We start from the raw sequence: 72,089 nt of genomic DNA on the forward strand, positions 1-72,089 counted from the left end.
TAGAAGGAAGCACTTTAGATAACCCAGAAAGCTTTTTAAAAACTGTATGATCTCCAGAACACAATCCAGATCTATTAAACTGTGGTGCCTGGCAGACAGTTCCTGGGAATCTGTATTTCAAGTAGTTTTTGAAAATGATGGTAGTGCAGCCATCTCAAGGACTGGCCTTTGAGAAACAGTGCTTGAATCATTTATTCATATGCTCCACCCTTTTCCCCAAATCCCAGGCACCTCAAACAGAATCCTACTCTAATGAGGTTCTGAGCAAACTTCTGCATTTATGATTGAAATACTTATCTTAAAAGAAATAAGCATTATATATATAATATATGTATGTATAAGAAATGCATATATATATGATATATATATATCAGTGAGACATTTTGCTTTAGTGAGACAAAGGTGGCTCTGGACATTATGATACTTAATGCAAAACAACTTACAGAAAAAAGTGAATTTTGAGAGGTGAATGACATGAAAGAATAGTTGCCTGAGTAACATTTTTCTGTTTAGGAGGTAAAGGAGTGGGGGGTAAATCTCATCAGATAGTAAAACAGGAGGAAAAGTGTCTCCTCCACCTTCCTGGTCCTCTACCAGGGAGAAAGCAGTAGGTGTGAAAGGCCACATGGAGGGAAGATTGTTCTTTCATTGTTCAGAGGCTCAGTGATGTTGGACAGATGCCAAGATATAACCCTCACTATGGTGACTGACACACAAGCTAACTACAAGGCCATTTTCATGACACGGATGAGACGCAACCCTTGAACAAATCAGGTTTGAACTGTGTGGGTCCACCTATATGTGGATATTTTTTTCAACAGTAAATACTACGGTACTACACAATCAGAGGTTGGTGGAATCCATGAATGTGGAACCAGGGATACACAGGAACCAGGGATGAGGAGGGGCAACTATAAATGACACACAGATTTTTGACTGTGCAGAGGGTCGCTGCCCCTCACCCCTATGTTGTTCAAGGGTCAACTGTATACATATATATATATATTTCCCCCCCCCCCAGCCAATTCTCTTTTAGCTATGCTTCTTTGAATCAATCTGCTCTTCTCTTTCCTAATAGGCGACTTTCTGGAAAGATGGCCATAATAACCCCAAGCACTCATGCTTGCACGTCAGGATGCAAGAGCTACAGAGATCTACCTCTTAAATTCCAGTTTGTAATGTTCTGGATAAAGACAGATTGGCCTGGCCCAGGTTACTTCCCTAGAAAGATGTGATCCTATGATTGCCTAGCCTGTAGGTCACTGACCAACCCCTGTGGGCTTCACCAGGACAGTATGGAGTGAGGAAGGAGTTTGCATAAGGAAAGGATACAGAAAAGATAAAAACAAGAGACAGAAACAATAAGGTTCTTTTCTACATCACCCAGTTAAGAATACCTAATTTATATTAAAGACTGATAGCAATAGATATTGATAGAAATAGAAAGTTAATGGATACATGACTTAAATTGCCCTTGTATTTGTACCTTTTAAATTCATAGTATAAACAGCATCAAAAAGTTGATGTATATATACTGAAGACTCGTGTATAATAATGACATTGTTTTAAGAGGAGCTAGATGCAACCAGCAGCAGGGGAGAGCTGGTTGCACTGTTTTCAGTGCTTATAGAAAGATGCCCAGAGAAGGTGGAGGCTACTAGCGTAATCAAATTCACCTGAAGGAGATAGTTCTCATGGATTTATAAATGCATTCATTCATTGGATGCACGTGACAGATGGCATTAACAGCAGTGGCAGGACTTAATTTATTACTTTTAGTCTATGGATCATTCACAAACTTGAGAACTTTAACCAGTACGAACAATATGTTTATATTTAGAGTGGCAGCAGAAATCAGGCAAACTTTATGGATCCACACTATGAAGAGAGGGCAGAGCTTCAAAGGCTATGGACAACGGCTTCTACCATATCGCCATTTTCACTCTATTTCAAGGCAGTCATTTACTCTAGTTTGGCCTGCCTTTTACAACATCCTCTTACTGACTTATGTCTGGATCAGGGTTTACAATGTGCCTTATGTCTGGATCAGGGTTTACAATGTCCCAATTTGTTTTCTGGTTTTTCTTAGGGAAAAAAAAAAAAAAAAAACTACACTGTGGAGTGACCTACTTTTATCAGCCCGTATTTATCCCCATGTAGAATTATTCCTCCTAGAAAAGGTCTGAGGAAGATGGAATAATTCCCTAAATGATAAAACCGCGCATCCTTTTTCTCTGACAATACCCACAGAGCAGAGGTGTGGAGAAGCTACTGCCAGGCGGAGCCAAGAGATAAGGTCAGACGCTGGCATTTATTCATGAAAATAGTAGCAAGGTGGTTCGGACTGATTATTTTCTAAGGCCCCTTGGAAATGCATGACAATGCTCTTAACAAGCATTCTGCATAAGAATGTCAGCACAACATTGGACAGGAAACCGGGGCTTCTGTCTCAGAAGGTGTTTGGAGAAGTCTATAAAGCTAATGGCTTAAGTGCAAATCATCATTGCATGAGAAGCTGCTGGCGCTGCTTAAGGAAACTCAAGCCCAGGAGAGAAGAGTCGCCTGTTCAAAGAACAATTTCCCTTCTCTTTTTATTTTAAATATACACAGAGGCACTTGAGAGCAAGGGATAATCTATGGAGTTTTACCAGGCTAAAAGAGTAGCTTTCCAACTGGAAATATTCTATGAAAGGCACAGACATTTTAATGTGAATTTGTTCTCATGCAAAAGAATAACTGTCCTACGTATTTCCCTTTTTTTTTTTTTTGGTGTGTGCTTGTGTAAAACTTTCTGATGAATATTTTTTAAAACGTGAACTTTGGGAATTTAACCATAATGAGACCTTGTATGTGTCTTTTAGGTCTTGTTCGTATTTGGGGAAGGAACTGAGTAATGTATTTCACATTTTTGAGAAACTCAGCTTCAAACAACCCATAAATGTTGAGCCATAAAAAAAAAAAAATCATGGAACCTGGGGAAACGGACAAGAAGGACTAAATGTTAATGACTTGGAGAAAGAAACGATAAAAACTCCTGACTTATGGGTAACTGGAAAGCAATTTTCAAAAAACAGTCCCATTTTCATGAAGGCTAACAAAGTACCAAATCAACTTAAAATAATTTCAATATAAAATGTATTCAGGAATAACATGAAGCAGTGTTATCATGCTGGGAACTTGAAAAATATCACCTGCCAAAAGTAAGGAATCATCCTGTACTTCTTGACATTATTATGCTGTTTATTTGCTGGACTTTCAACTCAAAAATGAGGGGAAAAAAAGGTAATTTTCTGAACTGATGAATATTAACAATCAAAAGCTCTGAACAAGGCTCTGTTGGAATCTCAGGCATTTTTAACAAAAGCAAAAATATGATGAAAGTCTAAATGGCACTGGCAGTTAGAGATAAGCAAATGTAATTGTTAAGTCCCAAAGTGAAGAAATGGATTTGGTTGGTCTCTTAAAAGGAAACACAAAGGTTTAGAGCAATATTACCAAAGTGCAGGATCTGTTGCAAAACAAAACCCAGAAAAACCTTCTTAATCTTTCTCTTAGTGGATATGCTTTTTTTTTCTTTTTATCTTAGGTATATTAATTTATAAAGGCACCCTCCTTAAAAAGCAGGCATCACCATGGAGACAATGCATGGAGACTGTTTTTATCAGAGTCACCAAGACTTTGCTGTTCTGTCAATTTAGTATTCTGTTGTTTGCTGGCAGACATATATGTGTGTATGTCCAAGTCTAGTCTTTTTAGATAGAGAGAGACACCCCCAGATTTTATTCCTGTTGACACTTCATTCCAGAGTCTAAAAGTCCACAGGCAGCCTTTACCACCAGGCTTGCTTGTTTTATAGAATTTGGGAGTTTGTCAAGGTGGATTAAAATAATGGCGCCTCCATTTGGCATGTTTAAATAGATGAATCGTTGGCAAATTCAGGGTCTATAGAACCCAGGTAGATGTACACATTAGCCCTGTGAGTCTCGTGGGGACTATGAACTCTATGTTCTGTAGACAGAAGGCAGTCCCTAATCATCGCAGTAATATGTGGCCTTGCTGTAATGTGTCTCACAGGATCCTAAGAACTAATTCTTTAGGATAAGTGAAAACAATCAGAACGTATATATATGGAATATTCTCAGTCTTCCTTGTTGATAATCAAGTCAAACTTTTAAGCAGTTGTCACAACCCCAGGATGGATTTTGGAATTTCAGGTTGGTGTGCAAGCCCCAACCAATCAAGCTCCCGTCTCCTCAAAGAAGGAAGGAGAACATCACACTTGGTCTATGGAAAGTAAATCCAGCTCCACTGCTGGTTGGCAATTGGGCTGAAGGCCTTATCAAAAGAAACACAAGCAACACAGGTTGCCTTTTAGGCCAAATTCTAGCAAACTTTTTCACAAATTCACAGTGTTGAATTTTGTTTCATTCATTCATTTCCCAACTATTTATGGGGGCCCATACACTGTTGAGGAACTACTTGTTTGTAGTTAATGTGGGATCTCATTTCGTGTTTGCCAGCGGATGGAAATGATGTAACTGGACTGAAAACAAAACTATGACTTTGCTCAGCAGACACTGAAAGACCACATACTTATTAAGTGAGAAGCACAGTGCTCCCCTGCAGACAGACCTCCTAGAGTACCCCACTCTCTAGGATGCTGTTTGATTCCACTTCTGAGGTTTCTTGTGGTGAGAGGCCTAAAGCTTAGATCTCGGAGGATCTTTTCCATCGTCTAGTCTTTCTCCTCAGTCTCCCTATTGTTCCATGGTGGCTTAAATCATTTTTGTCAAGAGAATTGAAGTTTGTAGAGTTTGATGCACCAATTTTAGGTGAAAGGGACACATTTATTTTCCCACATAAAGCAGGCAGATCAATTTTCCCCAACTGCAGTCTGCTAATAAAATATTTTCTCTCTTCACTAAATGCAGGTAAATACTCATATTTCCTCACCAGTAAAAGGTTTAACCCTTCATCCTATTTAAGTCTGGAAATGAGGACGGTGAAAATAGAAGGGAGATGTAAAATTTATAAGAAAAGTTGCAAAGAAGATGGCTTTCTTCGAAAATTAATTTAACATAAGCCTGAGTTTTCCAATTTCTCCTGCCTTCCTTCACTTTCCTTCTGTCCTCTTTTCATGCCTAAAGCATTTTTTATTAGAGGTGGCAGAAGGGAAGTGGAAGTTTTTACCCAGAGAGGAATAGCTACTGAACACAGAAGAAGGCATTTTGTTTTTGTGGCAACTGGGACCTCTGCCCCAGGCTGCACTGCCTTCACGGTATTGGTTTAGAGATGTTAGATTCTCCCATATTTGTGTAAAATATGTGGAATGAAGTTCACTGCCTACGAAGAACACACTGAAGAAAAAGACACTAGGTAGTCATCAATTCACTTGCCTTACTCTTTATATTTATTAAGTAGAGACTATACGTTAACACTGAGATAAAGAAGCATGAACCCAGACATATGCAGACATTGTGAAATATCCATATATTTCAGACCTGGAAGGCACATGGGAGACTGTCTAGTCACCCTCATTTTAGAGACAAGGAGATTAAGGTCCAAAAGACCAAGGGTCACATTGCGAGCTAATAATAGAACTTGCAATGGAATCCAGATTTTCAAAATTCCCAATTTGTAAAACCTGTACCTCAGTTAAGTACAGAATGGGAAGAAAATGAAAATAACAATAGAAATGCTTCCCATGTCCTCTGCTCGGGGCACCATGCTAAAGGCCATGTGCCCTTACCTCTTCTCATGTTCACGAGGTACTGTTGTTATCCCAGTCTCACAATTAAGAAAACTGATCTTCAGTGTGTTAAATTAATTGCCAGGACTCCACACAGTTCCTTATTACTCTTGAGATGAGAGTCTTCACTAGCTAATAGGACATATTGGCCTGGGTCCATTCTTTAGATACAGAAGTATGTAAAAGACTGATGGCAGTTCAAATACCTTTAAGCCCACCCAATTCAGGAAGAATTGACATATTTTTAAAATGCTATTACTTAATATTATATGGCAATGGTTGACAAGTATAGCAAAGTTACTTAAATATTTTAAAAAATTATTTAACTTCTCATTTTTCTTCCTAGATGAAATCAAATGATTTTTAAAGGTCATATTTATATCTTAAAAAAGTGAAATTAAAAGCTTTTTTGCAATATTGATACAGTCTAATTTTCAACAAAATGGCATGAGCCCTTCTCCTAAGTCTGATGGAAAGTTTACACCATCCTCAACATGTCAGTGTGACACAGAATAGATGACATGTTACAAAGGGTGTGTTTGACCACACTCTCCTTATGCCGTACAAAATCTTTTATTTTTCCAATTACCACCCAAAGCCATGTCATTGACACTTCTCTTCCTACCAAGAATCTTCTCCTTTTACATTTTTCTCTCCCCCAAGTTTCTGAGTTTCCAAATTCCTGTCCCCCCTCTCCACTAAAGAGAAAATTCAAAATGCCATCTACTTTAATATGCAGAGTTATTTGCAAGTGACAAAACACCCAAACCAAATTAATCTAAGCAAAAAATGGAATAGATTGCATCACATGACCAACAAGTTCCAGGACAGAGCTGGTTTCAAACAGAACTGAGGGCAAAGGTTCAAGCAGTGACTAGGACAAGCTCTCCTTCTCCATAGCTTGGCTCTTGTTCCTCTGTGTTGGTTCCATATTTAGACTCCATGTGGTAGGCAGCAGTGTCAGTCCCTATAGTTTTATGTTCAAGTACAGTGGGAAAGAAAGAATGCCTTTTCTAATAGCCGTATAAGAAACCTAAACATTTTTTTTAATTGGACTGACCATGGCCAACTCCAACCACCATGCTGGCCACAGCTGAAGCCAGGGTCAGTGCTTCAGCCCTAGGGAGGCAATATAAAGAACAAAGAAATGAATAGTCAAGGGGAACCCCAAACAAAATTTGGGGATATTGTCAGAAAAATGAGGGATTGTTCTACAGAGGCAAACAGCAACAGACTACTATATGCTTTTTGTATAAATTTCTGCCATGTTAGAGTAACCTCAGAATCAGGCTCATTTTCCTAACTAACGTGTCCACTGAGGTATTTTTTCCCCAACAGAAAGAAATTCTCCCTATAGTAAGTGGACTTCTGTATTACTTTTAGCCTAACCTTCAACTCAGACTTCAGCTAGCTCTTAAAAATTAATTTCTTTCCTCCCATTATATTGAGAAACTTTCTAAAGTAATATAGAAGGATTTATTTCTATGATTCTTTAATGTTCAAGTACATGGACAAACTGAACGAAAGCAGGCCAAGCGTTGCCTAATGGAGAATCTGTTTTATAGGTTGATAAAAATGATTTTCAATTTAAGCACAGTTTCTTTGCAGAGATAGAAGAGGCTGGAATAGGCTGTTGTCGTTATTTAAGGGTGCCCATAAATTAATATTCAAACCTGTTTGATAATTAAGTCCTTGTTTTATGCTATGTTTAAAAATTGTGATATTTATCAGCAAAACGGATGACTGTGTTTATTACAGGTTGAATTTGGAAAGTTTAATATAAAGAGTGATTAGGTATTTATAGCTTGCATATTGACAGACTTTATTGTTATTTTCCTTTATGACTATGGTGAGAATATTTGGGGTGCAATACATAAGAAATGCATTTAATTAAATGATCAAATGAATATAAATGCATTGCATAGTTCTTAACTCTTAACAAGATTTAGACCAATTCTTGCTATTATTAATAAAATAATGATGATGATTATGATGAAGATGATGACGATGTAACTTGGAGAGAGAGGTCCTACATAAAATCATTTAAGATTAGATAACATCACACATCGATTAACAGACCCCGTGGGAAAATGACAAGAGCATGGCTCCATTGCATTTCTTCTGGCATATAATTTACAAACCTAAGTGTATGCATGTGCTTGTGTGTACATACACAATATAATAAAATGTATACACACACACACAACCTGTGTTCAAATTACCAATGGAAGATCTAAGCCCAAAACATAAAATAATGATTTCTGATGCTATCCTTTTTTGGCAGAGTACAAGACTAAGCAGTAAGTATAATATACTTACATCCTCACAGTGGTTTTCTTAACAAAAATGAGAAACCACAGGCAATACAGCTGATAAAAGGAAGAATTGCATTTCACCAGCATTCTAACATCTTAGAACACAAAATATATTATGTTCCATCAGAGTTCCCTGCTACCAAATAATTCTTTGTCATTGCATATTTTCCCAAGGGTGGCAGAATATTATTGCCAACCTTTATCTCATGATTTCCCATCATATTCTAGCATATACAAAGTACCTTTAAATAATTCTAAAACATATACAATAAAAAGGATTTTAATATTATTTTTTCAAGGAAGAGCCCTTTTCACTGTCCACGTGTGTGTCTTACAGGCTGACAAACATAGTGCTTAGCAGCTTCCAGTCTCAGTTTTGCCATCTGTGAAATGGAGTGAGTCTGACTGACTTACCCTGTATAGGGTGGTGGTGGGATAAGGTGTAGGGCTCCTGGTAGAGGCATGAAGGACACTCAATGACACTCCTCCGAGTTTGCTCTTTGTGTATCTACCCTTCCTCTTGCAGTCAACCGCCCTTCCCCAGTCAGCACTCTAAAAGTTATATTTCACCTAGCAACAAGATGACTTAAGGAGATGATTTTTGCCTCTTCTTTCTTCTACCAGGCTCATTCTCCACATTACTAATGGGACATCCAGAGAGTTTATATTTTCCTGCATCATTCTCAGTATGCTGTGTGAGTGGGTGTCAGCTGACTCAGCGCATCCAAAACTAGAGAAGTGTCTCTCCATGAATACAAAGCTTGAACCTGAATTGCTAAGGCAATGAATCCTGGGTACCCACTTTCATCAATCTCTTCTACTAGCTTATTACACAGCAGGCTTTTTCATTGGTAGTGACTTTCCCTTGAAATTTCAAAGATCTGTGCATTTCTCTTGGCCAAGAGACTTATTCAAGCAATGACTGTTTTCCTTCTTTTTTTCTCTATTTGCCCTTCTTTCTTTGTAAAGCCTGAAACAAAAGCTTCTATATCTAGACTCCATTTTATTTTGTTGCACAGGGATCAGAAGTGTGATAATTTTTATAGAGATTCTATCCATAAAACTTACTGCTTGTTTTCAAACCCAGGTCAACGGGAAGAGTAGGAGGAATGAAAGAGGAAAGGGTGGGCGGACGGAGGAAGGAGAGAATGTCACATGTAGAAGAACTAAGGCTCTGAATTTAGACAGAAATTGCTTTAAATCTTGGCTCTACAACTTTACTTGTGTGCAAATCCATTAAATAAGTTCTCAAACCTCAATTTCCTCATCTGCATGATGCATATATTATTATAATCTACTCCATGATGCTATTAAAGAGATGAAATAATGTAAGACACATAGAACAACAAGCCACCTGTTTCACAGAGTACACAGCCATTTTAATTTGGCTACTACTAACAACTGGTATCGTATTTATGAAACAGCCATTGCTTGTTATGCTGTGCATGGCTAATTCAAATATTATTTGCATCTCTACCAAACACCTAAAGTTCAGAATAGAATATTCTATTATATTAAACATGAACACTAGAAATGGAAACAAAATGGACACAAAATCGGGACTTACAGAATTAAAAGTCTACCTGGAATCCAATTTATGATCAAAGGGGTCTTCCTACGCCCTTCCTACGATGTGAGAAATGGCGAAAAGAACTCAGTGCTTTCATGACCAAAGTACTTGCCATAGAAAAAGGTAAAGGAATACGATTTACTCACTTATCTCTCAGCCCCCTCTGAGACAAACATTGGGTTTATAGGCAAAGGAAGGCGAAAGAACAGAGGAAAGCGGAGTGATTTGGATTGCATTATGAAGCTTGTATAGCCCTGGAAAAAATTCAAATGCACATAGATAGTCTGCAGTAAGCATGAAAGCTACATGGACACAAAGAAATTAGATATTTGTACCAACCACAGAGGTGGATGAATACAAAGATGTACTTATTAGTTACAATCTTAAATGCTTCCAAAAATTAACTTCATGTCCATGGAGACTGTCTTGATCATTATGAAATGAACATGAAGTGACTATGGTGAATATATTTCAAGAGAAGATTCTAAATTTCATACTGATAGTCACTGAAATGCTTAAAGATAAAAATTCTGTGATTAAAGAGACAAGGACTAGAAATCTAGTCTTTGAAATCTAGAACACTTCTAGAAATCTAGAATTTTTATCAATATTTTACATCATAGTATTTTATAGAAAAAATGACTTTTTGTATCCATGGACCTGGGCAAATTTCCAAAAATATTATCAAATAATGGCATTCAAAGGCAATTACTGTCTCTAATTTCAGATAAGCTGATAAAAGAAAGTGTTTTCAAAATCACCAAATGCATAAAACAATTCCTATATAACCTGAAATCTGACATTTACAAGCATGCATGGTCATCATTATATTTAATGTCTAAGTCACAACAGTTGTGAGACCTTGGAATTTTATTTATCTTTTTAAAGACTCAGTTCCTCATCTATAAAATGGGGATAACAATAGTGCTAACTTCCTAGGATACTGGGGGGTTAAATAAAGTAATGCATGTAAAACAGCAAGCCCACCTCATGGCAGCCACAAGTCCAGGATTTGACAGGTACTTAATAGATGTGTTGGCTGATGTTAGACTTTCTAAATTGGACCAGGGGCCATGGTCACTGATGCTGGCTCTTTAGTGGAGGAGCAAATAACTGAAACATAATAATCATGATTATTATGTGTACCCCTGTATCCCCAATGCCACACTCTTCACTGTGATCTTATTTTGGTTATATTTGCAATGGTATAAAAAATCATAAATACAGAAAAAGGCTAGTTAGGTCCATCAAATATTAAAAATACATGTATTGTATTCTTCCATCAAAAAATCTTCTCCTAGGGATGTAGATTCACTCGCCTTTATTTAAAAAGACTTGTGCAAGGGTGTATATTGGGCTATGGTTTACAATCACAAAATCCTGGGAATAGTTTGAATATCCTCCAGTAGAAGAATGACAAGTCATGGAACATTCATGAATCCTCTTTAAGTAGTAAGAAGAATGAGGTAAATAAACGCAAGGATATGAAATGATATTCAGTTTCCTTAGAAATGAAAATATGCTTAAATTATAACCTAGCAGTTTGCTCCCATTTGTGTTAAGAAGAGTGATACACCCATACATACCTTTACATATGTAATCTGGAGAATGCAAAGAAAATGGCAATAATAATGTTTGCCCTTGAGAGCAGGACTAAGGAATTGAGAGGCTACAGTAAAAAATAGGAAAAAGACGAAAAAAAGAACTTTTCACTATATACATTTTTGTGCTGTTTAAAATTTTATAATGTTCATTTGATTACTAATCACCCCACAAAAAAGGTACAATATTAAGCTGTAAAATAATCAGTTAAGACTTTTTCTAATGGTCTTATTTATTTTCATTTAGATTTTAATTGATTCTAGGACAATATTGAAATAATCTATCAATATATACATAGTACACTGTAGAATCGACTGCTTTTTTCTTCCCCCAATACAATAATGTCGGTGCCATAGACACAGTCTTCAGATCATTAAAGCTGGTTGCCTAGACGCTAAAGGTCATGAGGAAGTACCTAACTGATGTTTGCCCGACCATGTTACGTCTTTAGAGAAACTGAAGAATGAGGTGTTATATATGGGGATTCACTAGCTTTACTGACTTTCTGTGACACATTTTAACTTTGGAGGGCTTCTTTTGAAGGGAAAGACTGCAACCCCTTTTCTTCAAATAACGATAATAATCAATGGCTGGGAAGCACCATGGTGGCTAACAGAACAAACAGCCCTCAGCCACTATAACACCAAATGAAAACGTAATCTATATGCCAGATCAAACTTGTATTACCTTAAGGTATTTTAGGTTTAATTAGAGAAAACAAACAAACAAAAAACCTCAGAAATTCCTTTGATTTCTGATCTGAATCATGAAGCTTTAACACAAGTAATGGTGAGAACTGGACCCCACTGAAGATATATACACTGCAGGTTAGCTTTTGATTATATATTACCTGGAGTGGGCAGCTGGTTATTTTATGTTACTCTTCATAAAGAAATAAAGCTCTCTAACCCATTTCAAAGTGGCTATACAACCCAGAACTCAATTCCTGGCATCAATAAACTTCATACTGCTAAATTGAAGGGACATTCTATCCCACATCTTATTCTCCTTCCTGTCTGTACTGGAAACTTGTTACCATTGATGGCATCCTGACCCTCTATTAGATTGTATTAACTAGGTTACTTGGTACAACAGTCTTATCTTTCCCCAAATACTCTGTTTACTGGAATGTCTTCTCCTACCCTTATTTTAATGGCTGTAGCCTCTTCTATTCTTACTCTCCTCCATGTTCTCCATGAATAGCCTCAGCTACATTCGCGGTTACGACCACATTTCATCACCTGCTGGCTTCCCGAGGCTGCATCATCTAACCAGATCACTCCCCGGAGCACCAACACTTCCTATCTAACTGCCTGCAGGCCAGCTCCTTTTTGAAGTTCCACAGGCCTCTGAAACCCAACATACACAAAAATCTGTTTCATCATTTTATTCATTCCACATCCTTTACATCAGTTCCTCTCCCTGGCATCCTTTATAATAGTGACCACCACTACCCACTTGCTCAAAAACATGTGGACATCATCCCGTTTTCCAGTTTTCCCATTATCAGCATCACCTGTGCTGTGTGGTAAACACAAATTCCCAGGCTTCTCCCCTGAAATTCTGATTTAGGAAACCTTGGGTTGGGCTGAGCCTTTGTGTATTAAATACCCATGTCAAGTAATTCTTATACAGTACTCTTTTCCCTCTCTCCCCAATTAATAAATGAAGTCCTATATATTCTGATATATTAATAGCTCTTGAAGCCATTCACTTTCCATCCCTGTGAAACGAACTGAGATGAGGCCCCTCGCCGAGTCCTCTCTATCGTCACAATTCCCACCTAACTTGTCTCTTGCCATCTGTGCCTGCCAGCCACTCCTAACTCCTGTCCCTTCTCACCTGCCACCTCCTTCATGTTCCTTATCTGACTAACTTCCACTCACCAGTCGGACGTCAGCTCAGATATTAAGTCTTCTAAAAAGCCTATACTGACTTCTCAGTTCTGGAATAAACATTCACATAAGACAAGTGTTTCCATGGGGACCTTGATGAGACTACCTTTTGCATATTGCTGATGTCCATCATCAGATTTGAAACTCCATGAAGGTGAAGCCACAGGATCCCTGATACCTAGCCCAATGCTTTGCCACACATACTAATTGAATAAGTCAACGAGTTTATGAACTAGGATGACGAATATGCAAAGCTATGATTGAAAGAATCAGTTCATTGGCTGACTAATGACTACAGCCTAGAGCTGCAAATTTAAAAGATAAATCAGTAAAAAACGGAGGAGTTTGGATTGGATACACAGAACTGAAGATTTCCTTAGGGATGACATATATGGCTACTACTTCAAAAAGATAAAGCATTAACCCCCAAATAGTATAAAACCTGCTTTAAACTTGTATGTAAACAGCCTTTGATTACCTCCTGGAAGGACATTTATCACAGACTCATAAATTTGTTTAAATTATGATAACTGCGATCAAAATTAATGAAACATGCCATGTAAGTGCTCCTTAAACATATTTAGATTCTGAAAATTGCCATTAAACAGATGAGAACATAATGGAAGTGCACTTTCAGCATAACCGTCATTAACTTGCTAATCATTTAAACCCTGAGGGTGTAACTATTCACGTGTAGCACAGTCATTCCAACTCAGACCAGAGAAGGTCTTGCTAAAATAGAATAAACAAATAGGTAAACTAAAGAAATGTAATGTTATGAGTGTGGGGATAATAAAAACTGAATTAGAAAAGATTTCTCCAGCTTAAGATGGTGGCATCCAAGTGCCTAGTGGTTCATTCTGTCACCTTCCCTGTGTGTCTTTCCAAACACCTAGTTAAATATATGAAGAGATGCAAAGTTGTAGCAGTGTTTGTAGCAAAAGATAAGAATTACTGACATGCAAGTACCCTGGCCGCTGTTTCCATTTTGAAAAAAGGGGTGAAAGAACCATGGGGTAACACACACACACATCACTTTCTCCACATTTTCACCTCTGCATCAGGCAGAACGTTTTTCACCAGGATGCCAGTAGCCACTCTGTTACATGAAATCTCCTAGAGAAGGTTTAAAAACAATTTTACTCCTTCATTTTCTCCCCACCCCATCACACAAATGCATGCCTGCGGCCCTATGTCTAAATATTTTACAGTTATAAATACAGCTAACACTGTATTAAATAACACATATTCTATCATCATATTTGGGCCAGTATATTGTCACATTGACAAATTTTTTAAATACATAAATTTAAAGCTTTCATATGACTGAAAATTCACAAACTACCACAAGTACCAAATTTAATTATTATTGTAGATGTCTGTGTGTTCTCTTCAGACAAGTAATAAAATACATTACTCATAAAACGCTTTATATTTACAACATGGAACATATTTTCTGTGTTCATTTCAGCAAAATCACAAATGACTATGTTATAATCAAGATTTCCACAAAATGTGTGCTCTGTGGACAGCAATGGACTAAAGGTTTTAAAAAAATAAAATGCAACTGCAAAGTAAAGTAGATTAAGTAAATCATACAAATTAAATAAAATTAATTTTTTATGTTTTAAAAGTTCTTTGTTTTAAATTGTTAACATGATCTCAAAATTCAAAGATGCAATACAAACGGAAACAAATTAATATCAACATCTTAATCCAAATTATTTACATAAAACTGAACAAGTATGATAATTGCACTACTACTGCTATTACTGCTACTACTGATTTTTTTTCTAAGTGTGATAGGAAGCTATTCAGGAAGCCAATGAGCAAAATTCATGAAAAGAAACGCTCATTAAGACAAATCTGGGTGAAGTTCCTGAATTTCAAGATTAACAACAATAAGAACATTGGAAAAAATAGCAAACCTGTAAGAGTGCTTATTTTGGGGTGTTGGAATTAAAAGTAATATGTTGTAATTTTTCATCTTTTCCAAATTCTCCACGAAGTGCACACACTGCATTTTAATCAGAGGAAAAAAAAAACACATTCTATTTTTTGTAAAATTACACCAGCTCGTAACTATTAGCCACTTGCACCCAAGTTTTCCCTTAACTGTTATGCTATTATATTAGAGCTATTAGTTAACAGCATTTCATTGTGAAAAGAACACATGAATAGGCATTTAATTGCATGAGGGATTTGTACTGAACTTATTTTAGTAAATCAAGCTTGGAACATCTGCAAACATTTGTACCTAAACCACATATTTGAAGGAACAAAAACCAAAAAGCACAAAAACTCTGAATCAAAATGAAGATGAAATATTTTAACACAAACCTGTTGCCAACACCACAGTGCAAAATTGTTTTATACACAATTCTGATTTGTTTATGGAAGTATGGGTTGTCTTGATGCAAAATAGCAAAGCTTTCCAAACAGAAAAACAAAGGAATTAAGTACTGATACATGAATGCACCTTGAAAACATTATGAAAAGTAAAAGAAGCCAAACTCTAAAGACCATGCATTGTATGGCCCCATTTACATGAATTGTCAAGAAGAGGCAAATTCAGAGAGACAGAAATAGACTAGTGGTTTCCAAGGCTGATGGGGATGGGAGGGTGGGCCGGGGTAGAGTGTAACTGCTAATGGGTATGGAGTTTCTTTGGGAGTGATGAAAATATTCTGGAACCAGAGAGCGGTGATAATTGCACAACTTTGTTAATATACTAAGAACCATAGAATTTTACACTTTAAAATAATATTTATGATATGTGAATTACACTGCAATTTAAAAAAAGGGAAAAGAAATTAATGCCTTGTCAGAAAACTCCACATAGCATGTTCCATTGGAAACCATATGCAATACTATGTGATATTGTTGCAATATTTATTATGTTACAACCTACAGGTCTCATTGTCAAGAAAGTTTAAGCAATACTAAATTAAGTAGATTTAATTTCTGAAAGACTTCACAGAGTTGTTAGTTTACTAATGTGCTTTGCGAGTCTCCACATCTCCTAAATATGTTTCCTGTCTTCTGCTTGTGGAAACTCTAGGAGGACATGTGTTCTGTGAACACACGTTGAGAACTGCAGCCTGGAAGGACAGTCTTGGAATTCTCTGATAAAAGTAGCTTAAATTTTCCTTTCATAAAATGCAATTCATTATTTATTCAGATGCTATATATTGCTAAGAAAGCTGCTATTCACACATTGCTTCATTACTTTAAGTTTCTTCTTTAAACCTAACAGACACAGGGTTTTAGAGGCCTCAATACTTTATAGGAAGTATGACAAATTATTTTGGGGTAAAATAACCCAATAAAGTTAAGAGACTAGAAATTTAAGCAAAACTACTCATTATGAATTGAATAAGTTGGACCCTATGGAGAGCATCTTGGAAATGTAGCAATAACACATCTAGAAACATATCCTTATAAATGAGCCAAAAACTTTACATAGTTGGATAGGCAGATAGATATGAAACAGATATAGCAATAGAGAGCTATAGATATAGAAAAAGATATATTATTTCAGCCAGCTTTGAACGTGAGTCTCATGTCATGGTATTTATTCCCTTGTGTAGTCTCCTCCCACAATGAATAGGGTTGACGCATTTAACCAACGGTACACTGTAGAAATGATGAAGTGTGACTTCCAAGCTTAGTTCATAAAATGCATGTGGGTTTCACTTTACCCTCTCTCTGGAATCACTCCCGTTGGGAAAAGTCAACTGCCATGTCCTGAAGACACAAAAGCAGCCCTAAGAAAAGGTCAATGTAGCATGGAACTGAGAACCCCACAACCCCTAATAATTCGTGAGGAACTGATCATGGCTATCACTATATAAAAGAGCCACCTTGGAAGCAGATTCTCCAACCCTGGGCAAGCCTTCCATGGACTTCAGCCCTTTGACTGCTGGCTCTAGTGATTCTGAGCCAGAACCCCCCAAATTCAGCTTCACAGAAACTGTTTTAAGCCGCTAAATTTGGATACATTGTTACACAGGAATATATGAATATTATAGTTATCTATTATTTTATTAATTGCAGCGTTTTGATAATAACAAAAGGCTTAAAAATCTAAATGTTTGTAACTGCTGAATATACAAAATATTACATATATACATCTCTTGGGTGAAATAGATAGGCATAAAATTAAGAAATATCTTTATATGTGTGTGTAAAACATTCTAATAAGAAAAGAAATATGTAGAGAAATTTGTGAAAAAAACAAAATTACCTGCTAGTATATACATAAAATATCTCTAGAAGGATACATAATACTTTACTGACGTTTACTGATTCCCTTCCAAGATGGCCTGGGGAGGCAGATTTGAAAAGGAAGCTTTTCACTGTAATCTACATGTTTATTATATTTTCGACCGTGTGAAGGTGTTAACTTTTTTGTTTCCAGGTATTCATTCCTGCTACTGGTATGGCTGCATGAGAATTTCAGATAATTCTCCTCCACAGAAAACACGCATAAAACTGCACAAAACTATCTTTAAAACCTCTGGAAAATGACCAAACCCAAGCACCAACTTGAGAAGTATTTACTCATAGGCAACCGAATTCTATCAAGTAAGAATGGTGAATTTTGTTCACTTCTTGCTTGAAAGTGTGTCCTTTCCGCCCAGCTTAAGCAATGAAAACCCAAAGTTTTACTAGCCAGAGATGGGAGACTTAGTTTGGGGCAGGTAGCAGAGCAGTTAGAAATTTAAGCAGGAGATAATGAGAATGGGAGAGCTATATGTTCTTACATGTTTCTAGCTGACTTCTAAACTGTGAGTGCAGGGGAGGGGAGGAATCCGGCAAAAATGGAAAGCCTGGGAAACTAGTGAGCCAGCCGTACATCTAAATGAATCCCTGAACCCACACAAAACTCAGGCAGCAGATGGTAAAAGACTTCCTGCCTTGAGGTTGCTGGGTGTAGCCTCTGTCCCAATCCTTGGTTGACTGCTAATTACTCAAGCAAAAGGGAGGCAACTAGGAAGCTCAAAAACAAACAAACAGGGCTTCCCTGGTGGCACAGTGGTTGAGGGTCCGTCTGCTAATGCAGGGGACACGGGTTTGTGCTCCAGTCCAGGAAGATCCCACATGCCATGGAGCGGCTGGGCCCGTGAGCCATGGCCGCTGAGCCTGAGCGTCCGGAGCCTGTGCTCCACAATGGGAGAGGCCACAACAGTGAGAGGCTCGCGTACCGCAAAAAAAACCCAAAAACAAATGACTTACTATAAAGCTACAGTAATTAAAATAGGTTGATGCCAGTGAAAAGATGATAGAATTATAGGTTAACGAAACAGAAAAATGAGGCACATACATGATCTGCACATTTATGATTAATTTATTTTGACAAAGGTGCCAAATAAATTTAATTGAGGAAGAACATTTTTTTTAAAACAAATGGTGCTGGGTCACCTAGATACTCCAAGAGGAAAACACTGAACGTTGACCTTTCCCTCACACAATACACAAAAATTAATTCAAAAGGTAAAAACTGAAGTTGGGAAACTTCTACATGAAAATATAGGAGAAGACCTTTGCAACCTTGGGGTAGACAAAAGTTTTTAGAACACAAAATGTGTAAACAAATAATAATAAACGGGACTTCACTATGTCTGACATATGAGGGTGAGCTAAAATGATGAAATTAGTTGGTTATAGTTCTTTGCTCTGAAAGTGTTTAACATGGAGGCATAGCTGTGGTATATTAAGGAGCAGGTCAGGTACAGGCATCCCTTGATTTGTTACTCTTCCTTTACTGTGCTTCACACGTTTGTTGAGTTTTTAGCAAACTGAAGGTTTGTAGCACCCCTGTGTTGTCAGATGATGGTTAGCATTTTTAGCAATAAGTATTTTTAAATTAAGGTATGTATATTTTTTAGGCATAATACAACTGCATCCTTAGTGTACTACAATATACTGTGAGTATAACTCTTACATGCACTAGGAAACCAAAAAATTCATATGACTTGCTTTATTGCAATATTTGCTTTACTGTGGTCTGGAACTGAACTTGCAATATCTCCTAGGTATGCCTGTATTTAAAGAATATATTAGAGGACACTAGTTGATAGAATGGAATAATCCAGAAATTTCAATGGCTTAACAGTAGGTTTTTTGTTTTTGTTTAAATTTCTCACTCACATAAAATCCAGTTGGGTGTGTTGGGGAGGAGAGTGTGAGGTCTGTTTCATTTAGGAATCTAGGGTGAATTCAGTGTCATCTTCAACCTGAAGCTTCTAAGATGAATCTGGTGTTTAACATCCAGATGGCACACAGGGAAGGGTGTGAGTGCCTCCAAAAGAAGGTTTATATCAACCATGCTTAAAAGTTGTGACATCACTTCTGTCCACATCCTATTGGCTACAACTCAGTCACATGGCCATACCTTACTGCAAAGCAAGGTGGGAAATGTAGTCGAGTTATGTGGCTAGGAACAAAATGACATGGGTTTGGTGAACAGTCAGACACTATCTGTCACAAAAGATATAGTGACTGGTTGTTGGTTTTGTCTGCCCAGAATCTATTTTACCTTTTTCTGGTTAGAGCAATCTCATTTTATTTGAGGGGCCTCACTCTATACTTTGGGTGAGATCTCAAGGTATGACATTATTTAATCAAGCCAATTAAAGCCAGTGATTTTTTAGCCTGAGATTTTGTTGGAACTATTGGGAATCACTAAGCTGGTGGTGTATACACATGGAGCTGATGGTGGCCATCTCCACCACCACTTATGGAGCATCTGATTTAGAAGGGGGCCAACAGATATAAAAGAAGAACAAAGAGAGAAAGAGTTCTGAGTCCTGATAACATTGCTCAAGCTGCTGGGTTGAGCTGTGCCTGCAGCAAACACTTTATTTGAACTTTTAAGTTATGTAAACCAACAAATTTCCTCTTTTTGATTAAAACAATTTGAAATAGTTTACTGTCATTGACAACTAAAGTTCTTATTGATATAAGGAGTTATTGGAGCGAGAATCCAGATAGAGAGAGAGAGATGAGCAAAAACCCAATGCATTTAGTGGGCCAAGAAAGCTAGTGGTCAGACTGTGTTCAAGATCATGCTCTTTTTCCAAGGGGTCAATGGCACGAGCACTTGGAACTGCATAACAGGGCAGATGGCCAGTCTGAGAGACAGACAGAAACAGCTGGAGCTAAGCTTTTACTCATGTGAACACCTGGTGATAAACTCACTCCACAGTCATGGACTCAGAACATCCTGATTCCTCTCATTTAAAGGCTAAATCTCTAGGGCATAATCTCCTTCTGTCCCATGATGAAGCAGGGCTGGAACTACAGCCTTCTATGCAAGTAAAGTCCCTTTCCCTCTAGAGCAACTTATGAGAAATTGCATAGCATGGAGGAAATCCCAAACTTTTAAACAAATTATTCTTATAGGAAGGCACTTTCTGGGGAGTTTGAAATTAGTATGTGTTTATACTGAAATAAATTGATTTACAAACCACTATAATTTACCACTCTTGATCTAATAATATCTGGTCAGAATGATTTAAATCTGAAATTACACTCTGACTGACAATACCTATTCCAGATGCCAAGGAAAAGCAATTTAAAAGAACCAATTGTTCAGTCTCCATGTATAACGAGGAAAGAACGCCCATTCCTAACTGAAATGGCAACTGACCATGCTAGGCATCACTTTTTTTTTTTTAATGACACAATGAACAATTAATTAGTCAGTGTTTTAACCTCAACATGACATTATTTAGGCTGTTTATCCATTGGTGTCATTTTAATGACACTTAATCAGACTTTATTTTGTATACATCAAGCTCCCATTTGCAGCAATAGTGCTATAATGATGCCGTCGCATAGATCAGTTGTCAGCTGGAATCTCCACTGCCTGAAAATATCAATATGATGCGGTCACTGTGTTAAGGTCTGTTTTGCTTTTTCTTACTGCCTCTTGTTCATTGCATATTACAAATTCATACTGGGGTCAAATTCAATTAGTTTCTGAACAGGGATACTCGCTACGATTCATAAATTAAATGTTACCTCTTACTACTCAATGGGAAATATGCTTTACTATTTTGGGGACTGAAGCTTCTTTTAGTTGATTCCTTTTATGTAAAAATCATGTCAACATGCTTCAAAGAGTAAATTATGCTTTTTTTCAAGAGATTCATACCCTATTCAAGTTCCTGTCAAAATAATTTCCATTCATAGAAAATGTAGAGGCTTTTTCTATCCCATAAGTGGTTTCTCAAGTCTCTGAAACTAATCAAGTTATGAAATTAAAGATAATAATGCATTTGCACTTGTTAATTCATTCAACAAATATTTATTAAGCACGTAATGTGTGCTAGGCATTGTGTTACCTGCTGAGAAGAGGAATTAGAAAAACCAACACTGTCCCTATTGGGATAATTGTAAAAGGTCCTTAGGAACTTTCTCCAAGGATTATCACTATATTTTTGAGAATAAGGAAATTAAACCTACTTTATGGAATAAGAAAGGCCTAATGAAATAGTTGTACCTTTCATACTGGTAATGAGAGACATTTTTCCCCTTTCAATATCAATTTGACATCATTTTGTATATGCGATAAATACACTATCAAATTTGAAAGTTTTACATAACGTCACTTGTTAATGCTGAAGCCTGATTTGTTGAGTTAATTCTTCCAATGCACACAAAGTGTGCACCTATTGTTTGCTAAGGGAGCCACAAAGGAAATGAAAAGCACAGATTCTATTGTTGAGAAGAGACCATTAGTTTAAAAAAACAAAACAAGACAAAAAACCAAAAAACCGCAGAGTCAGCATGTTCATTAAATAGAACTGTCTTTTCAAATTATCAACCGATCGTTTGATCATTTTTTTTCTTGTGGAGGCATTCAAGAGCTTGTCGTGAGAACTCATCTGAGCGAATACTGGATAATTCATATCAAGGGAAAGATGACATATTAATAATCTCTGGAAATAATAGAAGGATGCTGAAAGTCAACATTCTCCCCATGTCCGTAAAGTGAAGTAGCACTCCCTGCCAAGGGAAAAATGCCAATTTCCTGGGATTGTTTTGTGAGACATTAAAAGACAGATTAAAGATATTTAAAGGAAGCACCATTTGAAGAATCAGTGGGTTTCCTTCCATATTACTGCCTACAAATAATACTGTCTCCTTTTGTGCAGCTCCATTTCTGAAATGATATCAGAGCTAGAGCATGAAGGGCAAAGGAAGAGGAGATTTCTATAAAGTAATCTTTTTCTCATGTCAACCAGAGTACAACATGGCAACGCCAGTCAGCTTAGCTGAAAATATTACGTAGAGAATAGGATGCTTCAAAACACAGAATTTCTTCTTTCACATTCTTTCCTGAGTCCGACAGTGACAGCTGTTGAATCTCAGTTTTGGAAAGTGAAAACATCAGTAGTGTGTGAATGCTGTATTTTGTTAACCCAGCATCTACCCATTCCCACTCCCGACACCATGATTTTCTTCTCAGAGCCCACACCTGACATTGTTTCCATCCTTGTGCTTCAGTGAAACTAACACTTCCCTTCTACAGCTCAGGATTGAGCAGACATCCCAGGCTTGGGGACAGTGGGACCCTGAGCAGATGGCCTAAGCCGGCAACGGAGAGCTTCCAACTTAGGACTTCAATTGGAACTTCTAGGAAGTAGGATGTGTCTCTGCACTGGGGTTTCTGAGAATGTAAGGCTTGGCATTTAGCTGCCATCTCATCACCACATGGGGTGTGCTTGCCTTAGAACAAAGATAATACAGTGGAGAGCAGAGTTTAAAGGTGGATAGAGAAGCCTTGATTTGAAGCCTGATATAATACACATCTGGACTTTTCATTTACCTTAATAATAATGTTAATTAATTAATTTTTATTTATTTACTTCTTAAGCTGGATTGAAATGACTTTCTATCTTCCAGCTGATTGCAACTGAGTCCTGAAAAATAGTATCTATCTATATCCATATCTCTATCTAAGTATATTTATATCTATAGATATGTAGATACCACAGTCAAATGAAAGAACCTTGAAGTATGATTAAAGGTTCACTGCTTATGGAGTCTGGTTCCCTAATGCTCAAATTCCAAGGCTTCCACGTACCATAGAACCCTGAGCAATGGATATAATCACTCTGAATTTTCCATCCTTCCTATAGAAAGCATAGACCCCAAAATCTTACCTTGCAGGTTCTATGAGTATTTAATTAGGACATAGAGAGAGGTTGCACTGCATACTTTAATCCATGTGAATGGCTCCCCCTGGAGAGTCCTCCAGAAGACACCATTTATATAGAACACAGTGTCAGGAATGTTGACCCCAGAACTGCATAATGGGGCAGCCTTAAAGATGGATAGAAGGTCATCTAGATCAGTGCACAAACAAACATTTTCCTTTACGTGACTGCCAGAGTGTCAGACCTGGAAGCAACCCAAAAGATCCCTTCATTTAACTACTTCATTGTACTAAAGAGAACACTAAGGTCTGGAAAGGGGAAGGGAGAAGTTATAGTCCTATGGCCAGTTACTGGCAGAGATAAACCTAGATTTCAAGTTCCCTGTCTCCTATAGAGTGTTCTTTATATTATATCTCTTTAGTTGCCACAACTGGGAAGACAACAGTGCTGTACTTATAACCCAGATCTGAACAGCTCTGTTTAGAATGCTACCAGCTGGTTTGCTTATTTCTAGAGTCAAAAAAAATGAGGAAAAAAATAAGATTTTGGACTAACCTTTTGCAGGTGAGATTGAGTGGCAGTTGCTATGCAACCCAACAGAGAGGATTTACAGTCTACAGAAGTTGAGTGGGAAGCAACTGAATCTGACTGAAGTTGAGGTCTGAGTGAATAGAAGCAGGGTGGAGGATGACCAAGTGTACCTTTGTGTATGCATTTATCATGGAATATGAATGGTAAAGAATGGTAAAGAAAATGTAGAGTTTCAGAGTTTGGGGGGACCACCTGCTTAGTTAAAATATCTAGATAATTGCTTTTCTTTTCTTTTTTTTTAATTGAATATATTGACACAGCCCATCACAGATAAAAACTACTACCTTTATGAGAGTCTCACTTTTCCACTTTTAAATTCAATACAATATTTAGATTTAAAATATGGTCTACATATTTCCAAAGGAGGGACTTGTCTGTTTTCTTGTGAAAACAAATAGATCAAAATTATACAGCTAATGAAAAAAATATAAGTCAAATCAATTTTTGTGATCCAAACAATGAAGAGACAGAATTTTACAATTTTAAATAATTATCTTTTGCACACAAGTAAATTTAGGTATTACTGAAAAAGAGCACATTTTAAAATGCTTAATCCACATACTTGAACAGTCAGCCATCTAGTAAACCGAGAAATATGCAATTGACATCATTTCCCATTATCTCCGTTTCATGTTTCCCCTACTCTCTCATAATTTCTCTTCCTTGAAAAGTACCAGGAGTTCTTTACAACTTTGCTAGTTTTCCAAAGCCCAGCATCCTTCTCCTACTGTGTTTCAACTTCTCAACCTGAAGAGCCTCATTAATTGAATTCTGTTTTTCGCCAGCATTACATCAAAACCTATCTGTAGAAAATCTAACTCCCACAAGGATGTGCTCTCATCTTAGGATCTCACTGAAAAACAAGCAAACAATCAAGAGGCAAAAATACAGCTCTTGAGAATATGATAGGTAGTTCTTCTCTGTCTCCTGGTTTTCATTTGCAGTGTGAGGTCATTCCTAAGTACAGTTGACAATAAATTAGTTTCAAAGCTTAATGTTAGACTTAGGTTCTAATATATGTGGGACTTGACTCTCATTTCTAAAAATATAGTAAACCAGACATTCTAAATACCTGTGCTACAAAATGTCTGAAACGTTGAATAAAATAAAACTCCTGAGACTGAACCAGGAAGAAATAGAAAATATAAAACAGACCAATCCCAAGCACTGAAACTGAGACTGTGATTTAAAATCTTCCAACAAGCAAAAGCCCAGGACCAGAAGGCTTCACAGGTGAATTCTATCAAACATTTAGAGAAGAGCTAACACTTATCATTCTCAAACTGTTGCACGTATAGCAGAGGGAGGAACACCCCCAAACTCATTCGACAAGGCCACCATCACGCTGATACCAAAACCAGACAAAGGTGTCACAAAGAAAGAAAACTACAGGCCAATATCACTGATGAACATAGATGCAAAAATCCTCAACAAAAAACTAGCAAACAGAATCCAACAGCACATTAAAAGGATCATACACCATGATCAAGTGGGGTTTCTCCCGGGAATGCAAGGATTCTTCAATATATGAAAATCAATCAATGTGATAAATCATATTAACAAATTGAAGGAGAAAAACCATGTGATCATCTCAATAGATGCAGAAAAAGCTTTCGACAAAATTCAACACCCATTTATGATTAAAAACCCTCCAGAATGCAGGCCTAGAGGGAACTTACCTCAACATAATGAAGGCCATATATGACAAGCCCACAGCCAACATCGTTCTCAATGGTGAAAAACTGAAACCATTTCCACTAAGAGCAGGAACAAGACAAGGCTGTATACTCACACCACTATTATTCAAAATAATTTTGGAAGTTTTAGCCATAGCAATGAGAGAAGAAAAAGAAATAAAAGGAATCCATATTGGAAAAGAAAAGTAAAGCTGTCACTGTTTTGCAGATGACATGATATATACAAATTAAAGATGATACAAACAGACGGAGAGATATACCATGATCTTGGATTGGAAGAATCAACATTGTGAAAATAACTATACTACCCAAAGTGACCTACAGATTCAATGCAATCCCTATCAAACTACCAATGGCATTTTTCACAGAGCAAGACCAAAAAATTTCACAATTTGTATGGAAAAACAAAAGACCCTGAAGAGCCAGAATAATCTTGAGAAAGAGAAACAGAGCTGGAGGAATCAGCCTCCTGGGCTTCAGACTATACTACAAAGCTACAGTAATCAAGACAGTATGGTACTGGCACAAAAACAGAAATATAGATCAATGGAACAGGATAGAAAGCCCAGATATAAACCCACGCACATACGGTCACCTTATTTTTGATAAAGGAGGCAAGAATATACAATGTAGAAAAGACAGCCTCTTCATTAAGTGGTGTTGGGAAAACTGGACAGCTACATGTAAAAGAATGAAATTAGAACACTCCCTAACACCATACACAATAATAAACTCAAAATGGATTAAAGACCTAAATGTAAGGCCAGACACTGTAAAACTCTCCGAGGAAAACACAGGCAGAACACTCTATGACATAAATCACAGCAAGATCCTTTTTGACCCACCTCTGAGAGAAATGGAAATAAAGATAAAATTCAACAAATGGGACCGAATAAAACTTAAAAGCTTTTGCACAGCAAAGGAAACCATAAACAAGACAAAAAGACAACCCTCAGAATGGGAGAAAATATTTGTAAATGAAGCAACTGACAAAGTATTAATCTCCAAACTTTACAAGCAGCTCACGCAGCTCAATATCAAAATAACAAACAACCCAATCCAAAAGAGGGCAGAAGACCTAAATAGACATTTCTCCGAAGAAGATATACAGATTGCCAACAAACACATGAAAGGACGCTCAACATCACTAATCATTAGAGAAATGCAAATCAAAACTACAATGAAGTATCACCTCACACTGGTCAGAATGGCAATCATCAAAAAAATCTACAAACAATAAATGCTTGAGAGGGTGTGGAGAAAAGGGAACCCTCTTGCACTGTTGGTGGGAATGTAAATTGATACATCCACTATGGAGAACTGTATGGAGGTTCCTTAAAAAAACTAAAAATAGAACTACCATACGACCCAGGACTCCCACTACTGGGCATATACCCTGAGAAAACCATAATTCGATGAGAGTCACGTACCACAATGTTCATTGCAGCTCTATTTACAATAGTCAGGACATGGAAGCAACCTAAGTGTCTATCGACAGATGAATGGATAAGGAAGATATGGCACATATATACAATGGAATATTACTCAGCCATAAAAAGAAACGAAATTGAGTTATCTGTAGTGAGGTGGATGGACTTAGAGTCTGTCATACAGAGTGAAGTAAGCCAGAAAGAGAAAAACAAATACTGTATGCTAACACGTATATATGGAATCTAAAAAAGAAAAAAAAAATGGTCCTGAAGAACCTAGGGGCAGGACAGGAATCAAGACTCAGACATAGAGAATGGACTTGAGGACATGGGAGAGGGGAAGGGTAAGCTGGGACGAAGTGAGAGAGTGGCATGGACATATATACACTACCAAATGTAAAATAGATAGCTCGTGGGAAGCAGCCACATAGCACAGGGAGATCAGCTTGGTGCTTTGTTTCTACTTAAAGGGGTGGGTAGGGAGGGTGGGAGGGAGACGCAAGAGGGAGGGGATATGGGGATATATGTATATGTATAGCTGATTCACTTTGTTATAAAGCAGAAACTAACACACCATTGTAAAGCAATTATACTCCAATAAAGATGTTAAAAAATAAATAAATAAATGGTAGAACTATTAAAAAATAATAATAAAATAAAATCATTCCTTGCCTTTTAAAACTCAGGTTTAACACATTCACAAATAAATTTAACAATATTTTGTATGAATTTGCCATGTGTGTCTTTTGTATAAATAGAATTATATTTCAAAAATTCACTGATTTTCTCTCTGTCTCTGTCTCTCTCTCCCAGGGTAAACATGAAGGTTTTGACTATCATCTCACTTTCATTAATTTTCAATTTTCTATAGTGCTCCATTGTCTAAGTATTAAAAGTGTATCTACTATTCTGTTTATTCTATCACTGATAGACATTTGGGTTGTTTCCAGATTTTTAGCTATCATAAAAAGTTCTACTCTAAATATACTTTCATTTATCTCCTTGTGAATATACACAAGAGGTTCTCTAAGTATATTCATAGGAGCTGAAATTTTCAAATGTTCACATACACATCTTTAAGTTCACTAAGCAATGTCACCCTGTTTCTCAAAGTAGCAGTGGCAATCTGCACTCCCAAAGTAAGAAATAACCTCTTGGCTTCATGTGACTCTTTAATTTTTGCCATTATAATATGTGTCACATGGGGTCCATTGTGGTTTTGATTGCATTCATGACTATCAATGATTTTGAGAATATATTTCTGTGTTCACTCACCATTACTATTTCCTTTTTTAATGCCTTTAATTGGATGGCTTGCTTTTCTTTTTGTTATTGATTTGTAGATGCTGTTTATATTTTCTGGATGCTAATTCTTATTGTTTATATATCTTGAAAATATCTTCTCCCTGTTATGTGGTTTGTCTTTTCACCTTTACAATATTTTTTTGGTGAAATATAGTCCTTAATATAATCCAACATATTAAAATTTTTCTTTATGATTTCTCATTTTTATCATATTTAAAAATTTAAATTCCCTTATTCAATGATGTAAGATATTCTTCTAAGATTTCCTTTAAAAATTAAAGTATTATTTTTCATATTTAAACCATAAATCCATTTGGAATTGATTTTTGTGTCTAGTATGAGCCTGAGATTCAATTTTATATGTTTCTATGCAGAATTGACCCAGCATAATTTATTAAACAGCACATTATTCCTGTAGGGATCTGCAGTGGAGGCTGTGTAATACTTAAAGTTTCACATATGGGTGGTTATGTTTTGTGGCTTTCTATTCTGTTCTATTAGTTTATTTTATTATGCCAAATATAGATATACTTACAGGATAAGTTATTTAAAAGTGAAGGAACAGATAACCCTGATTTTTTTCTACGTTATCCCAGAAAAGGGAAAAAAAAAAACGCTATAGGGAGAATGATCCCTATTTTATATTTCAAAAATTCGTACAACTTTTAGAACAAAACCTGAAAAAAATCACATACATACAAATGCACACACACACACATACACCAAAGTAATATGGATCTCTTTTATAACTACAGAAGAAATACTTCTGTAGTTATAAATACTAGCTAAATATTAGCCTACAGAATCAGCACAACAGAACAGAAGGGAGGGAGGGAAAGAGTGGGAAAAAAGGGAAGGAAAGAAGGAACAGAAAGGATCTCGATATATTGACCAAGAAAAAAATGAATTAAATGAATTTAGAAAACAGGTTGTAAAGCATATTGAAATTTTTATTACATAAATGTCTTGAAGACATTTGTACCAAAATACAAAGAAAAAACAAGTCTCAGTTCATTCTTTTTTCATAGTGTTATGTATTTTCTTCTGAATCTATAATAGATATTTTAATAATAAAAATATTACACTAAATTTTTAATCAGAAACTAGGGAGATAAGGAAATGCTCAAAATATTGAGTATATGGTGTTATATATATGATGAATAACATTTTTATATTTTCTATCTGATAATAAAGTTTACATAAGAATAGGAAGCTGGTGAAACTAGTGAATAACACAGGATCTGTTTCCATGAAAGCAAAGTAGTCTCTGAATTAGACATATCAGTTTTTACACTAGTAATAAGCAAACTGAGAGTCATCATTTCCAACTGGGGCCAGTGAAACAGGAGCTGAAATTTTCAAATTTGCCTCTAAATGGAATGATAGATTCCCAAATGCTGAGGAATACACTTGTGAAATAAGGAAAATCTTTAGGCCTAGGTTAGACTTTCCCCAGTTGGGAGTCTTAATTCTATATGTCTTTGGTAACCCCACACCGTGTCTGATGATTCTCAAGTCTACATCTTCAGACCAAACCTCTTCAGGTCTGGATATTAACTACTTACTTGATATTCCCATTAATTATCTCACAGGCACCTATACAAACATAAAATTACCATCTTCTTCCTAAAATCTGCTTAATTTTTAACATTTCAGATCTCAGCAAACAATCCCATCACCCGTCAAGTTGCTACGGTCAGAAACCTGAGTCATTCTTAACAATATTTTATGCCCCTGACTTGATTTACAATCAGTTATCAATTTCTGCCAAGTAAAATTCTTAAATATCTCTCGAATATATCTCTTCTCCCCATCTCCATTGTAATTGCCTTGACCCAAGCTACCATGATCTTTTAGGTGGAGTTACTGTCAGAACCGCACAACTGTCTCAACTGCTTTCCTGCAATCCACACTCCATACCACATACCATACTCTGTACCACACCAATTCAAAACTCACATCCAGCTATTGAGAAGGTGAGAAAAGCAAGTCTGCATCTCATCTGTACACCCATAGGGGAGAAAGGATTGAGAATAGATATTTGATTAATATATCAACAGGGTCCCTAAGGTCATATGAACTTATTTTCATACTAATTCTTTCCTTACCAAAATTTTTTATATAGTCTAAAACACTGGTTCTCAAACTTGGGTCCATTTTAGAACCACCTAGAAAGTTTTACAAATGCTGGTGTCTGAATCCTACCCTCAAATATTCTGATTTCATTGATAAAAGAGCACATGCGAATGAATTTTCAAGGCCCAGATTTGGGATTTGTCAGTGACAGAATGAAGTTTTCATTACATGGTAAAGCAACCTCAGGTCTCCAAACCAACTTCAGCCAATGTTTAAAAAAAAAAAAAACAGGGAAAACTTTGATTAATATCAATTATTAATATTGATTATTACATTTAAAATAATGCTACATTAGCCTATCAAATTTTTATTTTCTTTTCATATTTGTGTATATTTGTTTATATTCTTTTCATATTTGTTTATATTTGTTTATATATTTGTTTCATATTTACATGACATCTTACATGGAATAAATATAACTAAAAAAATGCTGTTGGTTCAGTATAATATGAAACAATGTTCACTTATTTACAAATCATAGGCTATTTGGGAAAAAACAGTTTCAAAAAAAATGTTTCAAAAATTATGTTTAAGATACAACCTCCCTTTGAACTCTAACAGGAGCACAAGATTACATTCAGGGCACTCCAGTAAGATTTTTAACAACATAACTTATTCATGCACCCTCTTGGCCATTTTCTATACTACTCTTCCCCAAAGATGAAGAAAACTCTTGAAGAAGATCAGGTCATATTAAACAAAATGTCTTATGCCCCTGATGGATAATCTTTAAAGTTACAACACAGCAGTAAAATAATTGTAATGGCGACAGCAGAAATACAGAGGAGAATTTGGTAAGATCCAAAAGTAGTGGGTTATATTCAAATAGAAACCTGAATATAAATGGATAATATTAAAATTCGCAAAAAAACAAATGAATATGATGACAAAGGGCGGATAGCTCAGAGTCACTAGCTCACTGGTGAATGACAGAAGAAACAAAATGTAACTTGTCTGTAAATAATCTGCAAAAACATTTGCTCTAGGATCAGCCTGTAACAGAACATCCCATCCAGAATGTAACACATTCTACCCACAGGTAATGGAATTTCAGGAAGAACAACATCTTCTTAGATTCCCAGAACACATAAAAGCACCCTTTATTGAAATAATAAATGAGATTCAGCTATGCTCATAAAATTCAACATGAATAGGGAACAGATACCTTTCCAAGTAATGTAAGTCAGCAGAATAATTTAAATCCAATAGATCTACTTTGGTAAAATGAACCATTTCACTGAAAGAAGCATTGTTTAGAGAAACTGAGTTACTGGAAAGTTCTCTTCCTTTTGATCCAGAGGCCCCATCCTCAGCAGAGTATGAGAGGATCCTCTGCCCACCCTTGCTTGGTGCTAATGTAAGACATAACACCAACTCAAGGGCAGCCTTTGTACGCATTCCACTCTGATCTTGGAAAAGTGAACTAAATCCCTTAAGCTAGTTCTTCTTCGACCAGGGATAGTAAGTAGGCTTCAATCTCTGAGCTAACAAGTGTAGCTCTCTGAGGATGGGATTGAGAAGTATGCCTTCTCTAGATCAGTAGTAGAGTGTCCAATTGATTAGCATGCCATGGGCAAAGGAAGTGTAAGTGTGGTTTTCTATACTTGCTACCATTTAACCATTTGGATCATGGACTTCTTGGACCCTGAATTTCCTTTTGAACCTTTATTAATACAGATGACCCTTGAACAATTCAGGGATTAGGGACACTGACCCCTGCACAGTCGAAAAACTGAGTATAACTTTTGTCTCTCCCAAAACTTAACTACTTATAGCCTACTGTTGATCAGAAGTCTTATTGATAACAGAAACAATCAACACATATTTTGTATGTTATAGGTATTATATACTGTATTCTTACAATACAGTAAGCCAGAGAAAAGAAAATGTTATTAAGAAAATCACAAGGAAGGGAAAATACATTTGTAAGTACCGTACTGTGCGTTTATGTGATCTGTTTACGAGATGAATAGTTTGTCAGTACCTACACCAATATTATGATTCAAAACACTGTATGTGTTATACATATCACTAACATTAGACATCAAAAATGAAAAGACGACGTGAAAAAGTAATTCACATTTGTTCACAAATATAATCATTCATAGCCTATACACTAATGAATGAATGTTATAAAATTTTTATGGCATACAGTATCACAGTGATAATCATAATACAGTGTTGGAAATATTGTTACATTAAAAAAAAACCCTGTGATATACAATTTCTCCAATTACAAGAGAATTGTAATTGGAGAAATTACAATTTCTGTGGTACATCTGTGAGTTCTTTCAAATTGTTGAAAATCTCCCCCCAATTTTCCAACATATTTATTGAAAAAAATCTGCCTATAAGTGGACCCACACAGTTCAAACCCATGCTGTTCGAGAGTCTACGGTACTGGGTTTCTGACCTGTTATAAACATTTTTACCAATGGATCAATGACACAACCACCAATTAGGTCTCTGCTTCAGCATTCTAGTTATCCACAGAATAATTAACTTTGTTGTTTTTAAAAAGTATCATTTCTAGGGACTTCCCTGGTGGTCCAGTGGTAAAGAATCCGCCTTACAATGCAGGGGACGCAGGTTCCATCCCTGGTCAGGAAACTAATATCCCACGTGCTGCGGGGCAGCTAAGCCCATGCCACAACTACTGAGCTCGCATGCCCCAACTAGAGCCCGCCTGCCACAAACTACAGAGCCTAGCCGCTCTGGAATGCTCACGCCACAATTAGAGAAGAGAAAACCCACATGCCACACCTAGAGAGAAGCCCGCGCGCCACAATGAAAGATCCCGCGTGCCCGACGTAGCCAAAAATTAAAAATAAATAAATAAAAATGTATCATTTCTCAGAAGGAAAAAGAAGGAAAAGATGTCTCCAAAAAATGAATACTAGCCGTCAATCACTGTGGATAATTTCTAGATAATTAACATTACCCTTTTCATGCCACTAGTTAGCTTTCACCTGCACAGATGATCTTGGGCTCTATTCTGACTTATGCTGTACGAAGCTCAGGCATTTTGAACAGCTGCTGACATTTTTACATCCAGCTGTCCCAGACTACACCCCGAGTCTCTGGGAATTTTTCCTGCATGAATCACTGAACAGATTTGTGGCTTGAATTCTAGATAGTCTCAACCTACCAACACCAATTGTGCCGACCCAGGCAAATAACAGACTCCAAAAACTAAAGGGATACGATGTCACAACATCTGTTTTCAGTCTTAGTCCCAAAGGTACCTTATCTCAGCCAAGCTTGGCATCACTCAGAACAATAATTCAAGAAAGGAGGTGCCGGGAATTCCACAGTAGAATGCTCAAATTCAAGCTCATGCCACTATCACCAAACCAGACTGCTTCCTGGATTAGACAGATGTTGGCATGAATGCTGTGAGATTTTCAAGTCTGAATCACTTAATAGAGATGCCAAGTCACTATATTTTGAAAAATTTTATCCTAAAATGTTCACATACTTCTTATAACAGCCACATATAAGTATAAATTAGACTATTTCTGCACACTAAAAAGAAAATAGTACCAGAATGACTCTCAAATTGTCTCATAAATGCAATAATCATTACACAAGTGACAACATGAATTAGTTTCCTCTGGCATGGAACTGGTCAGGCAAAAGGATGCTCAGATATCATGCTCAATAGAAGTAGTTTAAAATCACATTTAAATACAGTTTTCATGTGTATCTGCAGACTAATCCTGTAATAACTGCAAATAAATTGTGGTTGGTAAGAAATTATTGTTGAATAACACTGAATTTTGTTTTTTCATTTCAGGGAAATGCAGTTTTAATAAATTGGCCAACATTAAATGGGGATTCCCTTACTTCCACATTCCTTGATGTACAACTCTTTTGACTAATTCACCCTAGATAATCTTTTATTTTACTTTGTATTCTTACTTAAAATGACTTGGAAGGCTAGGATTGAAGCATTGGTTTTAGCACTGACCACTGGACGATGACATCACATCTTTAGACTTTTATTATCTCTGTTTCCTCGTGGGCAACATTCTCAAAATTGTCGTCACTCTTTGCTAAGATGGCTTGTGGACATTCCTACTTGCCCATTTGAGCTGCTTGATAGTAGGAACCTTGTATCTTCAGAACATTCTTCATTCACAATATATTGTCCCTCTGCTACTCTGCCAGGCATTGTTCTGGGTGCTGGAGGTATAGAGCAGAGAATAAATCTGCTCTCAGGGGACTTATATTCTAGTACCTAGGAGACACTTGATTACATGAGTCACATTGATCTATTTTCGGTGTCTCAACAACAATACATGTGTTAACAGTGATTTTAATTATTATATTTATTACCACTTCTATAATGTGAGCTGCATATTTATGAAGACTATTAAGTATTCCTATTGGTATCTGTTAGACTTCTCACAGCATCTGGGTTCACAATATGGACTCAATAATCTCTACTGAATAAATTAATAAGTGATGTTACTTATGGTGACTAACTTACAGAATTTACTGTAAAATAAATTATCAATCAGGGACAAAACTTATCTCACCACTAGCCAAGTTGTTAATGTTTTATTATTTGATTAAGCAACAGTTAAGGAAAATACTGAGGATCATTATTCTCTGGTTTAGGACACTATACTAAGACAGGGATTCTGTTCTCAGAACATCTATGGTCTTGTGGCAGAGAAGAAATATAAAACAGAGGGTTTAAAACTATGTTCCTTTTAGCAGAGGTATTTCAAGGACGGTGCAAATGTTTTATTTGAATTTTATTAAATTATTTTAAAACTATAATAAATTATTCTGCCCCATCAAGTATTATATACTAAGTGATAACACACTGAAACCCCAAAATGTGCTAACTCATATTGTCAGATTAAATCATCTTTATGCAGCACTGGGAATAAAACTACTTTTGCAATATCTGTGAATATATATCATGGCTTCATTTTAGCAGAAACTGAATTATCCAATTATATAAAAACTCTGACCTTATGGAAAATTGGAAATAATGCTAATCTCTCTAAACTACCTTTTATTCAGAATCACACAGAATCAAAGCTTGTCTTGAATTGTGGGAAGTTTGAATCAGGCTTAGCTGTCAAGGCAAATCTCTTATATGAAAGGTATCCTCCATACAGCAGGCATAATCAGGATCGTTGTAGTACTACACTCTCCTTTAATTTAATAGCCAACTTATGCCAGACCACATAATAAAGTGTGTGAGCAAATTCACAACAGGTAAGACAAAGTAGTATAAGAAAGTAAACAATACATGGCTGCCATGTTCACTTAAAAACCCATCGTGCAAAAGTTTGGTAATTATTGGAGTAGCATATATTAGACCAACCAATCTTCAAAAATAACTCCAAGCTCTGAATGATTTTTTATAGTTAAAATAAACTGCTACTGATAGAATGTGTAAAAGGCTACCAATACTCCCCTTTTGCATGCATCCTCTTGCAATGTAATGCCGTAACTCTTCCCATCAAGAAGCAGAGTCTATTTCTCAAGTCCTTGAACCTGGATTGGCCAATGATTTGCTCTGGTCAATGAAGTAGTAACATTATAGCACAAATATGTGCTTAGAAAGTACTTGTTCTTTGAGACTTATCCTTTTGTTATTTTGAATGTCCGTGACCACCATAGGAAGAGACCCAAGTTTCAGCCTATTAGATGAGAGACATATAGCCTGTTTGCCCCTTTTGACATTTTGCCATCAGCCAGATAAGTTAGTGAGGTCATCCTAGACCGTGGAGACATGATTAGCCCACCAGCTGACCACAGGTGCAGGAGTGAGTCTCGCAGAAATAAACCAAGTCAGCTCAGATAAAAACTGTCTGAACAATACACAGAACGGAGAGCCAAATGAACAGTCTGTGAGAAGCCACGAATGTCTGGGGTGTATTCGGATACAGCAGTAGATTATGGATATAACAGAGGAGATTTTTTTTTAAAGGCAGATAGAAACAGAAGAAGATAAACCCCTGAAAGAAGGGATTCTACAGGGTGAGGTCTACATTTATATGACATTTACCTTGATGGAACTGTCTAGCCCATTCTATGAATGGGGGATGAAACTCAATCAGAAAATGACTGAGCAGTTAGCGGTAAGAGCTTGAGGATGCCAGTGCGGCTGAAAATCATGAGAGGAGAATCCCCAAAAGGATTGAGGTACAGGAAGAAATACCCAACTGCATAAAAGCAGCCTTAAATCATTTGTGGACTCCTAAAATGTCCATGTGTGGAGTGAAAATCCAAGGAACCCAGAAGAAAATAGCTGTAAAGTTAAAAAGAATTCAGCAGACCTTGGCTGCTGCCTTGTGTTGGGGAGACAGCTCTGCATTCTAATCTCACCAAATTAGAGGGGCTTAATAAACATCTTGGCTTTCTATTCAAAATGACCGTGCCTTAAGAGTAAGGACCATGTCCCAAGACTGAGGGATGTGCCCTACAATTAAGCATAAAAATAAAACAGTCCTACGGGAACCTAGCTTCAAACATAGACTCCACAGCATTAAGGAGATCTTCCAGTAATTTAACTACCTGATAAAACAAAATTTTTCATTCTTCAGAAGAGAATCTAGAATCTCTACAAAGTATTATCCACAATATCTATTACACACAAAAAAATACTAGATATTTGAAGAAATTAAAAACTGTGATTTATAGTCAAAAGAAAAACATCAAGAGAAAAATACTGATTCACATGTTGGAATTAGCAGACAGGACATTAGTAATAAAAAAAAAAAGGGATGCATCAGGATCCAATGAGCAGATATAAACCACGCAGTAATTTTAATATGGAAAGTTTAATATATAGGAATTATTAAACTTTACCAGGGAATGAGAGTAACAGGGGATTGGTAGTAAAGGGTAAAGAGAATTCTCAGTAGAAGGTCGGCACATAATTGATGTTCAATAAATGTTGCTTAATTTTTAGATTAAAATAGTAATATATTTGGTTGTTTAAATTGTTTAAAGCAATTTTAAATTGTTTGATTTTCTATTGTTTCTCTTACATTTTCATTGTTTAATTGTTTTAAAAATATTTAATGAGGAAATGAATGTAAAGAATCTGTTTTAGTGAAGGCCTTTGGTTGCAAGTGACGGATTGTACTTGGCTGATTTGTTTAAAGGATAAGATGAGGGTTACATGTTGGGAGAAAAGGCTGTCAGACCAGATTTGGAACAGACAGGAATCAGATATCAATAACAGGAATCGCTCAGTGGTCTTGCCTAGGGAATTACCAATGGAATGACTAAACTCAACCATTTATTCATTCATTGCATTTCTTCTAATCAAGATTCAGAGTCTAACAAAGAACCTCACTGGCTAAGTTAGATCACTGAAGCTTCCCAAGGCCCAAATGAGATAAAGAGACTAAGGATCTGGCTAAAAGAATCTTTAAGGATCTCTCCAGCTTTGTAATGGGAGAATAGGCACATGAATTTATCTTGATGACCAGAGGCAATTCCTCAAAAAGAAATTCAGGTTTGGTTGTCCAAGCATCTTCCAATGTCCTCTACAACTACGTTTCTCAACCAGGGTAATTTTGTCACCAGGGGACATTAGGCAAAGCCTAGAGACATATTTGGTGGTCATGGCATGGGGGTGGGATGCTACTGGTATGTAGTGGGTAGAGATTAGGGATGATGCTAAGCATTTTTCAATTCACAGGACACCCTTACCCCCACCCTCTGGGCCTAAGAATTAACCACCCCAAAACATCATTATTGTGAGAATGGACTGTCTGTACAGATGCGTACTAGAATACAGATAGAGTTATCTTGATTAGAAGACATTTAATGGACTCGGGCAATATTACTATGGTGAACCTAGACATTTTCTTGAACACCAGGAAATTCATTCCTTCCAACATGGAACACAGAACTGGTCATTTGGCATTTCTCTGCTTTAAATGATTCTTCATTTTTATCTCTGCTTACATTTGCTTTTGGATTCTTCTACAGTGAGGGAGGAAGTATATTATCAAATCATGCACAAGCTCGTCTTTTGAGATGAAGTTTGCTTTAGGATAAGATTTCCAAATCCCATAATATATCCTGCTAGAGCTCTGGTTAACACTATCCATGGCGAAGTGTTTGTTCAATAAATATTGGAATAAGATAATTTTGAACTTCTTAAGATTTCTCCCAATGCTTTTTCTAGGAGGAGGAAAAATTGGAAACAGAAAAGAGATGTCAAAGACACTCTGAATGGCTATTTCTACGTGCAAGTAAAAGTCATGATATTCAAATTATAATGTAGATAATTATATTTTTGCCTGAATTATACAGGTAATTCAAGCAAAGTTGCAGATAGGTTTGGGCAGGTAACTATCCTATACATGCACTTCTTTTGCTTGTGTAGAAACAGACTTTGTTCTTGAGCTGTCTCGAGTGTGACATTTTAAAACTGTGCATGAATGGTAGAGAGGTTGAGGGGGTTTCACATTTACCAAAGCTTTGTTTTTTTTGTTCTTTGAGCTCATTTCATGTACAAGTTGGTGTAAAGGGATTATTTTTAAAACTCCAGCAGTCTATGAAGTCATTTTTGTGACCCAGGGAACTTTTTTGCTTCTAATCTCACATGGAGATAAAATAGCTCTTCTGCTATAGTTGGCCTATTCCATGTCATGGGTAAAGTTGGGCTGAACATATATCTGAGAAAGAAAGAAGTGGGGAGAAAAAATGACTGTAAGAAATACACCCAGAACTCAGATATAGGAGACAGAAATCCATTTCACGCAAACATATATTTATGTCATATAACATATTATGCATACTATATGCATAACATAAATGACATTCTTTTACTAACATACCCACTGTCACCACCTTAATCTAAGCCGAATCTCAGTTGGATCCACTTTGCTTCTCCTTCAATCCACAGAATGAGCTTTAAAAAGCTTAAATCAGATCTTATTAGACAGTTCTTTAAAACCCATCAATGATTTCCTGATGCACTTAATGTAATATGCAAGTTCTTCTCCATGTGAGAAGGTTGGAACATCCTACAGAGTGGAGCTCCTGTCAACTTCTCCAACCTCATCAAATCTTTCTCTCTTAACCAACTCCTCCTCCTCCTCTTTCTCTTCCTCCACTTCTTATTCTTCCCTTTGGGACACTTTGAGTACCTTGAATTTGCTAAACTCTTTCTTGCCTTAAGCCCTCTTCTGACATTTCTTTTGTCTGGCAAGGACTGCCTCCTCCGCCGCCGACACATTTTGATTTTCACCTAGCTAGCTCCTATTCATCCTTTGGGTTCCATCTGCTCCCAACCTGCAGGTGGAATCCTCCCGCTGTCTATAGGGTTCTGGGCCCCAGAGCTAACTCAGTTTGCTCAGTCATTAAGAGTAGATGGTGAGTTGTATTTCAACAAAAATAAATAAATAAATAATGAAGAGTGAAGGATGAAAAATATACCAGCCAACTGCAGTCAAACTTCAGTCAGCACTAATTAAATCGCCATTTTGATGGATGTATTAGTCAGGGTTCTTCAGAGAAACAGAACCAATAAGAGATAGATAGATAGGTAGATGGATAGATAGATAGATAATTATAAGGGATTGGTTCAGGTGATGATGGAGGTTGAGAAGCCCCACCATCTGCTGTTTGCAAGCTAGAGGTCTAGGAAAGCGGGTGGTATAACTCAAGTCCAAATCTGAAAGCCTGAGAACAAGGGGAGCCATCGGTACAAGTCCCAGTCCAAGTCTGAAGACCTGAGAACCAGGAGTGCTAATGTCCAAGGGCAGAAGGTGGAGGCCCCAGCTCAAGGAGACAGCAAATTTGCTCTTCCTCTGCCTTTTTGTTCTCTTCAGGACCTCAGTAGGTTGGATGATGCCCACTTGCACTGGTGAGATCTGCTTTACTCAGACTACCGATGCAAATGCTAATCCCCTCCAGAGACACCATCATAGACACACCTAGAAACAACGTTTTGCCAGCTCTCTGGGCACCCTTTAGCCCAGTCATGTTCATGCATAAAATTAACCATCTTAATGAGAAATGGAAGTTCTGAGCCCTTTAAGTGTTTCACCTGGGAAGGAATTATGGGCCAATGGTAAAATCTAATCACAACTCTCTTAACTCATTGAGGACACTGACAGAATTTTTTCCATGTAATCTTTAATAGACTAATATAAAGGTAAGCAATCATGATATCTTAGCAATGAGGAGCAATGAGGGAATTTGTAGATGGTATTCTCCTTTTCTTTTTCATATTTTTGAATCTCTTTTATGAGAAAGACCACAAAGATCTTTATAACAAATAAAAACCTTATTGATTTCCCATAAAAAAGAGAAACAACAATATGCTTTGGTAAGAGTGTCTCAGACCCCCTAAAGGGGATTTCCCTGAGGTTCCCCTACAATACCTTCTCAGAGAGAGGACCCTCTATATCACATCAGGGGATCCTATACCTTAGTAGCATCTTAAAGATGTTCCATCATGGACACCCTGCATGCTGGAGACCATGCAGTTTAGAGACCATGCATCTTAGGGCACCCAGGAAAGGGGGAAAGGGCCCTATCTCACCTGTAAACCATTCCAAACACTTCTATTCCTAGAAGGGCTTTGGTTGACTTTGCTTGGGTCACGTGCCCACTTCTAGCTCCTTCGCTATGGCAGTAAGAATGAAGTACTATTATAGGACTAATCTGTATTGCATGCCCACCACCATGGCCAGGAGGGGGAAGGAAGGGAATGCAAGTGAAGTTTCCAGAATAAAGGTGAAGGAGGATTTTCAGGACAAAAGAAAAAAGTAGTCTTCACAGTGGTTAGCATCAGGCTGAACATCTGATGAGCATTTACAGAGAATCTACTATGTGCCATAAGCTTCTATCGTGGGTCCATTTATTCCCTTATATCACAGGTTCCATATATCATGTATTATTATGAAGTTTATATGAGAGATGAGGATGAAAAGACTACTTCTTGTTCCATAAGTGCTAATTTTGATTTTGGTACATAATTTGGGGTGGTCAACAATATGATTTTTTGTTTTTTGGGGTTTTTTGGCCTCTGAGTTGAACTTGATGGAAAAAAGGAAAAAAAACAAAAACCCTACCAGTGAAGCAAGATGCCTCTTATTCCTGATCAAGGTTCTGTAGACCAGCATTTCAGAGCATATTGCCAGTTTACAAGGGCAATAATGAGCTCAGCCTTCTGCTAATAAATGGGAGGCAGAGATTAGTTACCTGGCTTTGCTTTTGAGCCAAAACATAACTCCATGGCACATTAATTTGACATAGAGCACAGCTTTTCATTAATAGTCACCGTAAGGTCCACATTGTAGAATGGCAGCAGTATATTAACCTGAATTGCCATGCCTCCAGTATGTCATGGACTACATAATTGAGCATGGCACTGGCATTTCTGATGAAGAGGTGGAATCCATGTAAGGGCTACTTGCTTGTCAATTAGCTGCATGTCCAGAAAAGTGTGAGTTAAAGATTATTAAATATAGAACGGCAACGGCCAAACGCATTGTTGTGTAGTGACTATGAAGTACAAAATATACTTTTTCCCCCATATTATTAATGCAAACAGAATATCTGTTACTTTAGCAGAGGCCTGTAGAATTCTGCTTCTAAAATCATAAGGAGGCTTCTTTGAGTTTTCAGAACAGGGTGTCTTCCTGCAGACATTCAATAACTTGAAAAAGGCTTATTTTAACAAGCTCCATTTCATTCCACTGGACACGGAGAAGGTTGATTTTCAAAAGACTTTCAAACTAAATTACAGCCAGGCCCTGGCTGTCACTATATGCAGAGTTTTTGCCTGCTTTTCTATCTGCCTACCCATGCCCAAATTAGACAGAGTAAGGTTTAAATATTTTGGCAATACTTGGATTTTAAAAATTGAAAATTAATCTTTGGGCATTTGTGCTAAATTAGCTTATCCTTACAAACTCCACTTGATGGGTATAAGCAAGAAAGAATAAAGTGAAGAGGGAAGAAGACTGGGATTGAAAGTCAAATGCCCCAGGAGCCAGGAGTGAGATGATGGATGATGACCAAATATGTGGTCTCCATATTGAGAACATGATAGAAAACTGCAGGGACTGTAGTAACTGGACAGCCCACAACCTGTGCAAAAGAGGCAGCTACCATGACCTATCCTTACTCTGCAGAAATCAGTTTCACATTTTGAATAGAAGTTAGAAATGTAGATTTTCATTGAAAACTACCCAGTCAAATTTTGACAACTAGTTTAAATTTTTCGAAGTGTGTAGGCTTAAAAAAATACTCTGAGCTCTAAAATTCAAGATAGCAATAATTTTCAACGTCTGGCATTTAGCATTGGAAGATGGGAGAGTTGGCTGCTGTGATAGGCATAATCAAGGCTCCCGCAAAATGTCCACATTCTCATCCCTGAAACCTATGAGTATGTTGTTACCTTACATGGCAAAAGGGACTTTGCAGACATGACCAAGTTTAGGATCTTGAGATGAGAAGATTAACATATATTATCTAAGTGGGTCCAATGTGATCACAAGGGTCCCTGTAAGGAGACAGGAGGATCAAAGTCAGAGAGAGAGACAGAGACAGAGAGACACACAGAGACAGAGAGCAAACTGATATGCTAATTAAATATGCAGTTGCAAGTTGGCCGATAGCCAGTTGGTAAAAACTCAGGCATCAGTAGGCAACAGATAATTATTGTTGGTTAGAAGCCATAAACGTTTTTAACTTTTGGCTTCATTAGGTAAAATACCAAATTATTTCCACTGTGCTGCACTCTCCTCTTGTGCCTATAAACACCTACAGATACAGGACATTAGGTGTATTGGACAGTATCGGTTAAATCATAAGCTAATATTTACATCAGGTTTTATCATTAATGATCTAAGAAATGAGATAAAATATTTATTTTCAAATTTAGTGTTACTCTCTCATAGTTTTAACAGATTTTCTCTTTTTTATTACAAGAACATATGCTTGTACAAATATTGCAAAATAGTAACCAGCAAAAAGAAAATAATAATCTATAATATCACTACTCAAAGATAATTACTTTAAAAATGGTGTGTATCCTTTCAGCCTTCATTCTGCATGCTTTTTTTTTTTTTTTTTTGGCGGTACGCGGGCCTCTCACTGTTGTGGCCTCTCCCGTTGCGGAGCACAGGCTCCGGACGCGCAGGCTCAGCGGCCATGGCTCAGGGGCCCAGCCGCTCCACGGCATGTGGGATCTTCCCGGACCGGGACACGAACCCGTGTCCCCTGCATCGGCAGGTGGACTATCAACCACTGCGCCACCAGGGAAGCCCCTGCATGCATTTTTTAAAAAAGTATCATATTTCACAACAATATAGTATAAACACATCTCATTTCATCACATATTATTCTATGGGCTATTTAATGGCCACCTATTATTGCATACAACGGAAATGCACTGTTTTTAAGTCAATTTCTATAACTAGATACTTTGCATGCTTCCATAATTTTCTGTTACAAATAATTCTACAAATAAAACGTACGAGGAGTACATTTCATAACCCCGAGATAAGCGAAGATTTTTGAAACCAGGCAAATAGTCTTGAATAGCCTCCTTTGTCCGTTTAACCTGTTCCGGTGCAGTTTTTCTTTGACAGTTCTCTCAGTGGAAGCTGGTGTTTCAACATTTGGATTATGTGGGACGGAAAGTCATGTTGGGGTGTGTATCAGGGAAGGATGGGGGTGGGGAGAGAAGCAAGAAGAAATGCAAATGATTTACTTAGAAGGGATGGGGTGCCAACATCCAAGGCATTTGTAGTGAGAAGCGGTCCTCATTGTCTCAGAATCTGGCAAGGAGGAGGTCAGGATAGACGTAAAGATACAGGAACGTGAACATAAGAGACAAAGACTGAAAAACCGGAAAATGTAGGGCAAAGAGCAAAACGGAAGAGGCAACGTGTCTTTCTTATCTGAGCCTTGCTACTCATGGTTAACCTACTCTGGGGTGGCAGGAGTGTTGCCAAGAGGCTGGCTAAGCAATGGGGCTGGTGAGCACCAGATCCACTGGGGCACCAGCAGAGGCGGAGAAGAGGAGGCAGGCCAGTCATCCTATTTAAGAGGTAAACACTTACTAGTTGTGACTCCTCAACAACCAGAGTTTGACACTAAGTAAACAGTAGTAACCCAACCCAGAGAAGAACCATGTTAATCTCTGTTCCTCTTCACTGCAAATATATCTCATCAAGGTAAAGCCCGTTAGTGTTCTATGCTATTTAAAGTGGCTGAGCACACCCCAAGCTCATGCTGAAATGATCTGACTGGGCCTTACGTTTCCTCTTTGAGGATAATGCTTTTTTCTCAATACTCATTATTTTTAATTGCTCCTTTCAGGATTCTGAAAGCCTTTCCATGGACTCCTCATTATTCATTTGCTATGTTCAAGTTTTTTGTTTTTAAAGAACCTTACTCCATAATTTGAAAGATCAGGTTCTCTACCAAAGGCTGCTACATTTACAAAGCCCAGCAGGCTGCAGACTGGAACACAGAGGGGGTTGCACAGGTGTTTTACAAAGGTAAGCAGACCATTAGTTATCATTTTAAAAAATAAATAAAATGTTTAAAAAAATTTTAAATAAATGAATGAATAAACACACACACAGGGAAATTGAAGATCAAGGTGTGAAAAATAAAATTTTAAATACTTTAGAAAGAAATATTAAAATATATAATTATGATTTGGGTTCAAAGAAGAGTTTTTAAAATAAAACGTAATAAAACACAAATCAGAATAAGTTTTGATTATTTGACTATGCTAAGATATAATTGTCATCAAAAGACATTGGAAAAGTCTAAAAACAGACTGTCAATTGGAGGAATATATTTGCATGCAATAACAAAGGGTTAGATAAATTAGCATGCGGAATGTAAAAACCTTCTAAAGCTCAATAAGAAAAATAAATACAATCCAAAAATGGATAAAAGAAATTCACAAATAAGGAAATACTGATGAATAATGAACATATAAAAGATAGTTTAAACTCAATGTAATCAGAGAAACACAAAGTAAAATTGAAATGATATACTATTTTATATCCAACACATGAACAAAACTCTTAAAAAGCCTGAATATCATCTTTTTTTTTTTTTTTTTTTTTTGCGGTATGCGGGCCTCTCACTGCTGTGGCCTCTCCCGTTGCAGAGCACAGGCTCCGGACACGCAGGCTCAGTGGCCATGGCTCACGGGCCCAGCCACTCTGCGGCATGTGGGATCCTCCCGGACTGGGGCACGAACCCGTGTCTCCTGCATCGGCAGGTGGACTATCAACCACTGCGCCACCAGGGAAGCCCCTGAATACCATTTTTAAGTAAGGATGTGGCACAAGGGGAATCCTTATACACTGCTGGTGGGACTGTAAACGTGTACAGCTACCTTAGAGATCAGTTTAGCAATAACTAATAAAGTGATGTGAATATCCACAACTCAGCATTTGTCCTTAACCCTGAATAAGACACATGTTCAAAAATGCTTGCCGCAACATTTGCATAATAGGAAAGATGAGGAGAAATGAAAAGTTTTATCAATAGGAGAACAGATAAATAAGTTAAGGGTAGTGATACAAAGGAATATTATACAGAAGTTAAAAATAAATGACCCAGGGCTTCCCTGGTGGCGCAGTGGTTGAGAGTCCGCCTGCCGATGCAGGGGACATGGGTTCGTGCCCCGGTCTGGGAAGATCCCACATGCCGCGGAACAGCTGGGCCCGTGAGCCATGGCCGCTGAGCCTGCGCGTCCGGAGCCTGTGCTCCGCAACGGGAGAGGCCACAACAGTGAGAGGCCCGCATACTGCAAAAATAAATAAAATAAATAAATAAATAAATAAATGACCCAGAGCTACAATGCCAATGGAAAATTTTAAAAAGTTGCTGAAGAATATGTACAATTTATGTCATAGATATATTTTAAAATATGCAAACCTACCTTATTTATTACTGAGGAATCCTACTCATCATTAGCAGAATTCTAATAGCAAATAAACATCCAAGACAATAGTTAGCCCTTGATGTGGTGGGAGAGAGATCAGTAGTGATTAGTGAAACGAGAGGCTTCAATTGTAGGTAATGAGTTACTTTTTTAAGTCAGGAAGATGTATAGATATTAGTATTTACATCTTAATAAAGCATTTAAAATATAAATAATCACAACTTTTAACGTGCAAACTACTACCCCTTCTGCCTGTCCAGTGAAGCACCGAGTACGTACGGTCACTGATGTGTGCTGTGCGGGGATGCTGGAGAGAGCTGTATCCAGAAGAAAACTCTGAATTCAATTCCCTTTGCTTTTAGGAAAACTGGCTGCTTTAGGCAGTAGACTTTCCTTAACTTTAGAGCCCCTTCAGTGGATGAAGTCAGCCAAGCAGGTGGGCTCCTTGTGTCCTCTCACTCCTAGCTTGGATCTTGTCCTTGGATCAAACCCTGGGACATGAGATTCAAGCAAACCAGCTGCCCTTTGCTTCTTATAACATGATATCTCGTGGATATTTCCAAGGACAGTCTCCTGTCAAACAATATTGGACTTCTATGTATCCTAACAAAATATCTTCTCATATTTCAAACCAAATGAAAATAAGTAAATAAAAGCTCTACAATTGAAAAAGCACTGCCTAATCTGTTCACGTATCATTGTCAACGTGCATAAGCCCACCCAGTGGGGGATACAATGGCCGCATGGGCCCAGGAGCCAACTGCAGGCTGATTTGAAATGATCATTCCCATTGCACAACGGTGCAGGGCTGTGAAACAACAGCAGCTTGCCTTTATTTAAAATTTTAATAGTTGGTTCATTAAGAATGTTTTCATTAGTTTTGTTTTTTAAAAACCATTGCATTGCATATTACTCATGTTGATTACTGAATATTTGCTGTCCCTTAAATTTTGTGCTCCAGAGTGAATGACTCACTTGCCTCTCCCTAATCCTGTCCTTATCCAAGGCTCTCAGTTTGGTTGTTTGTTTTCATAGGATATAGTCTCTAGCAGCAACTGAAAATTCAAGTACAGTTTACCCTGTTCTGACCTAAAACACATTCTGTCTGAGCCCAATGGCTAAAGTCACCTTTAATGTCAGTGATTCAGGCTAAATTTGCAAAGGGCATATCAGAGCATATAATTGGGTAGATGTAAAATTCAAACAAATCAAATTCAATTAAAGTAGCATTCACAGTGTCTTCCACGTATAAGACACAGGAGTAGGATCTTTGCGCAGCGAGGACATACAAGGTTATACTAGGATATTATGGCACTGTCACAAAGATTCCCCCCTCCTCTGCAAGACATTCAAATACTCATATTACAGTGGAGAGAAAAATCTATAAATATATAGGAAAACAAATCCTATATATTTATGCTCTCTTACTCTCTTCCTTCCAGTTAGCCTAGTCTTGGTTTGAAAGTCTGTTTATTCACTCCAGAGATCATATACAATTTGTAGGATGTAAAAAAGAGCAAAGTAAAACAAGTTACTCAACAAATATTTGGGGCTTCCCTGGTGGCGCAGTTGTTAAGAATCCACCTGCCAATGCACCGGACACAGGCTCGAGCCCTGATCTGAGAAGATCCCACATGCTGCGGAGAAACTAAGCCCATGCGCCAGAACTACTGAGCCTGCGCTCTAGAGCCTGCGAGTCACAACTACTGAAGCCCTCCTGCCACAGCTACTGAAGCCCACATGCCTAGAGCCCATGCTCCGCAACAGGAGAAGCCACTGCAATGAGAAGCCCATGCAGCGCAACAAGGAGTAGCCTCTGCTCGCTGCAACTAGAGAAAGCCCGTGCACGGCAACGAAGACCCAACATAGCCAAAAATAAATAAACAAATAAATAAACTTTAAAAAAACCCAAATATTTGTGGAGCACCCAATATTTTCCAGGAGTAGTTCTGGACATAGGATACAGTAACAAAGACCACACAGCTCCTAGTCAAGTGAGGGATACAGATCAATCAGCATAAAATACAACATAGCCTGATAAATGCTTTCATGGAGGAGAAAGCAGACTCAATGCCTAGAGTGGCACTTAACTCAGACTTGTGTATGGGTGTCAGTAAAAGCTTCCTACAGGAGATGACATCCTAAACCTGAAAAATAAGTAGGAGTTAATCACTGGAATGGATGCTGGGTAGGAAACTGCATGAAAAAGGACAATCAATAAATGCCAATGCCAAGATGATAGAATGTTAGAATTATTTCTCAAAGATATTAAAGAAGCCATCATAAAAATGCTTCCGTGAGCAATTACTAGCACATTAGGAACATTTTTTTTTAAATAGGAAGTCTCAGCAAAGAAATAGATAGTAGAAGCAGAGAAATAGAACACATAAAGAGGGAGAAAATGAACAATTTTGAACTGAAAAGTTCAATAACCAAAAACTTAAAAAATTCAGTAAATGAACTCAGCATCAGGATGGAGAGGGAAGAGGAAAGAAACACTGAACTTGAAGGAAGAACAATAGAAATTACTCAATCTAAACAACAGAAGGAGAATAATAGACTGTGGGGAAAATAAAAAAACAAAACAGGCTTGGGGATCTGTTGAGCCAAACAAAATATCCAAGATTCATGGCCTCAGAGTTTCAGAAAGAGAGGAAAAAAAGGGTGGGGATCAAGAAATACTTGAAGAAATGACAGCTAATTTTTTTCCAAATCTGGCAAAAGGCAAAAGCTTACAGTTGCAAATAGCTAACTCCAAATAGGATAAACCCAAAGAAATCCATACCACGACACAGTATAGTCAAATTTCTGAAAACTAAAGGCAAAGAAAAAGCATCTTAAAAGCAGTGAGAGAAATAACACTTTACATATAGGTGGAAACAACTCGAATGACTGTGAATTTCTCATGAGAAATCATAGAGGCCAAAGGAAATGACAAAGTATTTTTCAAGTACTGAAAAAATAACTGACAACACAGAATCCTTGATCCAACACAAGTATCCTTCAGCAATGAAGGAGAAACTGACATTCTCAGTTGAAGGATAACTAAGAGAATTTGCCACCAGCAGAACTACTCTAAAAGAATAGCTAAAGGAAGTTATCTATTCAGAAAGGAAATGCTAAAAGAAGGAACCTTGGAATATGAGGAAGGAAGAAAAAACACTATACGCAAAACTACGGTTAAATGGAATATACTTTACGTCTCCTCTAGGGTTTTCAAAATTATGTTGATGGTGGGAGCAAAAATCATACGTACTTGTCTAATGTGGTTCTAGATGTATAGAGAAAATATTCAAGATGATTATATTATAAACAGGGGAGGGTGAAGGGACTTAATGGGAGATCAGGTTTTTATGCTTCACTTGGACTGGTAAAATTACAAGACCAGTAGGCTGTGGAATTACAGGTGGGCTTTCCTTTTTAAACTAAGTGGAAAGTATTCCCCCTCTGTTCTTCCATTACTTCTGACTGTTGTCACCATAACACTTACTTCATTGAATAAAGAGCTTTCCCTTCTCCATCTCTTCTTTGTCTTACATAATTAATAAATCATCACTGACTAGTGTCGAAGTTTTCTCCTCTGTAGTATTCTGTGTCTTCTCCTATGTAAGATCCTCGGAATTATCCACCTCTCCCTCCTCTCCAAGGAAAGCAAAAGCTATTATCTTTGCCATTGATCTTTCGGTATGAAATAGAGCTTGGGAGTTTATACTGTTCTCTTTTGCGGGAAAGACACGTCCTTCCTGGCAAGCCATGGAGCCCTAAATGCTGGAATTCCAGGTTAGATGGGCCAAGGTGGTGCTTGACTCCTTCCTCCATCTCCCACTGAGAGAACAAGTGGTTCCAAAAGGAAATCACGAAAATGTCTTCTCTCTCCTGCATCCCCCGGGTTAATGTAATAGAAACCATCCCTCACAGCAGAATACCAACTGTTCCAAGGAACTTCATTGCTTTACCTGTGAACATTGTTTTAGATCAATTACATTAGTAAGTTTTATAAGTTCCAGGCTGGAAGTTCTGAGTGGCCAAATCTATTCTAATCATAATTCATAAAAAGTTCAAAGCTCACACAGGAGGGTACACACTGCATGTCAGCTCCTCCACAGAGGGTTACAGCACAATGATAACAATGATCATGATTATGATGAGGATTGTAATAATCCCTTATATTTATATTGTTCTTTATATTTTTTCAAATGCCTTCGAACGCATTATCTCATTTATACTGCACCATTTATCACCTATAATATTATGCTTCATTTCAGGAGAGACGTAGTCAACAAACTGTAAAAATTTACAAATTTACAAATGCACCTAATACTTAGTTCCTGAGCCCAGCTGGGATAAAGAAATAGATTTTAGTCCACAGGAAAATGATAAGTCACTTATGATGAACCAAATGTTTACATATTTACTGAATACATGGCTTACTGAAACATGACACTCATTAGGTCATATGCTTAAAAATCATTAGTGTCCCCCGTTGCTTGCTCAATGTCAACTGCTTATTTTAGTATTTGAATATTTTCACATTCATTTACTCCTTACTTTTCTAGGTGTATCTCCCATTCTTCCCTTCTATTCATTCTTATAGTAAACTCTAGCCAGAGTGTTAGTTCTTTGAGCTATTCCTCCTTCCTTTTAAGTCAATTTCCCTTGCCAGGAATGCCAAACTATATCTATACCTGTATCTATAGATATATAGATTTACATATATATCACCTTCCAGATATATAGATATTATACATTTATATCATCTTCCAGCCACCGCAGAATTCTTCCCCTGCAATTTCAAACTGCACATGATTGGTGTCTTACTTAGTCACTCTTTTTTATGTATTCATTGCCCAAACCTAGAATGACTCTGCCCTGTGGAAATGCCACAAGTACACTTGAAGGTCAGCTATTTTGAGAAGATTCAAGAATACCTTTCAGGGCAGTCTCAAATCTTCAGTATCTGCGAGTTTTCTGCGAGTATTAGCAGATGCTGCTGACTTAGTCAAAGATGAAGATCTTCATAGTTTTCAAATAGAAACTCACACACATATACACACACACAAAAATACCCTTAAATCACTTGCCTTTCACATCAAACTTCTCTAATTGTGCTTTGTCTCTGGTCTCCAGGCCTTTAGATGACCTAGGTTATTTATGGTTTTTTCCCTTTGACCAGAGCTCCTTTGGGTTTGCATACAAACCCGAAAGCAAAAAGGGGAAAGGGAAAAGCAAATTTGCTGTAAATCGCCAGGTAGGAAGTAGGTTAGACTTTGAGGACTACACAGTCTCCATCACAACTACTCAACTGGGCCTCCTAGCATGGAAGCAGCCACAGACAACGTGTAAATCAATGAATGCGGCTGTGTTCCAATAAAACTTTATTGATGGACAGTAAAATTTTAATTGCATATAATTTTCATGTGTCAAAAATATTAGTTTTTTCAACTCTTTATAAATTGTAAAAATCATTCATGTGAAAAGCTCATAGCTCTTCAAACACAGGTAGTAGGATGACTTGGCTCATCAGTTATATTTTGCTGATCCCTGCTATAACCATACAACTGACTCTTTTTACATACAGAAGCATTAATTATTTAGAAAAGTGCAGTGCTATGGACTGACTGTGTTTGTGCCCTCCCAAAATTCATGTATCAAACTCTTCCCTCCCAGTGTGATGGTATTTACAGGCAGGGCCTTTGGGAGGTGATTAGATCACCCACCTACAACAGATATCAAATTGTGATCATTCTTGTATTACCGTTGTACTGCCAATGAATTAACGTCACAACTAGCTTATTTTAAAGCAAATCCCAGATGTCATATAATTTTATCCATAAGTATTTCAGTACATATCTCTGAAAGATAAGGACTCTTGTTAAAGATAGCCACAATACCATTATCACACAAAAAATTAACAGTAATTTCTTAACACCATAAAATATCCAGTTAGTGTTGAAATTTTTCTGATAGTCAAATATACGTATTTACAATTATTTTTTTCTTATCAAAACTGAAACAGGGTCCACATATTACATTTTGATATGTCCTTTAATTCTCTTTAAATCAAGAATTTCTCCTCCATTTTTCCCCCTTGAAATTAATTTCTTGACAAAACTGGGTTGTTTATACAGTAGAATCCCCAAACTCAAGATTTTGCTATTTGCCTCTCCATCATGTCACTGAATATATACCTCTGTTCAGAGGTTCAATTTGCTTTGGCAACAAAAGTCTGTAGATGCCGTTGCATACGGCAACTGGGATGCACCTAATAGTGTTATCTCTCTTTTTAATATATTATTTTTAATATATCCGTGGCCATTGATGATCATTGCCTCCACATATTATTTTGTTAAGGGCAGTAAAATGTTAATACTATAATTCTATAGTTGCTGCTTCCTTTATTAGATGTGTATGTCTACAGAGAGAAGCATTATCAATGCTTGGGCTACTCTAAGACACTATTTGAACAGAAAAGGCAGGTTAAATGTTTGATTTTTCCCTTTATTTACCTATTGTTAGAATAATAAAATGGCTCCCTAATATTTTCTAAAACAAACAAATGCGTTTTAAAGTATCATTATGAATTCATGGGCTTTTAATATATGTACTGCATATTTATTGCATTTATTATTCATATTGGCACTCAAGTTATTACACCTGTGGCCCCTTAAGTTGGCTTGCAAACGCCTTCTTTTTAAGATTTTTCTTTTTTTGGTAATTTGGTTTAAAACATTTTTCAGCAACTTTGTTGATATATAATTCACATACCATACATTTCACCCATGTAAAGTGTGCAGTTAAATGGATTTTGGTATATTTACAGACTTGTGAAACCATCATCACTATCTAATTTTGGAACATTTTTGTCACTCTGAAAAGAAACTCTGTGCCAATTAGCAGTCTCTCTTCATTCTCCCTTCCCCCACAGTCATATGCATATATTAATCTACTTTCTGTCTCTAAAAGATTGCTTATTCTAGAAACTGCATATATATGAAATCATATAATATGTGGTCTTCTGTGATTGGCTTCCTTCACTTAACATAATATTATCAAAGTTCATCAATGCTTAGCACATATCAATACTTCATTCTTTTTATTGCCAAGTGATATTCTATTATATGAATATCTCACATTTTATTCGTCCATTCCCTGGTTGATGGAGATTTGGGCTATTTCTGGTTTTGGCTATTATGAATAATGCTGCTATGAACATTTGTGTAGATGTTTTTATGTTAACATATGTTTTTATTTCTCTACGGTATATACCTAGGAATGGAATTGCTAAGTACTGCCAGACTGTTTTCCAAAGCGACTACATTGCTACCAGCTGCACATGAGGGTTCCAATTTCTCAACATCTTCACCAACACTTGTGATTATCTCTCTTTTCAATTACAGTCATCCTACTGGGTATGAACTGGTATTTGTGATTTGGTGGTTTTGAAGATCATATTTCTTTGTTTATATATTTCAGTTAATGAATACGTACTGGTTAAATTTCAGATATCAGATACAGCCTAGGACTACTCATTCTTTGCAAGCTAGAAATATCAGGCCCTTCTACTATTTTTGCTACACAGTCAAAGCTCTTGGTATTTTTAGGTTTTAATAAAGGAGAAATAAATTGTCTTTGTTTTAATCTGGGTTTTGATTACTTTGCAATCTTGGAAATGTTTTATACTTCAATATATATGTAGCTAATTAATAAGGCATTAACTATAGCAATTCTTATAATTTAAAAGATACATATCAAGTAGTAAAGATACACTATTAAAAAGTTCACCTAGGTCTGAGGTTTTATAGACCATGAATTAATGACGTCAGGGGCTCCACAAAGCTAATTAATCTGCTTAAGGTAGTTTAAAACATGAAGTCAGAACTACCTTTAAAATGATTAAAGATGCCAAAGTGACAGGCCAATATGATTATACAACCAACATGCCCAGAATGCAATGTTAGTGTGAGGTCTTGGTTTTGCCTTGCATTCGCAGTTTGGGGAACAGCAAGTAAGAAACAAGAATATCTGGTTGAAGGTCAACAATAGAGGCACAACTGGCACATCTACTTATGAATTTTTATGTAAAAGGCATTAGTGTTATTGGTTAACTTCTCTGTCGATTATTTTGAGTCAGACCTTATGCTACGCATTTTGCATATGTTGCTTCATGTCATTGTCACCACAACTGTATCGTGTAGGCCCTACTCCCATTTCACAGATTTGAAGACTATTGAGACTTAAAGGAGTTACGTGATTTTCCAAAGGTCACACAACCAATAAGTGGAATAACTAGAATTAAAGTCTAGATCTAGGCTTCCTTGAGTTTGATCTTCCCTCTCTGCAGCCATGTACCAGAACCCAGGTGGGTGTCTAGGGACCCCCTCTCCCACTAGCAGGTGGGCACAGTGATGTGACAAAGTTCTTGCTCATCCCCAAACTATCTCACTTATATGAGAAAGCGTACAGGCTTGGGAGCACGGATTGTGAAAAATAAAGTCTGCTCATTGTCTAGAATTGGTCTTCTTCCCTCATGTTTTTCCCCTATGAATGAGCACCGTGTTAAGAACTCTAGATAAGAGAATTTCAATAAATCTTTGCCATTAGAGAGGTGCTATTAGTATTTCCATTTTAGAGGTGAGTAAATGGAAGCTCAGAGGTAGAGTGAAACCCACAAGTTCCCGCAGGTACTATCTTAAGTAGTAATACCATTACTTGGATGAATACTTAGTTCAGTCTGATTCCAACTTTCCTAATACAGATATAAACTCAACCCCAACTGAAATGTAAACAAGTATGATGACACATAGTTTTTTGTGGGTTCTCAGTTTCCTCCCCTGTAAAGGAGGGTTAATAACGTTCTAGCTGTCAGAAATCTTAGGAAGGTTAAATGATACAATGTAAGCAATTAACATATCAGCCAACCAGCTTCCCTCATCCTGAAATAAATGTTCTCTATGAATGCATACCATTGCAACCATTTATTCACACATCAACAAATATTCATTGAGTGCCTATAGCTAAGCAAACTGCAATTCATGGGGTTGGTGAATGAAACCTGTGTGGATAAGTGAAAAACCGTATTCCAGTTCCTTTTTCCCTTACCTGGGCAGATAAAGTTGGACTAAAAAGCTTTCTTAGGTTTTGTCAAATAGAAGAATGAGTGATACTCTAAAAACTACAACTTGGGAGGCAATACAGTATAAACAGTGCTGACAAGGAACCAGGAGATTTTGGGCAAATTACTAATTTTTCTGCCTCAAATTCGTCAACTCTAAAATGGAAATTCAAAAGTAATTGGGTTGTAGTGTGGATTATCTGAATTAATATTGAAAGTACTGTTCTCAGGAACATTGAGTAGCACAAAAGTAATTTACCCTATCAGGGTTACCTATTATAGCTACTGCCTGGATTGCAGACCCATCTCTGCCATTTGTATAATGTGTGATCTTAAGCAAGTGACTGCTTTTTTTGGAGCTACAGTATCTCAAGCTAAAAACAAAACATAACACAACACTGATTAACTTGAAATCATACTTACTAAGCAACGACTCTTTGCCAGAAAGTCTTCTAAGCTTTGGAGATATAGAAGTAAATAAATATATAACTCCTGTCCTCATAAACTTGCACCTTAGTGGACATAGGAAAGCATAATACGCAATACGCACATAAACAACAAAGTACTTTCTTGCTGTGGAATGCACACAAATACAACAAACCCAAGATCATGTAATAGAGAGTGGCTGGGGAGGGGGGCAGGGTAAGCAGCTTACCATAGGGAAGATCCCTCCCCAACCCCAAGGAATCTGTATTGAGCGAATGACGAGCTGATGCCACTCATGCAAAGGCTGGGCAAAGACCATTCCAACCGGAGGCAACAACAGATGCAAAGCACAAACCAGCAGATATTTGAAAAAGAGAGCCAACCTGTGAAGCAAGTTTAAATTTTCTTCATTTTTCTTCCACTTTTTATTTTTAACATTTTTACATGTGGACGATTGTCACCCCCTTGCAGTATTTTTGAAGATAAAGTGATAAAGCATAAGAAAACAATGCAGTGTGATGTTTTGGATCTAGTAAGCACTCAGTATACGTTTTTTCCCTTCCCCTAACTTGGGCCAATGTTAAGGACTCTTCATCTAACCCTGAAATGGCACCTAATACATATACATCTTGCAGAGAACAGGCTGTGTGATATGCTTTTGATTTTGTGAGTACCACTTATTAACATGCTAGGAGGGATGCTAAATGACTGAAATCTCTTTGTGATTTGTCTTTCCAATCCCGTTCTGATTTAAAGGTTTAATTCCCAACCCTGTCACCATCCAGATTTTAAAGCTTCATGCTTACACTGGCACAAAGTCAAGAAATGCTTCTAAAAAATGAATAGGTACCAGAGATAATAAAATTAGATGTCAGTGCATTAAACCTTTTTCTCCCCATGGCTGGTCATCACAAAATATCATAAAATCTGTCATAATAAAGGGCAATACCATATAAAGGAGCTGATGGGGCATAAAAGGATGTAGATGATTTATATTCTATCAGCCAATGAGAGGGCAAGTTGTTCCTTTGACAACACCCAACTTTTTAACATTTATGTACAGGTGAGTGTAACACAGATAAAAACAACTTGGTGGGGGGAGCTAAATAAGAGTTAATTAACTGTTGAAAATAACTAAATAACTAAACAATTATTCTAAATTGACCCAGGATCTAGGAAGAATTAATGCTTTACCTGTTGGGGTTCAAAAAATTCATCCTGGGACTTCCCTGGCGGTCCAGTGGTTAGGACTCCACGCTTCCACTGCAGGGGCCATGGGTTCAATCCCTGGTTGGGGAACTAAGATCCCACATGCATGCCAAAAAAAAAAAAAAAAAAATTCATCCTCTCTTATTTCCACTAATCTCCATACATTTCAACACCTTCTAAAAAGTTATATTGAGCATTCCAAATTATAGCACCAGTTTCAAAGTGCCCCAAAATAGGTGATAAAATTCTGTTAGTGCTCTGATTACAATGAGGCTGATAATTGTAATAGCAGCTATTTATTGAGTGGTAACCACATATCAGGAATCTTATGAAAGACCTTCACATTTGTGGCAGAGAAAGTAGCACCTTATTTGTTCCGCATTTTCCAGCTTCCTTATAGTTAGGTAAAGTCATGTGACCACTTCTGACCAATGGCTGATACATATGTCACAATATGTAACTCTCCAGCTGTCTCCTCCTCCACTACAGGGCAGATGACACTTCAGCTGTTAGACCTTCCATTAACCTGAATCCATGAATTACCATGTGGAGCAGAAGCCCTACAGACTGAATTGGGCACGAGGCATAGTGAAAAAAAAGAATCTTTATAGTCTTAAGCCACTGAGGTTTGGAAGTTAAGTTGTTACTGAATCATTAACCCACACTGTCCAGACAATATCATGTCATTAAATTCCTCCTAACGGTCTTGAGGAAAGCAGTGTGATATCACTTTTACAGATGAAGAAAGCAAGGCACAGCCAGTAACCTACTCAGGGCTAAACAGCTACTAAGTGGAGAAGCTCAGGAATGGTAATCAAATCTAAGATGACAGAAACTCAGCCCCTTGAAAGTGGTAAGAGCATAATATTTGGTTCCAGACTGCCAAGGTTCAAATGCTGGCTTCATGCCAGAATGAAATAACTTCAAGCCAGTTACTTAACTTTTCTGTGTCTCACATTTTCCCAGCTAGAAAATAAAGGCAACATTAGCATATCTCTAACCAGTTTTTTTGGGAGGATAAAGGGAGTTGATATAAGTTAAATGCTTAGAATTGTGCCTGGAACATAAGGTTTATTTATTACTATTGCTGTTAACCTTGTCTATCAAAGAACTAGAAAAAAAAATCAGTTTACAAAGGAGAACGTTCTTGTATACTGGGAGCCCAAATTTCCCTCATTTTACAAATCAGGAAACTGAGGCCCAAGAAGTTTACTAACTTGTCCAAGGTCACAAAACAGATGGAAACCCAGACCTTTCTTCACAGTCCAGTGGGTTTCCACTCACTTTGCTGATTCCAGTTCTAATGAGGTCAACAAACGGGGAGAAAACAGGGAAGAAAATTCTTTGTCACTTTCCAATCAATCTGCATATGCTTGTTTTCTTCCTCCTCCAAAAGTGCTGATGAAAGCCTTGCTCATCATTTAAATAATGCAGTTCTTACGAAAGATAGCAGGTAAGTGGAAAGCTACACTTAATCTAATAAAAGAATTAATTGCTGCTGTTCTGATGACAATTCTCTCCCCTGTTTGTCTTCAATGTGGCATTTCAGACATCTGGTGATTTTGTTGGGTGTGTTAACATGGTGATAAGGTAGAGGCAATGGTAGCTCAGCAACCCAAACAAATAATTCAGTCTTCCTAATGAAAAGAGAAGAGAAGAGAAGAGAAGGTGGGAACGAAGGAAGAGGAAAAATAGAGAGAAAGAAACCAAGGGAGGAAGAAAGAGAAGTGAGAGAATAGAAAGATCTCTGTTGCTCTTCTAGTCTGATGTTGGAGACTAACTGCAGCTGTTGAATTGCAGGTGTGGGCATTTGAACACTTCAAAAATACCTTAAATCTCTGCTACACCTGTAGTTATAAAAGTGACATAAATTAGACACAAACTTCTGCTGCAAATACTGTGATGCTTGGGAGTTGCCTGCTTTTATTTTTTTCCTTTCCTGGGATTAGCTGCTCAACAGATTGCAAAGAGTTTACTTAGCAATATGATGTTTTACCTTTTTTTTTTTTTCAAAATTAGTCTACCACCTGTTTTGTCACTTCAATATCCCGTTTCTCCATGCCTAGGAGTCTTCCCTAAAACTCTCATCACACACTTGCTGTTTAGATTCCTGTAAACAAAGAGACAGCTATTTGACATCTGGAGTGATGGAGACTTTGAGCTGAACTCTATCAGAGCTTCATTTTTCTCCCAGCTCTTCTCCCAGATGACACACACCACTAGCGAAGTTGACATTTGGGGGGAAAATAAACTTGATTCCAAAATTATGGTAACATCTCCACTGGGAGGTCTGGTCTATATTAGGATCTATTCTGGGAAGATATTTGAAAAATGATGAAAAATGTCCAAAATAAATTCACACAAGGTGTGGGCCTCATAAAATAGTCAAAATGACAGCTAGTCAGTTGTTTAACTTAACTTCTAACTTTTCTCCCAAGTGCCCTGTTATAGTATAAATACAAAGAATTCCTTGATTCAAATATGTTGGTCCCTTCATTCACCAAGTATTCATGGATCCTCTACTAGTTTAGGCACTGAAATAGTTTCTGCAGATATGAAAGGAAGACAGAACTGATCTGATCAAGTGAAGCTTTCATTCTAGAGGAGTAGAGAGATAAAAAAGAAGTCATCAAGATAATTTAAAAGTGGTAAATATGATGGGGGCACACAAACGGAATGACAAGGGTTGTTGGGGAAAGGCTAAAGAAAGGCTCTATATAAGGAATGTTTATGTGGAAACAGTGAAGAGGACAAACCCAGTGAAGGGCTCAGGAATAAGTATTTTAGCTTTAAGGAACAGTCTAGGCTAAGCCCACTGAGGAGGGAGAGGGGGTAGGACAAATAGGAATCAGTGATGTGGTTGATCACCATACTTATTACTCCATATTTATTATATCACTATACTTACTATATTTATTATACTATGTTTATCATACTACTATATTTAGTATATTTATTATACTATGCTATTATACTATACTACTAATACTTACACTATATTTAGTATACTCTACTTATTTTACCCACAGAGAGCACCCCATCTCTATTAATTTAGCAGGGAGTAGCACATGAGATCAAGTCAGAATTCAGTTTCTGGTTCTTTATAGAACTGAGGATTACAGGTGGATAATTTGTTTATTCATTTATTCCTTGAGCAAATATCTCTGAGTTTGGGCTCTGCACCAGATCCTGTAGCAGTTTTTTTCATAGTTGTGTGTATGGACTCTTACGAGATGTTTTAAAATGAAGATTCTGGACCTGCAGAGCACTAAGGAACAAAAGTCTGTTCAGATGGAAGTTGGGGAATGGAACTGTTGAGAAAGACCCCCATTTAAGATGATTCTTCTTCACAAAGAAGTCCAGGAACTTCTGCACCATAACACATGGTCTTTGTTCATCTGAGAGGAAGGAAATGTGGAGGCATTTTGAGATTATGTTGTTCAAAAGACAGTGGAGACTGCAAGCCTGAAATGGAGATGCAGCTACATTTGGGTCCAATCAGATCTCAACCACCAACTCATCTGGGGCATGGCGAAGTTGCTTCTGAAACTCAGTTTCCTCAACTTTAAAACAGGGTAACAATGTGATCTGTGCACCTGAACTACGGGGCTCAAATAGGATGAGTCATCTTAACGTTAGTAAATGTTTGTTTTTGCTCTTCCAGTTTTCTGACCCTCTTCCCTTTTGGGCCATTAGAGAAAATATAACACACATCTTAGAAGAGGGGACTAGGCTCCAAAACTTAGGGTGTATGTAAGGAAAACAACTACTGATAATAAAAATAACTCAAATTCTCTTGGGAAATCACTAAATTAAACACATGCCTGAGTACGGGACTCTACTATATAGGAATTCCAGGTCAGGAGATCCAGAATTTAGCCATGTCAGTAACACAGGTATACAATGAGTCTTATCATGTGTCAAAGTAGTTCAAAACTCTATCCAAAATGAATAAAGACAATTTAACTTTAGTATTCAAGAAAAAAGTCAGCTTTAATTTGGTATTCAGGAGTTTTTCAGGAACTCAGCACATTTTCCATTGCCATCTTGATTGATTCTCTGATTATTTTATAAGCTTAAATTATTTACATTTCACAGTAGGTAAATAAAATTGAATTCACAGAAACAAAGGAAAAGGGGTCAGAGAGGCCTTCAGGTCACATCAGAAATCTAAAATATACAAATTAGCTTCTTAACCTCTCCATGTGACCGTCTAGTAAGGAGATTTGTCCAACAACATCCAAAACCATAGTATTCCTTTATCCATGGTGCTGGCAGATTACACAGGTAAAAAGGAAAAGGTGCACATCCAGACGAGTACCACTTTTTCATTGCCTCACCCACAACAGGACCATCTCCACATCAAAGCTCATACCTTTCAATTCTATTCTTTACTAAACCACTGAAGGGGTATTTACAATTCATATGTAACCATGTCATTGCCTGGCTTAATTCCATTCAACAATGATAACAAATAATTGATGGGGGTGGGCAGAGACTCAATAGGGCCGGTAGAAATGTTCCAGGATTCTCAAAGCCTCAAACTGGCACTGTTACTTCCACCAACATCCTTCTAGCCAAAGGAAGTTATGTGGCTAAACCCAGCATTAACTGCAAAGGAAAAAGAACTCTCCCGCTGACTAAATGAGTCTGATTAAAAGCCACCCTAGAAGACGCTCTATACCAATCTAGGTGCTACCACTTCAAAAGTAGCTTGACCAGGCATAGCAATACCCTAAGGATGAATTTCCCAAGCTGATTTCAGTTCTTCTGTAGTTGGATTACTGAATGGCAGAGCAGGGTAACCCCAGCAAAGAGGCTGAAGTGGAATGTGGACTCAGCTGTCAAGCTGGAGAACAGGCAGGAGGCTGGGGGTGTCTGCAGTCAGTAGGGGACCAAGTAAGTCAAGACATCCATAAAGTGCCATTGTGAATACTGTACAAGCCAAGGAAGTCATTTGCATATGGATTCAGCATCAGATTCCCGGAGAGTATACAAGAGTCAGACGCTGTCAGCTTAAAGACTATCAGATCCAGGCTGCAACGCAAGAAGAGTCAGACCAGGTACTTCTTCCCTCAGTGTGTCAAGTAGATACAAGTTCCCGCCCTCCAAACCTGTGTAGCACCTTAGGGAGGGAAACTTGAACAGGTTAATGAAAAGATGGAGTGATTTGAGCCAAACAAAAACGTCTATTTCCTAAATGGACCATTTCAACATTCATATGAGATTATACATTTAGAGCTTGGAAGTTAGAAGAAATGTCAAATCAGTTATAGATAAAATAAATCCGTTACATTTCTGCCTGCACATCCAAGCTGCAGTGTAAGAGAATTTGGTAACCTTGCAACTAATGAATTATTTTGTTCATTTGGTAAATTATTCCTGTGATAAGTACTCTTATAATTCCCAATTTATATATGAGGAAACTGGGGTGCAGGGTTAAATGACTGGATGGGTCAGGGTTGTTTGTTGCAAGCAACAGAATTCTTTCAAGGTAGTTGGGAAGGAAAATATGTAACACATGGAATTAGGTAACTTATTGAAATTTTCAAAGACCTTGAGGAACAAGCTCAAGCTAAACTTGCAAAGACAATTTTCAAAATCATACAGCACACTGCCATGCTGTGATTAAGAAGCTGCTTCTCGCACAACTAACCACCAAACCCCACTGCCTCTGCTATCTCCTAGGTCAGTGAAGTGCAGGTTGCATGCCTTGTCCATTTTCTCATGAAATTAATGTCCTAAATCAAATCTCTTAGGGTTGAGTCTGATTGGCAGAGTCTAAGTCACAAATATATATCCTAGCCACAAGAAAGGATAAGTGTATATTCTTATTGTACAGGTAAGAATCACACTGTAAGGAAGTATTAAAATATCAATTGTTCAAAGATTACAGGTACCCACAAATCACGGATGCCCTTGCCTGTATCGTACCTACCACCATAATGCTTATACCTGGGGACTGCAGCAACAGAGCCTGTGATGAAAGCAACATGTTGCCTGTTAGATGCCACATTGCCTGCACTTGCCCCACACGGCACTGAGGGAGATAGTGAGAGCTCTCCGGGGGTAGGCAAGGTGCACCAAGATCTGATCCTGGCAGCATGTGTAGCCACGGCTCTCTCCTGTCCCTGCCTACAGATGAGGGGTTACTTTCCCACAAGTCATACTATTTCTTACCTTTTTGCTTTTGGTTATAGTAGGATGGCCTCACTATCCCCTCCCACACCCAACATGTATACTTATTTTTGCCTAAAGTTTATGCATCCTTTAGGGTTCATATCTTCCAGGGAGAATCCCAACCGTCAGAAAGGGTTAGGTGTTCTCCCTTTCTGTGTTGCCATAGAAACACAAACAGATATGCTTCCATAAGCAGATTTCTGCCACCTCCCTCCTAGGTTATTTTCAAATAATGTGTGTGTGTGTGCGTGTGTGTGTGCGTGTGTGTGTGTGTGTTTGTCCCAAACAGTCTGAGATCATTGAGGACAGGGGCTATTATTTTTATGTATTTATTTTTGGCATATAATGTCACCCAATAAGTATTACCAAATGAACTATCTCAGACTGCAATATTGCTTCTGAACATAGTTTTACAACATCACGCTTGGAAGGAGTAACACAGGTAATACAGTCTAAGCTCCTCTTTCTGTAGGTGAACAATGTGTGGCCAGAGGACTAACTTAACCAAGGTCACACAAATAAATAGGATTGAGCTCTTGGATGGTGACAACTGAATAGCTACAAACTTATTAAATACTTACCATGTATCTCCAATTGGCTAGAGATGTGCAAATTTCTGTTTAATCTGAACCATAGTTCAACAAGAAAGATATTATCATCTCTGTTCGACTGTCAAGGAAACTGATACTCAAGTAAGTTAAATGACTTCCTCAGTGGTACATGTCTGAAGCCAGGGTTCAAAACCACTTCTATGGAATCTGGTATACTTTTCCCTTCTCTTTACTTACTCTCTCCCAGCACCTATTTTAAAATTGCCTTCCTCCCTCCCTTGTAAGAAGTGAAAATAATAATAACCAATAACATTTAATGAATGTCTACTATGCTTAAGCAATGTGCTAATCACTTCATATGCACGATCTCATTGAATCCTGTGAGGTGGATATTAGAATTATCCTCCTATAACCTGTATGCAAACCTATAGAAGAGCTTAACTAATTTGTATAATATCTCACATTTACACGAAAAACACTACATTTTAGTAGGCTACATTGTATCCTCTTAACCTGGGATTAGCCTGAAGTTCTGCCAGTTCCTAAAGAACTTTTATTTGCTCTCTTATTGCTGATCCCTTGGCAGCATCCCTTGGTCATAACAGCATCCTGCCTATTTTCCTAATAAAAAATGCTACAGGGTCATTTGAATTATACTTCACGACGCTCAGATGCCATCCTACCCAATGATATATAAACTACATCCCTAGAAACTTCTAATGGGTAAAATGATGACTGGATTGTCAGAAACCACCTCCACTGTGTCAGAAGTGATGAAAATACTGAGGATGCCGTGAGAAAGCCCAGTGACACGGTGTCTTCTTTCCCTGAACCCAACAGGACTATAACATTTCGTTGAGAAGGAGAAGGCTGATTGCTTACTTTGTAGAGAACGCAGGAGGAGGCAAGACACACCTACCACACCTGTTGAAAAGGAAGCTTCACAACGGTAACCACGGCTACCTCAACATTTTCCTACAGAAAAGAAAGTCATACAGAGAAACAGCAGCTGGGCTGAGTGACAAAGACGGGATGAAAGGGATGTGTGCTGGGAGCAAAGTCCACGTGGCCTGCAGACCCACCAAGTCCTTCTTAATGAGTCTTCCATCCTAAATGATGACCACACAGAGAGATAAAATTGAGCCACAGTGGCTGGAAAGTAAGTTACTAGGCCTGTTGGTTTGCCTGCCATCAACCACAGCTGAATCAGCTGCTAAGGAAGCGAAGGAGGAAATCGTGGACAGCAAATGTCATACTCTTTTTTGATAATATTGTTATTAATAATGAACTACCTTTTAAAAAAACCAAAAAACCTTACAATGTGTCAGGAATTTTACATACATTGATTCATTTAATGCTTATAACTGCACCATGAGGTAGGGTTGATTATCTTCTTTCACCTCATGAGTTAGTAATTAAAACTGATTCTAGGGCTTCCCTGGTGGTGCAGTGGTTGAGGGTCCGCCTGCCGATGCAGGGGACGTGGGTTCGTGCCCCGGTCTGGGAAGATCCCACATGCTGCGGAGCAGCTGGGCCCGTGAGCCATGGCCGCTGAGCCTGCGCGTCCGGAGCCTGTGCTCCGCAGCGGGAGAGGCCACAGTGGAGAGAGGCCCGCGTACCGCAAAAAAAAAAAAAAAAACTGATTCTAGCAAATTTCAGTCTAAAAAGACACTTATGGAAATACTACATATTAACGCACAGAACTGAAGGTAAAGCTGGGTAATCAGGTCTTTGGGAGGCTAGTTCAACAGTCAAGGATTCATCGACAGTCTCTTCTGCATCCTTCCTGTCACTGAAATGACTCAGTTCAATCTATTTTCCTGGTCTGTTTCTGTGCTTAAGGCTCAAGATTCCCAGAGTATGAGTCTTAGTGGCTTAGCCTGGATTCCCTGCCCACCTTGGAATAAGCAGAGTTGTGGGCAACCTTCCCAAGACCTCCTATAATAGTGAGGCGTAGTTACCCCTCAGAAGCAGGGAAACAATTACCCAAACAATAGAGAGGAAATGACGGAAGAGAAACACAAGAAGACATGTCCACTATGCCAAAATAAGACTTTTCTCAGGTAAAGAAACTGAAACATAAGCATTGTTTCATTTGGTTAATGTCACACAGGTTGTAGGCAGCTGGGACAGGAATTAAACTTGCTCTGATTTTAAAAATAACTGTGCTTAATCTGTAAATATACAGCTTTTCCCATATACAGGCTGCATCCACATCTTTATTACTTTGTGGCAGCCTGTATTTTCTAAAGATGGCTCTGTGTGTGTGTGTGTGTGTGTGTTTCACCCCACATGTTCCTCCTACAGTGTGATTGACACTCCTCCAACCAAGAGTCAGGGTATATGTTCCCTTCCCTTGAATTTGCTCAGGGCCTTGTCGCTGCTCTGACCAAGAGACTGTGATAGAAATGATGCTATGTGACTGTTGATGGTAGGCCACATTGTGGAGAGAGCCTCTTTGTGACCCCTCTCTGTTTCTCTGTCTCTGTCTCTGTTTCTGTTTCTCTTCTCTTTCTCTCTCTCTTTCTTTCCATTGTTCCCTCTCCTTCCCCTCTTCTCCCTCTCTCTCTCTCTCTTTGCCTGTCTCTGTTTCTGTCTCTTTCTCTCTTTGTCTCTCTTTGTCTTTCTCTGTCTCTTTTTCTCTCTCGTTCTCCATCCTTCCCTCTTCTAGGTGTGTTTGCCTGCACAGCCCAGCCGCCACAATATCGTGAGGAATCCAGGATACGTGGAGCATCCAGGTCATGTGTGAGCATTTCGGTTGAGTTCATCCTGGACCACTGGATGCGAGAGTGAGTGAGCCCTCAGCTGATGCTGAGTGGAGCAGAGATGAGTCACATCCACTGAGTCTGGCCCAAAGCAAGGATTCTTCAGCAAAACAAATGTCATTGTTTTAAGCCCTTGAGCTTTGAGGTTATGTTATTCACCCATAGTAACTAGAACACATTTGGCAGCTAGAAGATTGTTGCTGCCATAACAGATGAACACCTGTGGAGTGGCTTCATGACAAGGCAGTAAGAGGAAGTGAGGTGTTGTGAAGAGGCTGTTAGCAGGCCATGTTTAAGTTGGCTGTCAGTGAGGGTTTAGGAGTGAGACATTCAAATAAAATGAAGAAAATAATATTGGAAGATAGGGAAAAGGGGATCCCTGTTAGTCACAGAAAAAATCTGCATTGCCTGTGTTAATGTAGAAAATGGAAAATGCACCTAATAAGCTGGATAGTCCAGCTAAGGAGATTTCCAGGCAGCTTGCTGCAGATGCCACCTACTTCTACCTACTGCCTATAGTAAAATGTGAAAGGGCAGAGATAAGCTTAAGAAAAGTATGTTAAGTATAAATAAACTAGAAATGTTTGAGTCCACAAATAGCAAACTATTTCTCATTTTCAGCCTGCTTAGATGGAAAACAATGCTAAAACTAAGAAATGGCTTCTGTGCAAAGATAAATCCAAGACACAGGCAGAAAAAAAAGGTCTAAAGATGAAGCTAAGAATGCAATTACGAAATCCTTTATTAAAACCTCAGAAGGATTTAATAAGGTGCCTAAAATAAACAGGGACCTTGAAAACACACCTTTCAGATTCTCTCCATTAAACAAAGGACTTCTAAGGATCAGAAAGGTGTATTCCCACAGCAGTCTTAGAGGAAACTCAAGTTAGAATAGTGCTTATTTTGATAAGATTTGTAAGGGTGTTTTGTTTTGTTTCTTTTTACTAATAGAGTGTACCTAATGCAATTCACAGGAGGTTCAGAGAATTTTAATGAGAATGGCATTTGCAAAAACACTACCAGTTAGGACTAAAAGTGACAGAGACAGTACAAAACAAAAAGATAATTAGGAGCAACTAAACTACTATAGGCAGAAAGCAGTCCAAGTAAAATATTAATCCACAAGTGCCAGACATTTCTTATGTAAAGGGAGAGACACTCACTGTGAGAAATCAAGAGTCTTCGAGGAGAACCCAAGAGCCATGTAAAATTGTTTCTAGATGATAGGATTATATGTTAATCACAGAACTACCAATACATCCTAGCTAGATTTCAGAATTACTGTGGACCACTCCTGTCTTCCTTCTATTTTTCCCCTTTTTGAATGGGAGGACCTACAGCTGTTATCCTTTGCAGATCCCACCATTTTATACTTGGCTTATAGGGGGTGGATGGTAAATTCTCTCTTTAGGTCACAGATATAAAGAACAAAAGAAACTGTACTCAAATAGTTATGAGGAATCACCCCTAAGGTACGTCTTCCACATCTGAACCTGATTTAGACAACACTACCTTGGACTCTGAGCTCGAGCCTGATGCCAAAACGGAAGAGACTTTGGAGTCCTGGCAGAAATGAAAAGTGCATTTTGCATGAGGGAGGGATGTGAAGCTTTGTGGCCAGAGGCAGAATGTGGCAGGCTGTAGTTTCCAAAGATCCAAAGATGGTTGTATCACCTTCCATACGCTCTTTCTACACTGTGACTGGAAGTTCTCCCATTGAAAGGTGGGGTCAGATTTTCCTCTCCTTGAATCAGGGTCTGGTGAGGGCTTACGATCAATAGAGTATGCTATATGTGACAGCACGTGACTTCTGAGGTTAGGTCATAAAGGAGATAGAGACTCTTGTTCTTTCACCCTGACCCCTCCTTTGGAGCCCAGCCATTCTGTTAAGTGGAAGTCTTGGACCTACTTATTGACAATCCCAGCTAAGGTTTCAGCCAAGAGCCAGTATCACCACCAGATGTGTGAATGAGCTTGCCTTCAGATGATTCCAGCCCCCAACCTTTGATTCACCCAAGTTCATGCTGAGTGGAACAGACACACACTCTCAAGGCTAGGTGCTTCCAGAACTGCACACCCATGAGCAAAATAAATTTTGTTAATATGTAGCTATAGTAGAATAGGAATTCTGTTCATTATCATTACCTCACTTTATCCGAAGTGAATATTCATCACAACACAGAAAGTAGATATGCCATAGTTAAAGGGTTCTCAAAACATCATCTTATTAATGCCCTAAAATTACTTGATTCCAGACTTTGTTCCCTTTGGTCATACGTAGAATGAATTGTTCTTCCCTTTCCCATAATCTTTTATGTACTGTTATTATATCACCAATCACCTTGTATCTTACTTGGTATTTATAGTTCTGTTTATTCCCACTTGATTGCACTCTTCAAGGATAACAGCTTCGTTTTTAGTTCTATGCCCATCATCAAACATAACACTTAGCACATATTAAGTGCACAAATTGTTGAGTCACTTACTGAATGCTGGTAGGCCTAAAACCAAAATCTCTTAACCAGAGCAGAAGGTCTAAAAAGCAAAGTGCTGAAAAAAATATGCTAAAGAGTGAGACATATGTGGGTCAAATCCCGGTTTTGCATCATGGCAGCTGTGTGGCCTCAAGGAATTAACTTCAGCCCTCTAAGCCTCAGTTTACTCATCTGTTAAATGGGGTTATTGATAATACTTACATCTGATAAATCGAGTATGAGAATAATATGAGGCAAGGCATTTACAGTTCTGTGTAAATTGACTGAGTCCTATCAAAGAAAGAATATAAGTAGTGTATCAATATCCATAAGAAAGCAATTGGTGAGTCCCATAGATTCTGTGGGTTTAATAATAGAGTTATCGAGAAAATTAAATGCTCTGGTATATATAAATCTGCATAGCACAATCTCATAAGAACTCTATAAGTATTAGTTATCAACATCCTTATTTCTACATGTGGCATATACTGATACTTGCCTATCTAATCTTCATTCTTGCCTTCTTTCTCAATAATAGAGTCCTAGTTTTTGCTTGTGGAGGAAATGTGCTCAGATAAAAAGGACATGTTCCAGACTCCCTACTGTTAGTGGTGGCCATTGTGATTCAGTTCTCTGCAATGCCGATGACTCCTGGGCATTTGTTTGAAAAGTAAGATAATCTAATATTGATATTTTGTTTGGGAAAGCAATGTATCAAGCCAAAAGCGTATACTATCAGTCTTACTTATAGTTAAGTGTGTCTCTGAAATACAATTCTGTCAATTAGAACACATCACATTTCTCCTGGGTATTTGAGAGAAATTTGGCCTTTGTAACATGGGCACTCCCTTTTTCCTATTATATCAAGATTGTCTCTACTCAAAATGTATCAAAGCTTGGGCTACTCAGGCAGCAGATTCTGAAACAGAGATTAACATGCAGAAATATTGTTAGGAGTTCTCATAGGCTCTAAATGTGTAGAAGGAAGGGAAGGAAGCAGGATTGGGAAAAGGAGGAAGAAGAGCTGCAAAGGGGTGTCAAAAGAAGAATCAGACAAAGCTACAAGGAGCTCTGAAGACTAGATGACCCTTCAGAATCATTCCATGTTGGAGAATTCCCTGGTCATCCAGTGGTTAGGACTCTGTGCTTTCACTGCTGAAGGCTCAGGTTCAATCCCTGGTCAGGGAACTAAGATCCTGCAAGCCACGGCCAACAACAACAACAAAAAATGTTGCACGAAAGGGCTGAGCTCTGTGTCAATGGTTACTGGATGAGTACCACCTCAGAAAGTGGGCATGACTTTGAGCTGAGACAGCTCCTGAAGGGGACTGCCAGCTGACAGCTGTAGGTCTGCTGCACTCCAGTCCTCCCATCCTGAAGGGGGAGCTAAGCAGAGCATACAACATCCACAACAACTGAAATATAAGGCTGGAGTTGTAGCAGCCGTCTTGAGAGGTTGATCAAAGAAAAGCAGATGAAAACCACATGTTAAGCAGAAAGACAGAAGGATCTTGGGACACTGATAATATTGTGGTTATTGCACCAATCCTAGATTGACTTTCTCTAGACTTAGTATTATGTCCTAAAAATAACTTCCTGTTTGCTTAAACTACTATATACGTAAGCTTGATATACTGTTATCATTTGCCAAAAATGCAGGTATAATAATCCAAATAAAAATTATGGATGTATTTTCCATTATTCTAATTTATTTTCTAAGACCCATCTATATCTTTCCCCTTGTAGGCAATAGTTTATTATTATTATTATTCCTCAGGGAAGTCTACCATAATTCACAGCGCTCAAAGATCTCTTTGCATTGTGACTGCCAGGTAGCACTCATGGTGTGCTTGGTTCATTTAAAAAAAACAGTGCAGAGCTTCCGGGAAGATGGCGGAAGAGTAAGACGCGGAGATCACCTTACTCCGCACAGATACACCAGAAATACATCTACACGTGGAACAACTCCTACAGAACATCTACTGAACGCTGGCAGAAGAACTCCGACCTCCCAAAAGGCAAGAAACCCCCCACGTACCTGGGTAGGGCAAAAGAAAAAAGAATAAACAAAGACAAAAGGATAGGGACGGGACCTGCACCAGTGGGAGGGAGCCGTTTCCACACACTAGGAAGCCCCTTCGCGGGTGGAGACTGCGGGTGGCGGAGGGAGGAAGCTTCGGAGGCGAGGAGGAGACCACAGCAACAGGGGTGCGGAGGGAAAAGCGGAGAGATTCCCGCGCAGAGGATCGGTGCCGACCAGCACTCACCAGTCCTGAGAGGCTTGTCTGCTCACCCGCCAGGGCGGGCGGGGCTGGGAGCTAAGGCTCCGGCTTCGGTCGGAACGCCGGGAGAGGACTGGGGTTGGCGGTGTGAACACATTCTGCAGGGGGTTAGTGCACCACGGCTAGCCGGGAGGGAGTCTGGGGAAAAGTCTGGACCTGCCGAAGAGGCAAGAGACTTTTTCTTCCCTCTTTGTTTCCTGGTGCGCGAGCAGAGGGGATTAAGAGCGCTGCTTAAAGGAGCTCCAGAGACGGGGGCGAGCCGCGGCTAAAAGCACGGACCCCAGAGACGGGCATGAGATGCTAAGGCTGCTGCTGCCGCCACCAAGAAGCCTGTGTGCGAGCACAGGTCACTATTCACACCCCCCCTTCCGGGGAGCCTGTACAGCCCGCCACCGCCAGGGTCCCAGGATCCAGGGACAACTTCCCCGGGAGAACGCACGGCGCGCCTCAGGCTGGTGCAATGTCATGCCTCCCTCTGCCGCCGCAGGCCCGCCCCGCCTCCGTGCCCCTCCCTCCCCCCGGCGTGAGTGAGCCAGAGCCCCCGATCAGCGGCTCCTTTAACCCCTTCCTGTCTGAGAAAAGAACAGACGCCCTCCAGAGACCTACACGCAGAGGTGGGGCCAAATCCAAAGCTGAGCCCCTGGGAGCTGTGAGAACAAAGAAGAGAAAGGGAATCTCTCCCAGCAGCCTCAAAAGCAGCGGATTAAAGCTCCAC

Source organism: Neophocaena asiaeorientalis, unplaced genomic scaffold, assembly GCF_003031525.2.
Source record: "Neophocaena asiaeorientalis asiaeorientalis breed wild unplaced genomic scaffold, Neophocaena_asiaeorientalis_V1.1 scaffold606, whole genome shotgun sequence".
Lineage (NCBI taxonomy): Eukaryota > Metazoa > Chordata > Mammalia > Artiodactyla > Phocoenidae > Neophocaena > Neophocaena asiaeorientalis.